Source organism: Phyllobates terribilis, unplaced genomic scaffold (assembly GCF_046119375.1).
Source record: "Phyllobates terribilis strain yellow unplaced genomic scaffold, ASM4611937v1 Scaffold_10__3_contigs__length_209671492, whole genome shotgun sequence".
NCBI lineage: Eukaryota > Metazoa > Chordata > Amphibia > Anura > Dendrobatidae > Phyllobates > Phyllobates terribilis.
In genome coordinates this window covers 160,410,076-160,481,528 of record NW_027362770.1, presented here as the reverse complement: position 1 = coordinate 160,481,528, position 71,453 = coordinate 160,410,076, and the positions used below count along the sequence as shown (strand labels likewise).

Below are 71,453 nucleotides of genomic sequence, written 5' to 3'. Positions count from 1 at the left end.
TAGTCTCTGATACTATCTTGGGCTCGCTGCTTACAGCCATAGAACCGCATTTTTATTTCTGCTGAGGTACGGGTATCAAAGGTACTCCGCAGCCGGGTCAGAATGTCCTTTACAGTCCTTTTCTCCTCATCTGACCATGATTTCACTTCCCGCTGGGCTACACCGGTTAGCTGCCCCGTCAGAATGCTCACTTTCTGTTCTTCTGTCAGGGGATAAACTTTAAATAAACTGTGCAGTCTTTCCTTAAAGTCAGTTAATGTATGGGATTCCCCTGAGTATTGCGGCAGCCAGGCTGCTCCAGGGATGTAGGGCATGGAGAACGGCATCACCGCTGCTGCAGCCACACTGGTGGTAGAAGGTCCCTCCGCGTCCGTCATCTTCCTCCCCCCTAGTTAATCTTGGCCTACCTTCCGTTGATCCTCTTCCGTAGGCCGCGGCTCCGCTGGTTCTGCTCCGGCCTAGGACCTTGCGTCGCGTCCTGGTGACGTCAGCGTCGCTCTCTCTCCTTCCAGGACCTTGCACAGCGTCGGTGCGTAGGGCGGGGGTTCAGGTCTCGCGCGGCTTGGACGTCCACGCCCCTCTTCTTCTCGCGCGGCGTCCCGAAGATGGCGCCCGTTGGCGGGAAAACGGCTGAAGATGGCGGGAAACGGCTCTGGATGGCGGGAAACTTCACTCAGGTAAGTACAAAGTCTTTTTCAGGCACGCAATACCCGTTTGTGGCGGGTTGGTCACAATCCTGCCGACTACGCCAAAGCTGACTCACCCCCTGGGCCGTGGGGCACCCGGAACCGGGCTTCAGTGTGATGATGGAGGTAGTAGTGGCAACCCGATCCCGTGGCTCAGGGTGGTCAGACCAAATGCTGTGGCAGTCTATTTGTAGAGTTATGAATGTCCGACTACGCCACCCGTGGATTGCGGTAAGGGATGACAGCCGCTGCTAGGTAGACCGCTGAGGCTGACGTTGGTGTGCAGCACAGAGGTAGGATAACTCCCTACGGGAAGAGTGTAGCCTCATGGCAGCGTATGTGAATGCTGGGGGTGATAGTGCAGGCCGCAGTAATAAGAGTTCAGAGTCCTCTTCAAACAGTCCAGAGTCTTTATTGTTGGTATTACTAATGACCCAACAGGAGTACCGGGCAGGAATGGGCCTGGGTGTCTGAGAGCATTCGAGTGAGCCCCACTGGTCAGGGTGAGTGTGAAGGCCTACCGTTCTCTCTGCCCTTGCTGACTATCCCCCTTTTTGTGGTGTAATAGCCCACGTCCCTGAGCTGGCCGTGTACTTCGCCTGTATGGCTTGCCACTCGGGCCTTAGGTACCTTTTGCTTTTCCGTGCTGTACTGGTCCCTCTGTGTGGCGGAGCCTCCAGGCTTCTTAGGCCAAGGGACCTGAAATCCCTTGCGGGTTGGTTATCTGCTGCAGGGCTTGCAACCCTGACAGCCTCGGACCCCAATGTCTGGTGGTGATTCTCTCAGCCAGGACCGGCTCTCGTCGCCTCTGTCCCTGGCTCGCAGCTTCTCCTCTGCCTCACGGACTCCTCGGCTACAGCTGAACTGTCCCTCCTTCTCTGGGACTAGTCTCAGTCCTGAGCTAGGTCGTCCAGTTCTCTCTAACCCTGCCCTCAGTTCCAGCTTTTATAGGGGCAGCCAGCTCCCCCTACTGGCCTGGGACAGGAGGTGCTGTATGCTAATTGTCCCTGACCAGGGAACCTCCCTCCTCGCGTGTAGTATGGACGGCTTTATCAAGGGAAGGTAAACTAGTGTGGCAAAAGGACCTTAAAATACCCAGGTGGGCGGTCACGTGGTGCACCACGTGACCAACGAACCACCAATGGCATCGGGTGTACGGCGCGTGCGCACTGAGCCGGACAGGTCCCGCAGCAGCTGCATGGCGGTCACTGCCGGGAGCGTGCAGCAAGAAGCTGCGCGGTCACAGAGGGGAAAACATCGGGAGCTGCAGCCAGGGACGTGGCCGTGCTCAAGATGCCAGGTAAAAAAATATACACAATCAATAGTGGCAACATTATGGGGCAAAAACGCATCTTGACATAATGAATACAAGATATGTATATATGCAGCACATGTCAGGCACAAAAATAAAATAACACAGTATATACATAAAACAAGTAGACTGTGAGGTATGATGAATATCTGCATATCTTTGAGACGAAAGGACGAATCTGGGAAAATATGGACTGTGAAGAAAAGAAACATAAGAACAAATATTAGTAATCACAGATGGCACCACTCAAATATTAAAAAAAGAGTAAAATAGCTGCTGGCACAACACCAAAAAGTCTCAAGCTGAGACGATGATACAGTTTAATTAGGAAAGAAAACGTAGGTGGCTAATCATAAAAATGAAGCAAAGCTAAGGGTCTCATTTAGTCCCTTTGGGGACAACGTGTCCAGTGTGTCTATCCACTTCGTTTCGCGCTGGGCCAAGATACGTTTAACATTACCGACCCTTGCCCCAAGGTGGACCACATCAATGCCCCGGATAGAAAGTGATGAAGGGTTACAGTCATGAAAGTAACGAAAATGCCGGGGAAGAGTTTTTAACATAGAGGGATCAGTCACTGACCTGGCTGCAGCAATGTCCCTAACGTGTTCCCTAGATGTGAGGCCAACATAGATAAGTGAACAATCACAAGTGGCATAATAAATGACATTAGTGGAACTGCAGGAGACACGGTGTTTAATCAAATACCGTTTATCTCCCGCCGCAGAGTTAAAAGTTTGGGTACGCAGAACATTGGTGCAAGCCAGGCAGTGACCACAGGGGAAACACCCCAACGTAGGTTGGAATGAGGAGAGGAAGGTCTTAAAGGTTTTTGGCTCTCCTAGACGTCATAGACGGGAAATCTCCAATGGATCCCCCAAGGCAGGGTTCTGTAAGGAGTATAGGCCAATGTCTCTTAAGGATGGTATGCATGTCATTCCACTTGGTATTATATGTGGTGATAAAGTGTGTCTGATTTTCAACTGATTTAATTTTCCTATGACCATACAACAGTTGGGAACGGGGTGTTGCCTTGGCTCTATTATATCCACTTTTGATCGAACGTTTACTGTAACCACGTTGGAGAAACCTTGACCTCAGAGACCTGGCCTGGTCCTCAAAGTCCTCAGGGGAGGAGCAGATCCGCCTAACCCTCAGGAACTGTCCAACCGGGACGGCCCTAATGGTTGCGGGATTATGTGCAGAGGAATCAATGAATTCACAGCTGTTGACTTCATGAATACGTCAGTCCTGATGGAGAAGTCTCGATCAACCTCCAGGCTGACGTCAAGGAAGTCAATCTTTGCCGTGTCCGCTTTATATGTCTAGCGGATATTAAGATTATTGTTATTAATCTCTCCCATGAACCTCCCGAGCTGCTGCGGTGTACCCCTCCATAGAAACAATATGTCGTCTATATAGCTATACCAGCACAGGACATGGGTGGCAGCCCACACGCCCTCATCGCCAAAAAGGGATCTCTCCCAGGCACCCAGGAAGAGATTGACGTACGAAGGCGCGCAGGCCACGCCCATGGCCGTGCCGCGTTGCTGGAGGTAGAATTGATCCTTAAAAATAAAGAAATTATGAGTCAAGATAAACCGCAGCAGCTCTATGATGAAACCGCAAAGGGGGCTGTCCAGGTTGGAGGCCCCAAGGAAAAGGCGGACCGCCTCCAACCCTTCAGAATGGCCTATGCACGTGTAAAGAGTCTCTACATCTGCTGTAACCAACAAAGTGTTAGAGTCCACAAAGACACTGTCAAAATGGGTAAGAACATGCCCCCTGGGCAGTGGGGTACTTGGCAGCTGGGCCTCTAGTTGCTTGGGGATATCACGGTAGCTGGCTCGGTCCGTGACCCAGGACGGTCAGTAAACGGGGGATAGTTTATAGGCGATTTGGGAAAATGTTCGTGACGCCACCTGTGGAATGCGGCTAGAGGGTGCCGCCGCTGCGGAGCAGTCCTCTGGAGCTTTTGTTACAGCAGCAGGGATGGTGTGGCTCTCCACAGGTAGAGCTAGCTTCAGGGCAGCGTGGGATGTAATGGATGGTGGTGCAGGAGAGAGACGGCAGGGCGATCCCGGAGGAACGACGGACACTCACATGGGGGTAAGCTTCAGTACCTTTACTGGTGATGTTGCAAGCACAGTCCAGGGTACTCCAGGCGAAGGGCACACTTTTGGACTCTCCCCAGTGAGCGGGTATAGAGCCTCCTGATCCGTTGCTTTATTCTCTAAGCTTCTGACCTGCCTGGAGCTAGGCCTAGCTTGGTTACTATCTCTCTTTGCACCTGCTGACCTGGTGGTAGGGCCTTCTCTTTGAAGATCACTCTCTCTGGATGCTGGGACCTCCGTGACTCCTAGCCCTGGTACTGTAGTCAGCGTTTGGTGAACCTGGGACCTGTAGTCCTCCAGGGGTTCCGGTGGTTCCTACTGGGTATGAAGGGTCCCTGTAGGCGCGGACCCGGTGTCCGGTAGATATATCTCGGGGTGAGCCTGGTATGCTCCTCTGCCCCCTCGCTACTTCTTCCTTCTCCCCTTTTTCTTTTCCACTTTGCCTTCGGCCCACTCAAGGCCCTCACTAGACCTTCACACGTGCTGTAGGCCTTGGCTCGCCTAAGCACAGCAGCCAGCTTGCTGCCTATTTGCTGCTCTCTGAGCGTCAGCATGCTCTCTGCTCAACTCTGAGCTCTCTCCCTCTCTGTCTCTAAGCAGGAACTAATCTGAGCTGCCTGGCTCCACCCTCCCTATATATATCCCTAACGGGCTCCCTCTGCTGGTCTGAGGTGGTAGGGTGGAGGTGTGTGAATGTGTAAGGGCCTCTTGTGGAGAAGTCCATCCATGCACCCTTCTGGGTTCTGTGGCACCAATGAGCAGCAGGGCGCCACAGCACTGTTTGCATCTTTGTTTCAGCCGTCAATGAAGGAGCAGTGGGTGCTGCGGTCACTGGGGTGGCCCCACCCTGGTAACGCTGGATAGCAGTCCCTGATGTTTCCAGGGGCTGTAGACCCTTAATAGCCATGTCCTTGAGGGTGTCAAAGGTGGCGTCTGGATGATCTAAAGCCCACCACCGTACCGTTCTGCTCTCCTCCTGGGACCTCAACCCCCGGATGAATTGTTCCGTCAGCATTTTATTCTCATCTTGTATGCTGGCTGGACTAACCTGTTTCAGGGCCCGCAGGGCTTCCTGTAAGCACCAGGCGTAGTCCCGGATACTGTCCACAGGTTTCTGGACACAGTGGTAGTACCTCATCCGGAGATCGGTCTCAGTGCGGTTTTCAAAGACAGTTTGCAGTCTCTTAAAGATAATGGATACTGATTCCTGGTCTGCGGCTGGCCAGGTTTCAACTTCCCTCTCTGCGGCACCAGTCAATTGTTCCAATTGTTTACCAGTTATTGAGTACATATTCAGTACATTGTATATCTTCCTTTTGAATCCAGACAGGGTGTCTGGTTTTCCATCACACTGGGGAAGCCATTTTTCTCCAGGGATATACGGCAGGGCCATGGGTATCAACGGAGTCACGACCCCTGCTGGTGGGGCGGCCGCTCCGGCCCGTGCAGCGCTGGGAGCAAGTTGAGCATTAGGAGCGGTAACCGGTGCTCCGGCGGCTTGCTGGTCGTCGGCCATGGTTGCGACCCTCTAGTGAACCGTAGCCTACCTCCTGCTTCTTTTAATTGGGTAGACCCGCAGCTCCGCAGATGATGGTCTCCTTCCAGGACCTTGCGTCTCCCTCGCGGCTGACATCAGATCGTGAGCTTGACAACGGTCTCCTTCTAGGACCTGACGCTTCATGGTTTGGCGTCAAGGCGCCTCTCCAATTCCCGCGGTTACGCCCCTCTTCTTCCCGCGCGGCAACAGGATAATGGCGGGAAACCTCGGGAATGGTGGGAAATCTTCATCACAGTAAGTGTTACAGTCTTTTAAGGCGCACAGTACCCAGTGGCAATGGGCACGAAATCCTGTTCGTTGCAACGGGCATGAAATCCTGTTTGTGACGCCAGAAGTTGACGCGCCCCCAGGGCAATGGGGTACTCGGCAGCCGGGCCTATGGATGCTGGTGGGGGATATCACGGTGGCTGGCCTGGTCCGTGGCCCAGGGCGGTCAACTAAAAAGGGGATTGTAGCTTGGATAGAGATAAAAAATAAAGTAAATAGTTTGTAACGCCACCTGTGGTACCTGGTAAGGATTACCAGCGCTGCTGCAGACCTCCGGGGGGTGATGGGATGGCAGCTGGGATGCTTCTGCTCCTAACAGGTGGAGTGGGCCCCCCGGGGCATTGTGGAGTGTGATGGTGGTGATGCTGGGATTTGTAGTGCAGGCGGATGGCGCAGCAGGAGTAACTGACAGAGACAGGGGATTCGCTTCAATACCTTTACTGATGTCAGGTACGGTGCAGGGTACTCAGTAGGATGGGTGCACTTCAGGATTTCTCCCCTGTGAGCGGGTATAAGGCCTCCTGGTCCATGTCTGCTTCTCTGTATGCTCCTGGCCAGCCTGCAACTGGGCCTAGCTTATGTGTCATGCTGTTCCTTCACCTGTCGCTTGGTAGTAGGACCTTCTCTTGGCAACCACTCTCCCTGGACGCTGGGGCCTTGTGGTCCTGGTCCTGTAATGGGTCTAGCTTCAGGTCAGCCAGGGACTTGTAGTACTCCTGGGATGCCGGTGATCCCTACTGGGTATAAAGGGACCCTGTAGGCGTGGACCCAGTGTCCGGATTGTATATCGAGGTGAGCCTATGATGCTCCTCTGCCCCCTTAACTCCTCTCTCCTTTCCCTCTTGCCGTCGGCCACACTCGGGGCCCTCAGAACTCAGCAGCAGACGAGCTGCGTCTTCGCTGCTCTCAGCGTCAGCACGCTTTCAGACTCTCTCTGTCTGACTACACTCTAAAACTGACTGACTGCCTGGCTCCACTCTCCATATATATATCCCTATCGGGCTCCCTCTGGTGGTATGAGGTGGAAGGGTGGAGGTGTTTGAATGTAATGAGGGCCTCTTGTGGAGAAGTTCGTCCATGCACCCTGGGTCCTGTGTTACCTGTGCACAGCAGGGTGCCACACTACTCCCTCTGAGCTGACTACGTGTCCCAGGTACTGAACCTTCTGCTTGAGCAAGTGGCATTTAGAAGGCTTTAGCTTCATCCCATACCATGACAATGCTTCAAATACCTCCGCCAGGTGCTTCAGATGGTCCTCATACGTCCTCGAGTACACGATAACGTCATCCAGGTACAGCAGCACTGTCTCGAAGTTCCGATGTCCCAAGCAACACTCCATCAGCCTCTGGAACGTTCCGGGTGCATTGCAGAGTCCAAACGGCATACTGTTGAACTCGCACAGTCCCATCGGGGTGGTGAAGGCCGTCTTCTCCCGGTCTTCCTCAGCAACACAGACTTGCCAGTACCCGCTAGTGAGATCCAGTGTAGAGAAGTAATTGGCAGATTTTAGTGCAGCCAGGGATTCCTCTATACGGGGCAAAGGGTATGCATCTTTATGTGTTATGTGATTAATCTGTCTATAATCTACACACATCCTCATGCTACCGTCCTTTTTCCTGACCAGGACCAGGGGAGCTGCCCAAGGGCTACAGCTATCACTTACTACCCCTGCCTTTTTCATGTCACGCAACATTTCCTTGGCTTGCTGATAATGTGCTGGTGGTATAGGTCGGTAACGCTCCTTAATGGGTGGATGGTTACCGGTGGGTATGTGGTGTTGTACCCCTTTAACCCTTCCAAAGTCAAGTGGGTGTTTACTAAACACTTGTTCATATTCCTGAACCACTCTGTAAACACCGTGTTTCTGATGGACAGGAGTGGCGTCAGTCCCAACATGGAACTGTTGACACCAATCCTCCAGCTGAGCTTCGGAGTCATTGTCCTCCTGTATCTGGTGGGGTCAAGGATTCCACTGTGTGTATGGCATCATTATTTACAGTATACAATCTGGCAACAGTGGCGTATCGTGGCAATTTAACTTCCTCCTCCCCACAATTTAGGAGACGTACAGGTACCCTCCCATTGCGTACATCAACTACCCCTCTAGCAGTTAAGAGTGTAGGTCTGTGCTCTGAGCTAAGGGGCTCCACTACCACCTGGTAGTTCTGTCCCTTGAGACCTATTGCTGTCCTACCCCAAATCAGCATTTCACAATGGGGGAATCACAATGGGCATCGCGTCTGTCACCCGTACATTACCAATCTCACCACCTGTTAGCTTTACCTGTTGCTGGTACAGGAGGGCTCGAATCTCTCTCTGGAGCACCTTCCTCTGCCCTGGTTTGGCAGTGTCAGCAATCTGTTGGAGTAAAAACAACACTTCTCCCAAACAGTTGCCAACAATATTCATACCAAGTATCATATACAAGTCTGTATCACCAGGGTTAGATTCTATGACAATTAGTCCTTGGTCCTTTAGTTCCACTCTCCCCACCTTCACTGTCACGTCCTTAACCCCTAATAGGCTAAGAGGAAGGCCGTTAGAGGCATACACAGAGAGGTTCGGGGCTGGCGGGTGGAGTTCATCTATGGACCAGTACCTTTTGTAAAGGACATCAGGTATGATGGTTACCTGTGAGCTGGTGTCCAGTAACGCAGGTGTTGCTATGCCGTCTAGCACGATGGACAGGAAAGGCCTTCCTCCTACGAACCGATGGTACCAGCTTGATGGGCCTGGTTGATTTCCTCCTAGGTGTCGGCCCTCGGCCCCAGGGTTTGCTCGTTTAAAGGACAGTTCCACGCTGTGTGGCCTGCCTTGTGGCAATGGTAGCCGATGAAGTCTCCTGGAGGGCGACGTTGGTCGTTGGTCCTCCCACAGGGTGGCATTGTCCTCCTCCGGGGTGGCGTCGTCCTCCTTCTTCTCCTCATCCAGGGGACATCCTCAGGACTGTCGGCGAGTAGGATCCTTCCTTCCGGCTCGGGCTCCGCCTGTAGCTGCAGGGTGCTCAGGACAGTGGCCAGGGTTTTACTTAGCTGGCGCACTTCAGAGCGCAGGTTGTCCATCTCGCTAGGGGGCACTGTTTGCATCTTTGTTAATGAAGGAGCAGTGGGTGCTGCGGGCACTGGGGCGGCCCCACCCTGGTAACGCTGGATAGCAGTCCCTGATGTTTCCAGGGACTGTAGACCCTTAATAGCCATGTCCTTCATGGTGTCAAAGGTGGAGTCTGGATGATCTAAAGCTCACCACCGTACAGTTCTGCTCTCCTCCTGGGACCTCAACCCCCGGATGAACTGTTCTGTCAGCATTTTATTCTCATCTTGTATGCTGGCTGGACTAACCTGTTTCAGGGCCCGCAGGGCTTCCTGTAAGCGCCAGGCATAGTCCCGGATACTGTCCTCAGGTTTCTGGGTACAGTGGTAGAACCTCATCCGGAGATCTGTCTCAGTGCAGCTTTCAAAGACAGTTTGCAGTCTCTTAAAGATAATGGATACTGATTCCTGGTCTGCGGCTGGCCAGGTTTCAACTTCCCGCTCTGCGGCACCAGTCAATTGTCCCAGCACAACAGCGGCTCTCTGCTTACCGGTCATAGAATACATGTGACTAGCCCAGGGGATGCCTTTGCCTGGCTTTTAGGGATGTCGCGGTGGTCGGCTCCCGGGCCCGTACCGTGGGGTCTCTCTTTAAAAGGGTTGATGGTTTGTTTATTTTATAAAAGTTCGTGACGCCACCTGTGGCTTCTGGTGACAATCACCAGCGCTGCGCAGTCCACTGAGGCCGATGATAAGGCAGCTTGATGGTATAGCTCCCCACAGGTGGAGCTAGGCCTCAGGGCAGTGTACAAAGGGGAATGCAGGACAGGCGAGACCCAGCCGGGTCAGAGCAAGAACAGGGACAGACACGATAGTCACTTCAGTACCTTTTACTGATGGAAATTCAGACACGTCCCGGAGTACTGTAGGGTGAAGGGTGCATGTCAGGATCCTCCCCAATGAGCGGGTTTAGGGCCTCTTGTTTCTTGCCTTCTGCGTAGTAAGTTTCTGACCTGCCTGGAGCTAGGCCTAACTTTGTCTCTGTCCTGCGCTGGCTGACCTTGTGGTAGGGCCTTTTCTTGGAGTACACGCTCCTCAGCTTACAGCACCTATGTCTCCCCGCTCTGTTACGTATCAGCACTTTAGCGATCCTGGGACTTGTAGTTCTTCAGGGATTCCGGTTATGTCTTACTGCGTCATAGAGATCCCGGTAAGCTTCGGACCCGGTGTCCGGTAAATTCTTCGGGGTGAGCTAGTTAAGCCCCTCTGCCCCCTATGTACTAACTCTCCACTCGCCTTCGGCCTACTCGGGCCATCACTAGGCTAATCACACTAACGGCAGCTTGCCGTGCTTCACCGATCTTATGGCGCCGGCACACCTAAAGCTCACTATTCTGAGCTACGACTCAACAGAACTCGACTCTGTATGAAGATGTCTACTAACCGACTTCTCCAGAAGAACTGCTGAATCACTGAGCTCCACTGCAGACTGACCTGTTTCTGTGTCTCGCTCTGCAGGAACTGAACTGCCTGGCTCCACCTTCCCTATTTATCTCCCTAACGGGCTCCCTCTGCTGATCTAAGGTGGAAGGTGAAGATGTGTGAATGGTTGTGGGGGCCTCTTGTGGAGGAATCCATCAATGCACTCTTCCTGGATTTGTGAAACCAAGCGCAGCTGGGCGTCACATTCCCCCCTAGTTAAGCTCAGCACACCCGGGCTGAAGTACATTTTTATAAACAATAACATGAACAATGCAAGAACAATCTTCCCTTCATGGGAGGCACTAATCTTAAACGTTACATAACATTAACAAATACAGAGTGTCCTCAGAATTCAAGTCTCCTATGGTGAGGTTCCCATACAGGATGTCCATCTCACAGGGTAGCGTACTTGGTGGTTTGAGGGACGTGTCCCAAACCCTCAACGTAGACCCTGGGGTGGCTGCAGGGCATGAAGATCCCGAGTTGGACCTCCAATAGATCCACTCCAGACAGGTTTTCCTTCTGAGGTCACCTAAAGGGGCACTCCAGGGAGTGCAATTATGTACAAAAGCAGTTTATGGGCTGCACACAGTCCTCAGCCACGCAGTTCTTAGATAATTTATAACGGAATTAGTAAGGTAAAGCACAAATTAATGAAGGCAGACATATGCATTGAAAATACACAATTATACAATACATTTCAATTTTAATACACAATACCCCAGGGGTAACTATCTACATTTTCAGCAATTTGACTACTTACTGAGTTTACCTCACAGGGGGTTTACCTCTCGTGCTACGTGTTGATCTGCGTAGTGCGGTGGTCTGTGGGGTATCAAAGTCTGCATTCTCAGTTACCCTACCAGCTCTACGTGTGACTAAGTTGTAAAACTGCCTTAACCTCTCTCTTGGGCTGGCAAGTTCACCATTGGCTGGGCCCTCTTGCTCTGCTCCTACCGGGGACCCTTCACCCGGGGATGCTTCTTGAGCTGGCTCTTCTGCAGTACTTACAGGTTCAACTTGCTGTGGAGGGTTTTCTGGCTGTTCGTAGAATTGGAGTACTGGTATGATTACTGCGCCTCCTATTTGGGGCCAATCTGCCGGGAAATCTCCTAGGCCAGTGTGTATCACTGCTTCTTCAGATTCTTCCGTGATAGTAAGAGGTGTTTCGTCTTGGGGTTTCAGTAGGTCTGGACACAACTTTAGGTGGTCCCTGGGCACTGTAGCAGACGTTCTTCCTCCATCTCGACTGATTATGCATGTCTTCTTGTTATCAAATCTTGACGGCAACACAGTGTAGGGTTCTTTTTCCCACTGGTCATCAAGTTTGTGGTTACGTCTTTTCCTTTTCAGTACTGTTTTGCCAGGTGTGAAGGGTTCTGCGGGTGCGTTTCTGTTATAGTGCGCCTCCTGCTTTTCTCTCACCCGAGAGACTGTCCTCGACACAGTCTTGTACTCTTCTGTACTGCTCTTGTCTGGTCGTGTCCCAGTCCTCAGTGGTCATATCAGCTTCAGGCTCAACAACACCAAGCTTCAGATCCATGGGCAGCTTTTCTGGCCTTGCCCACATGAGATATGACGGAGTGCAATTGGTGGAACTTACTGGTATATGATTATACAGATCCACTAGGTCAGGTAGTAGGTCTGGCCACTGATTCCTCTCCTCAAGTGGTATGGTCTTTAGCAGGTCGATGATGATGTTGTTCATCTTTTCGCAGAGACCATTTGTCTTTGGGTGGTACGGTGTAGTTCTTATCTTTTTACAACCGTACAAATGGCAGAACTCCTTGAACAACTCAGTCTCAAAGGCCGGGCCTTGGTCCGTCAGCACTTGCTCAGGATAACAATGGGGTATACAGAAATACGCTTGGAACGTCTTTGCTGCTGTCTCTGCCGTCAGGTCTTTGACAGGGATGACCACCAGGAAACGTGAGTAGTGATCCACCATGGTCAGGGCGTAGGAGTACCCTGACCTGCTGAGGGACAGCTTAACATGGTCCAGGGCCACGATCTCCAGGGGTCGAGTCGTCTTGATGGGTTGCAGGGGTGCCTTCTGGCTGCTGAAGTCTTTTCTTCTTAGGCCACAGGGTCCACAGTCCCGGCACCACCTCTCAATGGGGCTGTGCATTCCTACCCAGTAGAATCGACACTTCAGCAGGGTCTCTAGCTTTTTCCAGCCAAAGTGTCCTGCCTGATCGTGGTAAGCTTCTAATACCATTTGGATGTCTGTCTTCGGGACCACTATCTGCCATACCATCTCATAGGTTTTTGGATTGACGTATCTCCGGCACAGCTTCTCATGGTAGATAAACAGCCGGCTTCTCTCGTTCCACAGCTGCTTTGCTTGCAGAGACGCTTCCTTCTCCAGGGAGGCACCTTCTTGGGTTATCAGCTCCTTGATGCGGCTGACAACCGGGTCACTGTCCTGGGTCTCTTTCCAGCTGTGGTGAGGCAGTGGGTTTAACGTCTTTTCACGCTGCTTCCTGGAGGCTCGTTGCTCGTGGATCATCCCACTCAGGTGAAAGGCAGGTAGCTCTATCTCTTCCAAGTCATCCACTTCATCTTCTGTGTCTGACTGGTGAGGCATCCTAGACAGGGCATCGGCATTGGCGTTCTTGCGGCCCGCCCGGTATTTAATGGTAAATTGGTAATTTGACAGCCGAGCCATCCATCGTTGTTCCAGTGCCCCCAACTTAGCTGTTTCAAGATGAGTCAAGGGTTTGTTATCAGTGAAGGCAGTGAACTTGCTGGAGGCTAGATAGTGCTTGAACCTTTCAGTGATGGCCCAGACCAAGGCCAGGAACTGCAACTTAAAGCTGCTATAGTTCTCTGGGTTCCTCTCAGTCGGGCGGAGCTTCCTGCTTGTGTAGCACCCTGAGGATTCGGCTGCTACAGGAGTATTGCACCTCAACCCAGAGGTGTGATATTCCACTCCCGGGTAAGGAAGGAGTGTGGAACTGAGCTCAGATAGACTGCATGCACTACATACATCCCATTCCAGAGGAGCAGGCCGACGGCACTCCCACTTAGAAATGTGCAGGTGCGACCGAGCCTGTTCCTGGCTGGAGTGGGAGGGGGGAGGAACATCCCATGTAGTGTAGGGGCAGATAGGGGGAGCAGTCTGGGTAGTGGTAGGAGCTCATTGGGTGCTGGTCACCTGAGCTCACACATAGAGGGATATATAAGGAGGGCACCAACTAGAATCAGGGTCAGACGCAGAGAGTCAGTTAGCTGCAGAGGACAAGTCAGATGCAGAGAGCAGGAAACAGCAGCCCTGGAGAGAGAGTGGAGTGAAGAAAGACCCAGAGGGGGACAAAGAAGGGACCCAAGAACCCAAATAAGAACACCGGGTGAGGAGTCAGCAATAGGGTACCGGAACCCAAGCTGGTGGGGGCAAAGACATTCCCCAGCCAGAGACCGGAGACCGTGGGCAGTGTCTGTCACGGTCACCCACTACATTCACCCTGAAGGCACACCACAGGAAGGGTCAGGGAACCTTAGGCCAAAGGTTGCCCAACAGAAGGCCCGAGGGAGCTGGACTTAGGTGAATCACTGGTGGGGACGGCTGAAGAAAGGACAGAGGGAGAGCTCAGGGCCACGCTCCGGACTTGTTTGGGGGTTGGCCGGATCCAGGACCTGGTGGACGCAGCACGGCTCGGGAGGTCACTTGGAGCTAGAGTGACCAGGAACATCTGCAGTAAGTAAAGACCCTTAACTGCACTACCCGAGTCTGTCATCATTACCGGCTGCACCGCACCACCACAACCCCCATCCTCTGCGCCTGTCCCCTCTGAGGCTGTACCCCTCCCGTTGGGGGTTATCCCACCAAGCTGCGCATCCACCATCAGCCTCAGCGGACCCTGCTGCAGCGGCGGCCACAGTGACCGCATCACAACGGGTGGCGTAGTCGACACAACGAACTTTAATAACATCAGTAAAGACTGCCACATAACCCTGAGCTTGACGCCCTGGGCACGGGGCCGGGTCACAGCCGCTCGGAGACTACAACCCCCCATCTGATCCGGTGCCGGGTATTCCCCTCAGAAAGGAATATGTCCCAGGGGGCGCGTCAACTTTGGCGTAGTCGGCAGGATTACGTGCCCGCAACACCCGGGTACTGCGTGCCTGAAGAAAAGTGCAAGTTTACCTCAGAAAGAAGACTCCTGCCGGTTCCGGAGGGTCCACGCCATCGGACTCCATCACCAGTCGTTTCCCGCCGATTGTCCGCCATTTCCAGCTTGTTCCCGCCATCTGCAGAGTTTCCCGCCACTGGGCGACGCTTCCCGCCAAAACCGCAGATTTCCCGCCTTGGAAGAGCAGCGGACGCCATTATGGGCGTGCCAAAGGAGGGCAAGAGGCCACATCCCATCGTGGGCCGGGACAGAAAATGGCGCCAAAAGTGGAAACCGCCCCCACCAACGGAGACTGTGATGCTGGAGGTGTCTGTCAGCGTGAAAGAACTACCCCTGGAGCTGACAGTCACCGAGTGGCCCCGGGACCGCCCTCGGAGTGGGAGGAGACGAAAGAAAAGAGCAAAGATGGGTGTCGCTTGGAGCAGTCTAGAACGAGCGCACCCGGAGGCGAGGTGTCCAGAGCAAGAGCACCCGGAGTCGAGGAGAGAAAGAGTAGACCCGGGAATGGAGCGGCAGCAGTGCAGCACCGGCCCGCTGGCCAGGAGCCTGCAGAAGGAAGAAGGAGGAGAGCAGAGCAGCACCGGCCCGCTGGCCAGGAGCCTGCCGGAAGCAGAGCAGAGCAGCACCGACCCGATGGTCAGGAGCCTGCTGGAGTCAACAACCCCGCTAGGCTTAGCGGAGATCCTGGCGCAGCTTCCCCGAGATCGGGAGTGCGCGCGGAGTGCCCTGGAGGGCCTCGCGGGAAGGATGGCCCGAGTGCAGAGGGAGATCCTGGCGGAGTGGGGCCGGGAGATGGCCCAGCAAGCTGGAATCCGTCCACGGAACCCGCTCCCTTGGAAGAAGACACCGACTACCTCTGCGGATGACGCGGGAGGACCCAAGGCCGGAGACGGCGCAGAAGAGGGAGCGAGACGTATGGCAGCAGGTAAGGGGGACGCCTATACCCCATACCGGAAGACCACCCACCTGCCCCAGCTCCCCGTCGCAGAGCCCGAAAGTCCCCCTGCCGTACCCGAGACCGCCATGACACCGCCACCGACTAGGCCCCGACCGGAAGCCGCCGTCGCGACCCCAGTGACGTCACGCGTCGTGACCCGGAGCGTGGCGAAGGAAGGGAAGCCTCCGGCCTGGTCGCAAGGCCTAGCGTTTCCGGGCGCCGCATCCCCAGCAGAGCCATCTACCTCCGCGGAGCCTCCGGCCTGGTCGCAAGGCCAGGTGGCCCAGGGTGCCGCCGTGTTAACAGTTCCATTTACCTTCCAGATGCCCCAGGCCTGGCCGCAAGGCCTGGGCAACCTGGGCGCCCCCACCATCGCGCCCGCACCCGTAACATCAAGGGTGCCAAGTCTGGGAGAGGACCCCTTCAGCCAGCTAGCGTGGCCGGACGGGCGGCCCTTCATCTGGCCCAAAGAATTCTTGGAACTGGAGCGACAAAAGAAGTTAGGTCCCCTGTGTGAGCCCCTGATCCCGGCTCCAAAGCCCGTGACTCGGGTCTCGCCTCCACTCGAGGAAGCCCAGTTCGTGTGGGACCCCACGGGAGAAGATTTGATGGGGTTCACCGGAGAGACTCGGGCAGCTGCAGCAGAGCGTACCGAGTGTTGCCGTCAACAGCTGGCAGAGTTCAAGAGAGAGCGGGAGGAGAGGCGGGCCAGAGAGCAATGGGCCCGGACCCGCAGCGCGGAGCAAAAGAGTCGGACCAGAAGGGACCCCTATGCAGCAGATCGTCCCCGTACCATCGGGACGGTAATAAAGTTTAATGCGCAGCATGGGTGGGGCTTCATAAAGGACCGGAACACCATGGGTGACGTCTTCGTTACCCGACGGGATGTCGAGTCTCACCTGCCAGAGGGTCACAAAGGCCGTGACCTCTACGTCGGTGACGAGGTAACGTTCACCCGGCACAAGTGTGCCAAGGGACCTTACGCCCTCCACGTGCATCGCCTGACAGAGGAGGAGTTGCGGTGTAGGGAGGAGGAGCCAGAAGACCCGGACGGGTTCAAGGCTAGAAGGTACTATGACTGAAATAGTACAAAAGAAGATGTAAATAGTTACCCGTCGGGGTACACAAGTAACCGTGGCTGCTTTAAAGTTTAGTCCCCGTTGGGACCAGTGAACAGTTTAACCCGTGTGTCCCCTACCCAAACCAGGCTGAGGACTGTGAGCAGCCATCCCATTCCCTTTACTTGGCCGGGGACTGAGAACGGCCAAAACTTCCCTGTACATAGTTGCGCTTCCTAAGGCGCCCCCTACTGGTTTTATGAGAAACTGCTTATAAAAAGACTGTCGCACTTTACCTGGTCACGAGTTGCACGGTGACCAGAGGAGGAAGAAAGAAAGAGACGACGAGAATGTTATAATGATGTTTATATGAAAAAGTTATATATATATAATATTTTATATGTTTTATATGTTTATAAAAATTTGTATGTTTTGGTGTTTTTGTCTTTGCAGCCCGAGGACGTGCTGTGATTTACCAGGGGGGAATGTAGCACCCTGAGGATTCGGCTGCTACAGGAGTATTGCACCTCAACCCAGAGGTGTGATATTCCACTCCCGGGTAAGGAAGGAGTGTGGAACTGAGCTCAGATAGACTGCATGCACTACATACATCCCATTCCAGAGGAGCAGGCCGACGGCACTCCCACTTAGAAATGTGCAGGTGCGACCGAGCCTGTTCCTGGCTGGAGTGGGAGGGGGGAGGAACATCCCATGTAGTGTAGGGGCAGATAGGGGGAGCAGTCTGGGTAGTGGTAGGAGCTCATTGGGTGCTGGTCACCTGAGCTCACACATAGAGGGATATATAAGGAGGGCACCAACTAGAATCAGGGTCAGACGCAGAGAGTCAGTTAGCTGCAGAGGACAAGTCAGATGCAGAGAGCAGGAAACAGCAGCCCTGGAGAGAGAGTGGAGTGAAGAAAGACCCAGAGGGGGACAAAGAAGGGACCCAAGAACCCAAATAAGAACACCGGGTGAGGAGTCAGCAATAGGGTACCGGAACCCAAGCTGGTGGGGGCAAAGACATTCCCCAGCCAGAGACCGGAGACCGTGGGCAGTGTCTGTCACGGTCACCCACTACATTCACCCTGAAGGCACACCACAGGAAGGGTCAGGGAACCTTAGGCCAAAGGTTGCCCAACAGAAGGCCCGAGGGAGCTGGACTTAGGTGAATCACTGGTGGGGACGGCTGAAGAAAGGACAGAGGGAGAGCTCAGGGCCACGCTCCGGACTTGTTTGGGGGTTGGCCGGATCCAGGACCTGGTGGACGCAGCACGGCTCGGGAGGTCACTTGGAGCTAGAGTGACCAGGAACATCTGCAGTAAGTAAAGACCCTTAACTGCACTACCCGAGTCTGTCATCATTACCGGCTGCACCGCACCACCACAACCCCCATCCTCTGCGCCTGTCCCCTCTGAGGCTGTACCCCTCCCGTTGGGGGTTATCCCACCAAGCTGCGCATCCACCATCAGCCTCAGCGGACCCTGCTGCAGCGGCGGCCACAGTGACCGCATCACAACGGGTGGCGTAGTCGACACAACGAACTTTAATAACATCAGTAAAGACTGCCACATAACCCTGAGCTTGACGCCCTGGGCACGGGGCCGGGTCACAGCCGCTCGGAGACTACAACCCCCCATCTGATCCGGTGCCGGGTATTCCCCTCAGAAAGGAATATGTCCCAGGGGGCGCGTCACTTGCGTATGCGATCACTTTCTCTTGGCCATTCTGCTTCTGACTTAGAACAGCGCCCAGTCCTTCGTTGCTGGCATCAGTATACAGCAGGAACGGTTGGCTGTAGTCAGGGTAGGCTAGGATCTCATCGCCTGTCAGGATCTCCTTCATCTCCTGAAACGACTCGGCTTGCTCCTTACCCCAGTGGAATGGGGGATTTCTGATTTTGGGGGACTGCCCTACCAGGAGGTCTTGCAGAGGAGCTGCTTTCTTAGTATAGTCTTTTACCACCCTCCGGTAGTATCCTACTAGTCCCAGGAACTGACGCACCTCCTTGAGGTTCTTCGGCTCCGGCCACTTCTGGATGGCTGTGACTTTCTCCGGGTCTGGTGCTACCCCTTCCGGACTGACAATGTGCCCCAGGTACTGTACCTTTTTCTTGAGCAGGTGGCACTTTGAGGGCTTCAACTTCATCCCTTACCGGGACAGTGACTCTAATACCTCTGCCAGGTGGTTCAAGTGGTCCTCGTACGTTCTGGAGTACACTATTACATCGTCCAGGTAAAGTAACACAGTCTCGAAGTTGCGATGTCCCAGGCAGCACTCCATCAATCTCTGGAACGTTCCGGGGGCATTGCAGAGTCCAAACGGCATACTGTTGAACTCACAGAGTCCCATCGGGGTGGTGAAGGCCGTCTTCTCCCGATCCTCCTCAGCCACAGCTACTTGCCAGTACCCACTAGTGAGGTCAAGGGTGGAAAAGTAATTTGCAGACTTTAAGGCAGCTAGGGACTCCTCTATGCGTGGTAAAGGGTATGCATCTTTATGTGTAATGCGATTTACTTGACGGTAATCTACACACATTCTCATGCTCCCGTCCTTTTTCCTAACTAGCACTAGGGGAGCTGCCCAGGGACTACAACTATCCCTTATTACTCCCGCCTTCCTCATGTCATGTAGCATTTCCTTTGCCTTCTGGTAGTGAGCTGGTGGTATAGGCCTATAACGTTGTTTGATTGGGGGATGGTCACCTGTGGGGATATAGTGTTGAACCCCCTTAATCCTCCCAAAGTCAAGTGGATGTTTACTGAACACCTGCGAGTATTCTTGAACCACCCGGTGTACACCCTGTTTTTAATGGGCAGGAGTGGTATCTGTCCCAACATGGAGCTGTTGACACCAATCCTCCACCTGGGTTGCAGGGTCATTATCCTCCACTTCATCTGGTGAGGTTAAGGACTCCGCCTTGTGGATGCAGTTGTTATTGACAGCATGTAATTTGGCAACAGTGGCATAACGTGAGTGTCTGACCTCATCTTCCCCTAAGTTGAGAAGACGGACGGGCACCCTCCCATTACGTACATCTACCACTCCTCTGGCGGTTAAGAGCGTGGGGCTGTGCCCGGAGCAAAGAGGTTCTACTACCGCCTGATAACTCTGTCCTCTAAGACATATAGCAGCTCTACACCAGATGAGCATTTCACTCATTGGGGGGATGACAATGGGTATGGGGTCTGTTACCCGCACGTTACCGATTTCACCGTCTGTTAACCTTACTTGCTGTTGATACATCAGGACTCGGATCTCCCTCTGCAGTGCCCTCCTCTGTCTCGGCCTGGCAGTGTTGGCGATCTGTTGGAGCAAGAACACAACTTCTCCCAAACAGTTACCAACAATGTTAGTGCCTAGGACCATATACGGGTTGGTGTCATCATCGGGTTGAACCTCAGGGACGTTGACCGGCATGTCGGTGTTCTGCTGTTCGTCGGACATTCTGGCGCTCCCCTAGTTAACTGTGGCCTACCTTCTAGTTTTTCTTCCGGTAGGCCACAGCTCCGCAGGTGAAGGTCGTCTTCAGGACCTTGCGTCGCTTGCGTCCTACGTCAGAGCGTTCAGCGACGCTCCTTACAGGACCTGGCGCTTCCTGATTTGACGTCGAGGCGTAGGGCGTGTCCGGGGCTTCGCGCTCTTTTGCAGGTACGCCCCTAATTTTCCCGCGGTTACGCCCATCTTCTCGCTCGGCGCCCAACAATTGCGGCAATCTTCACCACAGTTAAAACACACAGTTTCTGATTAAAGGCGCACAGTACCCGGTGGCAACGGGCACAACACTGCGGCGTTGCAGCGGGCACGCAATCCTGTTCGTGACGCCAGTAAGAGATGACTAGCCCAGGGGATGGGGATGACTCGGTACCCGGGCCTTTGCCTGGCCTTTAGGGATGTCGCTGTGGTCGGCTCCCGGGCCCGTAACCTGGGGTCTCTCTTTAAAAGGGTTGATGGTTTGTTTATTCAATAAAAGTTCGTGACGCCACCTGTGGCTTCTGGTGACAATCACCAGCGCTGCACAGTCCACTGAGGCCGATGATAAGGCAGCTCGATGGTATAGCTCCCCACAGGTGGAGCTAGGCCTCAGGGCAGTGTACGAAGGGGAATGCAGGACAGGCGAGACCCAGCCGGGTCAGAGCAAGAACAGGGACAGACACGATAGTCACTTCACTACCTTTTACTGATGGAAATTCAGGCACGTCCCGGAGTACTGTAGGGTGAAGGGTGCATGTCAGGATCCTCCCCAATGAGCGGGTTTAGGGCCTCCTGTTTCTTGCCTTCTGCGCAGTAAGTTTCTGACCTGCCTGGAGCTAGGCCTAACTTTGTCTTTGTCCTGCGCTGGCTGACCTTGTGGTAGGGCCTTTTCATGGAGTACACGCTCCTCAGCTTGCGGCGCCTATGTGTCTCCCGGCTCTGTTACGTATCAGCACTTTAGCGATCCTGGGACTTGTAGTTCTCCAGGGATTCCGGTTATGTCTTACTGCGTCATAGAGATCCCGGTAAGCTTCGGACCCGGTGTCCGGTAAATTCTTCGGGGTGAGCTAGTTAAGCCCCTCTGCGCCCTATGTACTAACTCTCCACTCGCCTTCGGCCTACTCGGGCCCTCACTAGGCTACTCACACTAACGGCAGCTTGCCGCGCTTCACCGATCTTATGGCGCCGGCACACCTAAAGCTCACTATTCTGAGCTACGACTCAACAGAACTCGACTCTGTATTCAGATGTCTACTAACCGACTTCTCCAGAGGAACTGCTGAATCACTGAGCTCCACTGCAGACTGACCTGTTTCTGTGTCTCGCTCTGCAGGAACTGAACTGCCTGGCTCCACCTTCCCTATTTATCTCCCTAACAGGCTCCTTCTGCTGGTCTGAGGTGGAAGGTGGAGATGTGTGAATGGTTGTGGGGGCCTCTTGTGGAGGAATCCATCAATGCACTCTTCCAGGATCTGTGATACCAAGCGCAGCTGGGCATCACACATGTCCAGTACACCGCATATTTTTCTCTTGAACCCAGACAGGGTGTCTGGTTTGCCATCATACTGGGGAAGCCATTTTGCTCCAGGGATATTCGGCAGGGCCATGGGTATCAACGGAGTCACGACCACTGCTGGTGGGGCGGCCGCTCCGGCCTGTGCAGCGCCGGGAGCAAGTTGGGCATCAGGAGCGTTAACCGGTGCTCCGGCGGCTTGCTGGTCGTCGGCCATGGTTGCACCCCCCTAGTAAACCGTAGCCTACCTTCTTTACTTGGATCGGATAGGCCGTAGCTCCGCAGGCGACGGTCTCCTTCCAGGACCTTGCGTCTCCCTCGCGGCTGATGTCAGAGCGTGCGCTTGACAACGGTCTCCTTCTAGAACCTGATGCTTCCTGGTTCGGCGTCAAGGCGCGAGGCGGGTGCTGGGCTTTGCGCGCTTCCAGCGGTTACGCCTCTCCGATTCCCGTGGTTACGCCCCTCTTCTTCCCGCACGGCGACAGGAAAATGGCGGATTATGGTGGGAAACCTTGGGAATGGCGGGAAATCTTCACCACAGTAAGTGTTACAGTCTTTTAAGGCGCACAGTACTCGGTGGCAACGGGCACGGAATCCTGTTCGTGACGCCAGAGGTTGACGCGCCCCCGGGGCAATGGGGTACTCAGCAGCCGGGCCTATGGATGCTGGTGGGGGATATCACGGTGGCTGGCCCGGCCCGTGGCCCAGGGCGGTCAACCAAAAAGTGGGTTGTAACTTGGATAGGAAAAATAAAATAAATAGTTTGTGATGCCACCTGTGGTACCTGGTAAGGTTTACCAGCGCTGCTGCAGACCTCTGGGGGGTGATGGGATGGCAGCTGAGGTGTTTCTGCTCCCCACAGGTGGAGCGGGCCCCCGGGGCAGTGTGGAGTTTGATGGTGGTGATGCTGGGACTTGTAGTGCAGGCGGATGGCGCAGCAGGAGTAACTGACAAAGACAGGGGATTCGCTTCAATACCTTTACTGGTGCGGATGTCAGGTACGGTCCAGGGTACTTAGTAGGATGGGTGCACTTCAGGACTTCTCCCCAGTGAGCGGGTATAAGGCCTCCTGGTCCATATCTGCCTCTCTGTATGCTCCTGGCCAGCCTGTAACTGGGCCTAGCTTATGTGTCGTGCTGTTCCTTCACCTGTCGCTCGGTAGTAGGGCCTTCTGCTGGTAACCACTCTTCCTGGACGCTGGGGTCTTGTGGTTCCTGGTCCTGTAATGGCTCTAGCTTCAGGTCAGCCAGGGACTTGTAGTCCTCCTGGGATGCTGGTGATCCCTACTGGGTTTAAAGGGACACTGTAGGCGCGGACCTGGTGTCCGGTTCGTATATCGGGGTGAGCCTATGATGCTCGTCTGCCCCCTAAACTCCTCTCTCCTTTCTCCTCTTGCCTTCGGCCACACTCGGGGCCCTCAGAACTGAACTCGTGCTGTAGGCCTTGGCTCGCCTAAGCATAGCAGCCAGCGTGCTGCGTCTTCACTGGTCTCCGCGCCAGCACGCTCTCAGACCAAACACTAAACTGAGCTGCCTGGCTCCACCCTCCATATATATGACGATCCCCTTGGGCCGCGCGTGTGTGGGGATACCCGGAACCGGACCCGTTGTGGATGCTGGGGGTTGTAGTCCTCGTGTGGCGGGGACCCGGTCCCGTGGCTCAGGGTGGTCAACCCAAATGGCAGTCTATTTATAGGATTTTATGATATTAAATGTCCGACTACGCCACCCGTGGATTGTGGCCAGAGTGAACCGCCGCTGCAGGGCAGACCGCTGAGGCTGGTGTTGTGAGTGCAGCAAGAAATAATATAACTCCCCACGGGAGGAGTATAACCTCAGGGCAGCAAGTGGAGATGTTGGGGGTGATGATGCGCGGGAGCAGCAGTAATGACACAGAGTCCAGTAATGCAGTCCAGGGTATTTACTCATAGTTATTTATCCACGTTACTACAGCTGGTCATAACGTCCCTCGTCGCACTGTGTTCACCAGGTGAGGGGCTCGGCCTACTCCCAGATAACTTTGGAGCGTTTCACAGGACCCCCTTTATGTGTCCTTTCTCTGGCCTGTCATACCCCGCCAGTGACCTCGCTTCTGTCCGGCTGCCTCAGGCCTTCTCTGGTAAACTTTGGCGCCAGTTTCCCTGACCCTATATGGTGCCTTCCTAGCGGGTGTAGCGAGGGGCTGCACCACGTGAAATGTCACAGCCTCTGGTTTCTAGCTGAGGGTAGTTCCCCGCCTCCACTAGTTTCGGGGACCGGTCTCCCCCTTTGGCCTGACCCTTCTACGCAGGTAGATTCGGGCGTGCGGTGGCGACTCGCCGGTCCACACCCGTAGGGTCCCTTCGTTCCTTGTTCCTGGAGCCTCCTCCACTCCTCTTCCTTCCTTCTCCTTCCGTCTGCTTCCTCCGGGCTCCGGCCTCTCTCTTAGGCCTGCCTGCGGAGCAGAGCTCATGCAGAGCCTCTGCTCCCACCTCCTGCTCCCTCTTCTTCTCTGTCTGAACTCCCTCACTAAGACGGTGCCCACCTTTTATACCTCTAGGTGCACCCGGGAACTGCCCTCTCCCTCCTATGCACTACAGGGTTCCCCCTTCCTCGGTGTTCCCTCCCCCCACTCCAGCCAGGGACAGGGACTGTCGTGCTCTACTTGGAGCATATCGGTCGCCCTGCCCCCCAGAAATGTGGTGTAATGCATGCAGGTGTCGGGGTCCTGATCCACACTCCATCCTTACCTGAGAGTGAGATATCACACCTCTGGGTGAGGTGCAATATCTCTGTAGCAACCGAGCCCTCGGGGTGCTACATATATATCCCTAATGGGCTCCCTCTGGTGGTACGAGGTGGAAGGGTGGAGGTGTTTGTATGTAATGAGGGCCTCTTGTGGAGAAGTCCATCCATACACCCTGGGTCCTGTGGTACCTGTGCGCAGCAGGGTGCCACATGAACATAGCCCAAGGTGTGGAGGAGTATTTTTGTTTTTGGTTATTTATTTTACCTTATACATAAGTCTTTACCCTGGAAAGGATGTTCCTTAACATATTTCACAGGAAAGCAGTTTCAGTTTCGTTTTTGAACGTTTTATTGTGAGCCCGTAAAAGTGGCTTAATACCTCTGACCACGTTGTTGACAGCAGTGACCTGGGGGTCAGAAATGCTTCCTGGGGCGATGCCCATGCTGTTCCCATGTCTTTTGAGCACTGTCACTATCGTTTTGGGCACTTTTTAGGTTTTCTACAGACTGCCGGGGGTGCCGTCGCAAAAATGCTCGGGTCTTCCATAGACTAACATTGGGCTCGTTGCTCGGGTTGAGCACCCGAGTATCACGGCGAGCTCGGCCCGAGCTTCGAGCACCCGAGCATTTTAGTGCTCGCTCAACACTAATTATAATAATACATACAAAAAATACACGGGTCATTTACGCGCAATAGCAGATAAAGGGAGGAGATAACTTAAAGTCCAATTTGAATATATTTAAATTTCTGGGTAATAAAGTTGGACCATTTGGTAGTCCATTAGATTCATCCCGAGCAATAGGATTATCCCAGCAACGTGGAGAGAAGGGATACAACGAATGGTAGCATAATCATTTGGAAACTTGGTCCTAACAGAATACGGATATTTACTTCAATCACAATATGAAATTATCTTAGAGAGGTAGAAAAAAATAATTATCCAGAATGCAATAAAACCAATAGTTAAAAACAAATAAAAACGACACAAAGAAACTAACATATAAATTAAAAGATCCGTGGAGACGGAGGGAAGGGGGGAGGCAGAGACACAATGGTCACAAATATGAAGCAAAAGCCAAAGACTCGTTCAGGCCTTGCGGCACCATGGTTCCCAGAAGTATAATCCAACGGCATTCCTTTTGTGCCAAAAGGTGTTTTATATTGCCTCCTCTAATACCACACTGTATGACGCGCCCCCTGGGCCAGTGCTGTAGGGGATACCCGGAGCTGGATCTCGATGGGGGTAGTAGTCCTTGTGGCGGTGACCCGGTCCGTGCCCAGGGTGTCAAACTAAGTGGCAGTCTATGGCAGTAGATGTTAACTTGATTGTCGACTACGCCACCCGTTGAGTGCGGCTTTGAAGCCGCCGCTGCAGAGCAGTCCACTGAGGCCGGTGGTATATGTGCAGCAGTGATGGTATAACCCCCAACGGGAGGGGTATGGCCTCAGGGCAGCAGGTGTAGATGATGGGGGTTGTGCTGATGCAGAAAGAAGATTCAGAGTCAGGAGATGCAGTTCAGGGTTTTTACTTACTGGTGTTCTCTTGGTCACTCTGGCCTTGAGTGACCACCCGAGCCGTGCTGCGTCCACCAGGTCCTGGACTCGGCCAACCCCCAGGCAATTCCGGAGCGTGGTCCTGAGCTCCTTTCTGACTCTCCCTTCCTCTGGCCGTTCCCACCAGGGATCCACTTTTGGCCGGCTCCCTCGGGTCTCTTGGTGGTCAAGCCTCCTTTGGGCTCCCTGACCCTATACTCGGTGTGCCTTTCTAGTGGTTTTGGTGAGGGTCGTGGCAGATCCTGACCACGACCTCCGGTTCCTGGCTAAGGTTGGTTTTGGCCTCTGCCAGCTTGGGATCCGGTACCCTTGTCCGCCAACCCTTCACCCTTTTGTCTTTATTCTGGGATCTTGGGGTTCCCTTCTTGTCTCCTCTCTGGGTCCTTCTTTTCTCTTCTCTCCCTCTGCAGGCTTGGCTCTGGAGCTGGGCCCAGCCGGAGCCACAGCTCCCTGTCAGCCCTCCTGGCTGAGCTCCTCTGCTCTGCTCCTCAGCCTAAACTCTCACCCTGTTCTAAGATGGTGCCCACCTTATATACTCCCTCTATGTGTGAGCCCAGGTGACCAGCACCCAATGAGCTCCTATCTTTACCCAGACTACTCCCCCTATCTGCCCCTACACTACTGGGATGTTCCACCCCCCTCCCACTCCAGCCAGGGACAGACGCTGTCGTACCTGCACATAAACTTGGTGGGAGTACCGTAGTTCTGTCCCCCGGAAATGGGATGTATGTAGTGCATGCAGCCTACTAAGCTCAGTTCCACACTCCATCCTTACCCGGGAGTGGAATACCACACCTCTGGCTTGAGGTGTAATACCCCTGTAGCAGCCGAATCCTCAGGGTGCTACATTCCCCCCTGGTAAATCACAGCACGTCCTCGGGCTGTAAAAGAATAAACATCCAAAAACATACAATTTTTTTTCAAAACATCATAAACATATAAAACATTATAAACATTATCCTTCAATCATCCCTTTATGGGAGGTACTTCTTACTTATAATGTTACCAGCATCAAATGTTACGGACACATCATATAATAATATTAACTCTTTCAGCATAATAAAACTTTTCCTATAAAACATTTTTGACCTCTGACCACTTGTGCAAATTGTGACCAGGGAAGTGCCACAGTCTCTTCAAGAAAAACACAGCTTTCCTATAAAACCGGTAGGGGGCACTTTAAGAAGCGCAACTATATACAAGGGGAGGTATGGCCGCTCTCAGTCCTCGGCCAGTGGGGAAAAGGGATGGCTGCTCACAGTCCTCAGCCTGTGGGGAGAAGGGACACACTGGAACAGTTCACACTTGTCCCAACGGGGAACATATTTAAATTAGCAGCATGGTAGATACCCTTACGGGTAACTATTTTACAGTTTCAGTTCACCTCTTAATGGTGACGATGCCCTCCTGCTCCTTCCTGAGGGTAGGCTTCAGACCCGTCCGGGTCCTCTTGACCTTCCTCACACCGCAACTCCTCTTCCGTCAGGCGATGTACATGAAGTGCATAGGGTCCTTTGGCACACTGGTGCCGGGTAAAGGTGACCTCATCACCCAGGTAAAGGTCACGACCTCTGTGTCCCTCCGGTAGGTGGGACTCGACATCTCTTCTGGTCACAAAGACGTCGCCGGGGGTGTGATGATCTCGAATGAAGCCCCAACCGTGCTGCAACTGGAATTTAATTACAGTCCCGGTGGCACGGGGACCGTGGGCTGCACGGGGGTTCCTCCTGGTCCGGCTCTTCTGTTCTGCACTTTTTATTTGCAGCCGCTGCTCGCGGACCCGCCTCTCACTTCTTTCTCGGTCAAAGGCTTCCAACTGCTGGCGGCAGCACTCTGCACGCTCCGCTGCAGCCGCCCGGGTTTCTTGAGTGAACCCGATGAGGTCTCCTCCTGCGGGGTCCCACTCAAACTGCGCCTCCTCTAACGAGAGCGGGGTCATCTTGACGGGCGCCGGAGCCGGGATCAGGGGCTCATCCAGAGGTCTTTCTTTCCGGAGTCGGTGATGGTGGAACTCCGGTGGCCACACAAAGGGCTGCCCATCCGGGCATGTGTGCTGGGCACATAGGTCTTCACCCAGGTGTGGCGCTGTGGACGTTGAGGGCGCTGTTGTGGTGGCGGCGCCCGGGTTCACCAGGCCTTGCGACCAGGCTTGGGGCACCCTGAATGTAAAGGGCACCGTGAAGACGGCGGCGCCCGGGGTTACTTGGCCCAGCGACCAGGCCGGTGGCGTCTCCTGCTTGGCCGCGCTCAGGGTTGAGGCGCGTGACGTCACAGGGGGCGTGGTCGCGGCTCCTGCCGCTTGAGGCCTAGCTTGGAGCGGTGACGATGCAGCAACGTGAGTGGTGAGTGGGGTCTCGGGCTCTGCGACGGGGAGTTGGGGCAGGCTTGCGACCATCGGGCACGGGATGTTGTCGTCCCCATTACCTGCTCCCTTTTCTTCAACTCCCTCCGCGGCGTCGTCTCCGGCCGTCGTTCCTCCTGCACCGTCCTCAGAGGCGGACATGCTCCTTGTTGTGGGTGGCGTGCTTCGCTGGCGGGTTCCAGCCTGCTGGGCCATCTCTCTGCTCCATGCGGCCAGTACGTCCCGCTGCACTCGGGCCATCCTCTGAGCCAAGCCCTCCAGTGCGGTCCGTGCATGCTCCCGATCTCTGGGGAGCTGCGCCAGGATCTCCACCAGGCCTTCTGGGGTTGTCGCTTGCAACAGGCTCCTGACCACTGGGTCGGTGCTGCCTGCCTCTCCCTCCATCTCCGGGTACGGCTCCTCCAGACTCCTCTCCAGACTGCACCCATCTTCTCTGTTTTGTTCTGTCTACGCCCATACTGAGGGCGGTCCTGGGGCAACTTGGTGATTGTCAGTTCCAGGGGCAGACCCCCCACGCTGATGGACATCTCAATCATTGCAGTCTCTGCTGGTGGGGGCGGTCTTCGTTTTTGGCGCCACTCTTGGTCCTGGCCCACGATGGGAGGTCGTCTCTTACCACCCTCTGGCACGCCCATAATGGCGTCCGCTCTGCCAGGGCGGGAAACTGTCCAAGATGGCGGGAATCGCCTCCCAGTGGCGGGAAACTCTGTGGATGGCGGGAAAAAGCTGCAGATGGCGGGCAACCGGCGGGAACCGATCCGAGATGGCGTCCGATGGCGGGGACCCTCCGGAACCGGCGGGAGACTTCTTTTTGAGGTAAATGTGAACTTTTCTTCAGGCACGCAGTACCCGGTGGTTGCGGGCACGTTATCCTGCCGACTACGCCAAAAGTTGACGCGCCCCCTGGGCCAGTGCTGTAGGGGATACCCGGAGCCGGATCTCGATGGGGGTAGTAGTCCTTGTGGCGGTGACCCGGTCCGTGCCCAGGGTGTCAAACTAAGTGGCAGTCTATGGCAGTAGATGTTAACTTGATTGTCGACTACGCCACCCGTTGAGTGCGGCTTTGAAGCCGCCGCTGCAGAGCAGTCCACTGAGGCCGGTGGTATATGTGCAGCAGTGATGGTATAACCCCCAACGGGAGGGGTATGGCCTCAGGGCAGCAGGTGTAGATGATGGGGGTTGTGCTGATGCAGAAAGAAGATTCAGAGTCAGGAGATGCAGTTCAGGGTTTTTACTTACTGGTGTTCTCTTGGTCACTCTGGCCTTGAGTGACCACCCGAGCCGTGCTGCGTCCACCAGGTCCTGGACTCGGCCAACCCCCAGGCAATTCCGGAGCGTGGTCCTGAGCTCCTTTCTGACTCTCCCTTCCTCTGGCCGTTCCCACCAGGGATCCACTTTTGGCCGGCTCCCTCGGGTCTCTTGGTGGTCAAGCCTCCTTTGGGCTCCCTGACCCTATACTCGGTGTGCCTTTCTAGTGGATTTGGTGAGGGTCGTGGCAGATCCTGACCACGACCTCCGGTTCCTGGCTAAGGTTGGTTTTGGCCTCTGCCAGCTTGGGATCCGGTACCCTTGTCCGCCAACCCTTCACCCTTTTGTCTTTATTCTGGGATCTTGGGGTTCCCTTCTTGTCTCCTCTCTGGGTCCTTCTTTTCTCTTCTCTCCCTCAGCCCTCCTGGCTGAGCTCCTCTGCTCTGCTCCTCAGGCTAAACTCTCACCCTGTTCTAAGATGGTGCCCACCTTATATACTCCCTCTATGTGTGAGCCCAGGTGACCAGCACCCAATGAGCTCCTATCTTTACCCAGACTACTCCCCCTATCTGCCCCTACACTACTGGGATGTTCCACCCCCCTCCCACTCCAGCCAGGGACAGACGCTGTCGTACCTGCACATAAACTTGGTGGGAGTACCGTAGTTCTGTCTCCCGGAAATGGGATGTATGTAGTGCATGCAGCCTACTAAGCTCAGTTCCACACTCCATCCTTACCCGGGAGTGGAATACCACACCTCTGGCTTGAGGTGTAATACCCCTGTAGCAGCCGAATCCTCAGGGTGCTACATACCACACTGTATATGTTCTATACCACGAACCATAAAACATTTGGGGTTGCACTGATGGAATTTTTTATAGTGACGTGGTTATCATGTTAAATGTATCTCCAATATTGTATTCCCATATTGCCATCTTTTTGCACTTCGGCACTTTATGTCTATGCTTCTGATTTTGGTTCTCTCAATATAGCCTTTTGGCTCCATGGGAGCACCCTATATTCTATAAGGGGCACTGACAGCTGAATTTTGACATACTTTGTTGGTGGCATACATGCTTTTTGGGCTGACTGCGCACATTATCACTTTACTGCACGGTTGCACTTTCTATGGGGACAATTATGACCTCCTTTTCTATGTGATATGTTTTTGGTAGAATTATTAGTAAGCGATTCATACCTCCATCTGAGCCTGATGTTTACTCTGGTTAGTGCGCATGCGCCCTCCCGGACGCGATTTGCGGCATCCCACTCCCTGTCTGCCTCTTACCCTCGCACTCTGTGGTCCTGGCCTGGCGCCGGCCGGACCACATGATGGCTTTGGTGAGTGACGGGTGGTGGGACAGCCGCACTCCCGGGTGACGCGGGCGCATGCGCCATATGCTTTGCTACTATTGGAGCAATCTGATCATGTGGTCGGAAGGTCCTTGCAGATAAAACACGGCACAGGATGCTTGGCTAACCACCCCCCCTGAGGAAGTTCTACGGCGAAAGCGCGCGTTTGGGGTTCGGGCTGGAGACTTGCCACAGCACTACATCATGGGTATGATTTGCTTCTTTATTTCATTTGATTTGTATTATTAATGGAGCGATCTTCCTTTACTATGTGTGCTCCTCTGACACCCACGGATTTGTGTGGATGTCCTATAGCTATATCTATGGTGATTTGATTTTTAGGGGACTATAGGATCTGTGATGGACATAAATTTCATGTTTGACACTGTGCAATAATTATGGTACAACCATGCCACCACTTGTTCCTTAACTAACTATCCTTGGTCCATCTCATATTGGGCAGTCTATGCACTTCTGTGCACACCCTGCCCCCCTTTCATTGTTCCCCCATGATCAAGCTGACTTCAGCTATACTTTTGTGTCTAGTGGGTGGGTGCTCCAGCCTTACACTGGGTTTCTCTACGACTTCACCTCATGATTTGTGCTAATATCATGTATGCAATATTTTATTAATTGATTCAATAAAAATAGTTTTTTTATATCAGCTTTAACTCAGCGTTCTCCTCTGTTCTGAAGATTATCTAATCAGTGTGAATTAATATAGAGATGACGGAATAATCTATGTGTATGTATGTGACGCGCCCCCTGGGCCATGTTTGGGGAATACCCGGAGCCGGATCTGTTGGGGGTGGTAGTCCTCGTGGCGGTGACCCGGTCCGTGCCCAGGGTGTCAAACCAAGTGGCGATGTTTTTAGTGGCAGATGTGATATTGTTCGACTACGCCACCCGTTGAATGCGGTTACGAAACCGCCGCTGCAGGGCAGACCACTGAGGCCGGTGGTACAGTTGTGCAGCGTGGGTAGTATAACCCCCAACGGGAGGGGTATGGCCTCAGGACAGCGGACGTGGATGATGGGGATGGTAGAATTGCACGCAGGCACCAGGAACCACTCAGAGACGGTGCGGTGTAGTTCAGGGTCTTTACTGGTGACAAAGATAGACCCTCCCGGGAGTACTGGCTAGCGGTCGGGGTCTGGTCAGTCCGTGAGCAGACAGGATCTCCCCTGGCCAGGCGGAGTTGTAGGCCTCCCCAACTAACTGTACTCTTCTTGGCTACCTTGCTAGAAGCGGGTAAAAGTAGCCCACGTCCCTGAGTGTACCGTGTGGTGCTCACCCGTATGGCCGGTGACTCGGGGCCTTCTGGTAGCCTCCGCTCCACGACGGCGGTGCTGGTCCCTTGCGTGTGACCGTGCCTTCGGGTTTCTTGGCCAGAGGACCTGAAATCCCCTGCCGGTCGGTTTCTGCTGCTGGGTATGGAACAGTCCCCACAGCCTCGGACTCCGTGTCCGGTGAGATCTCTTCAGTCCAGACGAGCTCTACAGCTTCCAGTCCCGGACTCCTTTTATCACTGCTCCCACAGAGCTCCTGATCTTACTTTCCCTGCAACTGCTCCACTCCAGACCAGACTGTGTCTCTGTCTGGGACTCCTCTTCTTCTCTTTTTCTCCTCTAACCCTACCTCAGCCCCAGTTTATATAGGGGAAGTTCTTCCCCTCCCAGGACTGGGCAGGAGGTGTGGCATGCTTAGGATTCCTGACCAGGAGACCTCCCACCTGCTCACAGACGTAATATTGCTATTACTGTGGTAACCAGAACCCTGGGGTGCCACATATGTATGCAAATGTGTATATGCACATGGATTATGTTAATAGTTAATGAATATATAACTAACAGTTTCTGTTCTTATTGTAGACATGAACAACTAAATGATTTCCTGGGAATGACGCATGCATGTGCATGGCTGATAACATAGAGATTCATGTTGACTTGGCAAAGATGGCGCTGAGAGACGACTTCACCCCTCCCATCAGAATTCCTAAGGCATTACTGAGGCCAAGAGATACATGGATGAGCAAATTGCAGTGTGCCAAGCTATCAGAAAGAGCAATGAATTTTACTAATCCCACCTAGAAGTAGAATATTATATAACCCCATGTCTACGTAATAAAGTATGCCATTGTGCGTGGTTCAGTCTCTGAGTGAAGTTTTTCAACCAGATAAGCAAATTTGGTTGATTAGCTTCTTTGCATGCACTTGGACATCTTTAATTTGGAGGAGAGCAGTTACCTAGTGTATCTTAAATTGGTGAAACCACCACAATGACATTGACTGGACCTCACGGTCCAGAGACCTGATGCCAATTAAGAACATCTGGATGTTCTTCAGCCCTGTGCCAGGATCTTTTGGATTTAAGGGAGTTTGCATGAATGATGTTCATGCAAGGTAGCCTTAACAGTGAATTATGATTTTTTTTTAGATTTCATTTTCTGCTCTTGGGCAACTTTCTATAAATTCCAGCCCACCCCTCAGATGATAGTGGAACCATTGATCCGAGAAGGCCTGCCCTCATTTTGGAAAACTAACAAAGGATCCTGTTGTGTGGCGCCCTGCTACACACAGGTGCCACAGAACCCAGTAGGGTGCATGGATGGACTTCTCCACAAGAGGCCCTCATTACATTCACACACCTCCACCCTACCACCTCAGGCCAGCAGAGGGAGCCTGTTAGGGATATATAAATGGGGGGTGGAGCCAGGCAGTTGAGTTAGCAGTTAGTTGTTGGAGAGCGTGCTGACGCTGAGAGCAGCGAAGACGCAGCTCGTCTGCTGCTGCCGTAGTGAGGGCCCTGAGTGTGGCCGACGGCAAGCAGGAAAGGAGAGAGGAGTTGAGGGGGCAGAGAAGCGTACCAGGCTCACCCCAAAGTATACACCGGACACCGGGTCTACGCCTACAGGGATCTTCACACCTAGTAGGGACCACCGGACACCTGGAGGACTACAAGTCCCAGGTCAACCAACGCTGACTACAGTAACAGGGCTAGGAGTCACGGAGGCCCCATCGTCCAGGTAGAGTGATCTCCAGGAGAAAGTCCTACCACCAGGTCAGCAGGTGCAAAAGAGAAAGAGAGACAGTGATAAAGCCAGGCCTAGCTCCAGGCAGGTCAGAAGCTTAGCAAGTGGAAGCAACGGATCAGGAGGCCCTATACCCGCTCACTGGGGAGAGTCCAGAAGTGCACTCTGCGTACCGAGTACCCTGGACCATACCTGCATCAAGACCAGTAAAGGTACCGAAGTGAACCCCCGTGTGAGTGTCCGTCATTTCTTCCTGAACCGTCCTGGCCATTTCTCCCCTGAACCACCATCCATATCCCCACGCTGCCCTGAGGCCCGCTCCACCTGTGGGGAGCCATTCCATCATAAGCTGCCCTAACATCTGCCTCAGAGGACCGCTCCGCAGCGGCGGCTTCCTCTGGCCACATTCCACAGGTGGCGTCAAGGACACTTCACAAATCCCCTATAAATAATCCCCCTTTTTATTGACCACCCGGGGTCACGGACCGGGCCAACCACCGTGATATCCTCCATACCGGCATCCATAGGCCCGGCTGCCGAGTACCCCACGGCCCTGGGGGCGCGTCAAACTTGGCATCACGAACAGGATTCCGTGCCCGTTGCCACTGGGAACTGTGCGCCTTAAAAGACTAACACTTACTGTGGTGAAGATTTCCCGCCATTCCCGTGGTTTCCCGCCATTATCCGCCATTTTCCTATCGCCGCGCGGGAAGAAGAGGGGCGTAACCGTGGGAATCGGAGAGGCGTAACCGCTGGAAACGCGTGAAGCCCAGGCCCCGCCTCTCGCCTTGACGCCGAACCAGGAAGCGTCAGGTCCTAGAAGGAGACCGTTGTCATGCGCACGCTCTGACGTCAGCCGCGAGGGAGACGCAAGGTCCTGGAAGAAGACCGTCACCTGCGGAGCTGCGGCCTACCTGATCTAAGTAAAGAAGGTAGGCTACGGTTTACTAGGGGGGTGCAACCATGGCCGACGACCAGCAAGCCGCCGGAGCATCGGTTAACGCTCCCGATGCCCAACTTGCACCCGGCGCTGCACAGGCCAGAGCAGCCGCTCCACCAGCAGGGGTTGTGACCCCGTTGATACCCATGGCCCTGCCGTATATCCCTGGAGCGAAATGGCTTCTCCAGTATAATGGCAAACCAAACACCCTGTCTGGATTCAAGAGAAAGATATGCGGTGTACTGGACATATATTCTATGACTGGTAAGCAGAGAGCCGCTGTTGTGCTGGGACAATCGACTGGTGCCGCAGAGACTGCAAACTGTCTTTGAAAACTGCACTGAAACGGATCTCCGGATGAGGTTCTACCACTGTGTCCAGAAACCTGAGGACAGTATCCGGGACTACGCCTGGCGCTTACAGGAAGCCCTGCGGGCCCTGAAACAGGTTAGTCCAGCCAGCATACAAGATGAAAATAAAATGCTGATGGAACAGTTCATCCGGGGGTTGAAGTCGCACGAGGAGATCAGAACTGTATGGTGGTGGGCCTTAGATCAGATGCCACCTTTGACACCCTTAAGGACATGGCTATAAAGGGTCTGCAGCCCCTGGAAACATCAGATACTGCTATCCAAGTTACTAGGGTGGGGCCACCCCAGTGCCCGCAGCGCCCACTGCTCCTTCATTAACGGTTGAAACCAAGATGCAAACAGTGCCCCCTAGCGAGCTGGACAGCCTGCACTCCGAAGTGCGTCAGCTAAGTAAAACCCTGGCCACTGTCCTGAGCACCCTGCAGCTACAGACGGAGCCCGAGCCGGAAGGAAGGATCTTACTCGCCGAGAGTCCTGAGGATATCCCCTGGATGAGGAGAAGAAGGAGGGCAACGCCGCCCCATAGGAGGACAACGCCACCCCGGAGGAGGACAACGCCACCCAGTGGGAGGACCAACGACCAACGTCGCCCTCCAGGAGACTTCATCTGCTACCGCTGCCACGGAACTGTCCTTTAAACGAGCAAACCCTGGGGCCGAGGGTCGACACCCAGGAGTAAATCAACCAGGCCCATCAAGCTGGTACCATCGGTTCATAGGAGGAAGGCCTTTCCTGTCCATTGTGCTGGACGGCATAGCAACACCTGCGTTACTGAACACCGGCTCGCAGGTAACAATCATACCTGATGTCCTCTACAAAAGGTACTGGTCCGTAGATGAACTCCAGCCGCCAGCCCCGAACCTCTCTGTGTATGCCTCTAATGGCCTTCCTCTTAACCTAGTAGGGGTTAAGGACGTGACAGTGAAGGTGGGGAGAGGGGAACTAAAGGACCAAGGACTGATTGTAGTGGAATCTAACCCTGGTGATACAGACTTGTATATGATACTTGGTACAAATATTGTTGGTACCTGTTTGGGAGAAGTGTTGTTTTTGCTCCAACAGATTGCTGACACTGCCAAACCAGGGCAGAGGAAAGTGCTCCAGAGAGAGATTCGAGCCCTCCTGTACCAGCAACAGGTAAAGCTAACAGGTGATGAGATTGGTAATGTACGGGTGACAGACCTGATACCCATTGTGATTCCCCCAATGAGTGAAATGCTGATTTGGTGTAGAGCAGCAATAGGTCTAAGAGGACAGAACTACCAGGCGGTAGTGGAGCCCATTAACTCAGAGCACAGACCTACACTCCTAACAATCAGGGGGTGGTTGATGTATGCAATGGGAGGGTACCCGTACGTCTCCTAAATTGTGGGGAGGATGAAGTTAAATTACCAAGATACGCCACTGTTGCCAGGTTGTATACTGTGAATGATGATGCCATACACACAGTGGAATCCTTGACCCCACCAGATACAGTGGAGGACAATGACTCCCAAACTCAGCTGGAGGATTGGTGTCAACAGCTCTATGTTAGGACTGTCACCACTCCTGTCCATCAAAAACAAGGTGTATACAGGGTGGTCCAGGAATACGAACAGGTATTCAGCAAAAACCCACTTGCTTTTGGGAGGATTAAAGGGGTATATCACCATATACCCACAGGTGACCATCCACCCATCAAAGAATGTTACAAGCCCATACCACCAGCACACCACCAGAAAGCGAAGGAAATGTTGCATGACATGAAGAAAGCAGGGGTAATAAGAGATAGCTGTAGCCCCTGGGCAGCTCCCCTGGTCCTGGTCAGGAAAAAGGATGGAAGCATGAGAATGTGTGTAGATTACAGACAGGTAAACCGCATAACACATAAAGGTGCATACCCTTTGCCCCATATAGAGGAATCCCTGGCTGCATTAAAGTCTGCAAATTACTTCTCTACCCTTGACCTCACTAGTGAGTACTGGCAAGTAGCAGTTGCTGAGGAGGACCGGGAGAAGACGGCCTTCACTACCCCGATGGTACTCTGCGAGTTCAACAGTATGCCGTTTGGGCTCTGCAACGCCCCTGGTACGTTCCAGAGATTGATGGAGTGCTGTTTGGGACACCGTAACTTCGAGACCATGCTGCTATACCTGGATAACGTGATAGTGTACTCCAAGATGTATGAGGACCATTTGAAGCACCTGACGGAGTTATTTGAGTCGTTGTCCCGGTATGGGATGAAATTGAAGCCTTCCAAGTTTCACCTGCACAAACAGATGGTTCAGTAACTGGGGCACATCGTCAGTCCAGAAGGAGTAGCACCAGACCGGGAGAAGGTCACTGCCATCCAGAAATGGCCGGAACTGAAGAATCTCAAGGAGGTCCGTCAGTTCCTAGGACTGGTCAGGTATTACCGGAGATTTGTAAAGGACTACACCAAGAAGGCAGCGCCTTTGCAAGATCTCCTGGTAGGACAGTCCAACAGAGGCAAGAACCCCCCCTTCCAGTGGGGTAAAGAGCAGGCTGAGTCCTTTGCAGTGATGAAAGAGATCCTGACTGGCGAAGAGATTCTGGCCTACCCTGACTACAGCCAACCTGTCCTGCTGTACACTGATGCCAGCAACGAGGGACTAGGAGCTGTGTTAAGCCAGAAGCAGTATGGCAAAGAGAAGTTGATCGCCTATGCCAGCAGGAAGCTTTGTACTACCGAGAGGAATTCAGAAAACTATAGCTCCTTCAAATTGGAGCTCCTGGCCTCGGTCTGGGCCATCACTGAACGATTCAAGCACTACCTGGCCTCCACTAAGTTCACGGCCTATACTGACAACAACCCCTTGACACATCTAAAGACAGCCGAGTTGGGAGCCATGGAACAGCGTTGGATGGCCCGACTGTCAAACTATCAGTTCACCATCAAGTACCGGGCAGGCCACAAGAACGCTAATGCCGATACCCTATCCAGAATGCCGCACCAGTCGGACACTGAAGAAGAAGCGGATGACCTGGAGGAGATTGAGTTACCTGCCTTCCACAGGATGGTCCACGAGCAGCGCACCTCCAGGAGGTATCGTGGTAAGACACTAAACCCTTTACCTCATCACAGTTGGAAGGACACCCAGGACAGCGACCTGGTTGTCAGCCGTATCAAAGAACTGATAACCCAGGAAGGTTTCTCCCTGGAGAAGGACGCTTCTCCACAAGCCAAGCAACTGTGGAATGAGAGAAGCTGGCTGTTCATCTATAGAGAGAAGCTGTGCCGAAGGTATGTCAACCCTAGGACCCATGAGATGGTATGGCAGATCGTAGTGCCCAGGACAGACATCCAGATGGTGTTGGAGGCCTACCATGACCAAGCAGCGCACTTTGGCTGGAAGAAGCTGGAAACCCTCCTGAAGAGTCGGTTTTATTGGGTTGGAATGCGGAACTCCATAGAGAGGTGGTGCCGGGATTGTGGACCCTGTAGCCTCAGAAGAAAAGACTATTGCAGCCAGAAAGCACCCTTGCAGTCCATCAAGACAACCCAGCCCCTGGAGATCGTCGCTCTGAATCACGTCAAGCTGTCACCCAGCAGGTCAGGCTACTCCTATGCCCTGACCATGGTGGATCACTACTCCCGGTTCCTGGTGGTAGCCCCCGTCAAGGATTTGACGGCAGAAACTGCAGCAAGGACGTTTCAAGCATACTTCTGCAGGCCCCATGGATACCCGGAGAAGGTGCTGACGGATCAAGGCCCTGCCTTTGAAGCCGAGCTGTTCAAAGAGTTTTGCCATCTGTACGGGTGTAAGAAGATTCGGACTACGCCGTACCACCCTCAAACCAATGGTCTATGTGAAAAGATGAACAATGTCGTCATAGACCTGCTGAAGACCTTACCTCTAGAAGAAAGGAATTAGTGGCCAGACAAACTACCTGACCTGGTAGATCTGTACAATCACATACCTGTGAGTTTCACCAATTGTACTCCAGCGTACCTCATGAGAGCAAGACCCGGAAAGTGGCCCATGGACCTGGAGCTTGGAGTGGTAGAGCTGGAAGCAGATATGTCCACTGAAGACTGGGCTATGACTCGACAGGAGCAGTACAAAAGAGTACAGGCCTGTGACAAAGACAGTCTAAATAGGATAAGAGATAAGCAAGAAGCACAGTACAACAAGAGTGCACCAGCAGAACCCTTAGCACCTGATGAAGTTGTGCTGAAGCAAAAGAGAAGAAGTCACAAGCTCGATGACCAGTGGGAAAGAGAGCCTTACACTGTGTTGGATTCCAGGTTCGATAATAGAAAGACCTGTCTAATCAGTAAAGATGGAGGTAAGACAGTTGCAGCAGTCTCAAGAGACAATTTGAAGTTGTGCCCAGGTCTATTGAAGCCACAGGAAGAAGTACCTCCTATCGCGACTGAAGAACCCAAAGAAGATGTACTCCATACTGTCTTAGGAGATTTCCCGGCAGATTGGCCTCAACTGGACGGAGCTGTAATAACACCTGTGATGCACTTCTACCAACAGCCATAAGACCCTCCACTACAAGTAAGACCTGTAAGTTCCCCAGAAGAGCCTGCTCAGGAAGAATCCCCGGAAGAAGGATCCCCGGAAGAAGGATCACCATTAGAAGCAGAGCCAGCAGGCCCAGTAAACAATGTACTTGCAATGCCCATCGAGAGGTTAAGACAGTTCTACAATTTGCCCACACGTAGATCTGATAGGGTAGCAGAGAGTACAAACACAAACATCAACAACACCCCAGTACTACGTAGGTCAACACGCAGTACAAAAGGCCAGGTCCCTGTCAGGTATAAGGAGTAAGATAAAAATACCTGCAGTGTAAATAGTTACCCGGTAGGGTATTGCATAATGTTTATTGTATAAACTGAAATTAAATATATGAGCATTTAGTTACCCGCAAGGGTAAAAAAAAAGACTTGTAGGCTGAGAACTGTGAGCAGCCCAAAAACTGTCCTGTACATAGTTGCACTCCCTGGAGTGCCCCTTTAGTGACCACAGAACAAAAACCCGTTTGGCGTGGCCGAAGACGTGGTCTAGCACCTGGATCACCTATGCCCTGTAGCCACGCCCAGGGCCTACGTTGAGGGTTTTCAGGCGGGTCCCTCATGTTCTTTCATCGGTGAAATGGACACCAGGTTACGGGACCTACTGTAACTTTATTGTTATTATTATACTTGTTATTGTTATTGTTGTTACCTGTTTTGAAAAAAATGCTTCAGTTCAGGAGTACTGAATTGTACTAGGGGGGAATGTGGCGCCCTGCTACACACAGGTGCCACAGAACCCAGTAGGGTGCATGGATGGACTTCTCCACAAGAGGCCCTCATTACATTCACACACCTCCACCCTACCACCTCAGACCAGCAGAGGGAGCCCGTTATATATAAATGGGGGGTGGAGCCAGGCAGTTGAGTTAGCAGTTAGTTGTTGGAGAGCGTGCTGACGCTGAGAGCAGCGAAGACGCAGCTCGTCTGCTGCTGCCGCAGTGAGGGCCCTGAGTGTGGCCGACAGCAATGAGGAAAGGAGAGAGGAGTTGAGGGGGCAGAGGAGCGTACCAGGCTCACCCCGAAGTATACACCGGACACCGGGTCTGCGCCTACAGGGACCTTCACACCCAGTAGGGACCACCGGACACCTGGAGGACTACAAGTCCCAGGTCAACCAACGCTGACTACAGTAACAGGGCTAGGAGTCACGGAGGCCCCAGCGTCCAGGGAGAGTGATCTCCAGGAGAAAGCCCTACCATCAGGTCAGCAGGTGCAAAAGAGAAAGAGAGACAGTGATAAAGCCAGGCCTAGCTCCAGGCAGGTCAGAAGCTTAGCAAGTGGAAGCAACGGATCAGGAGGCCCTATACCCGCTCACTGGGGAGACTCCAGAAGTGCACACTGCGTACCGAGTACTCGGGACCATACCTGCATCAAGACCAGTAAAGGTACCGAAGCGCACCCCCGTGTGAGTGTCCGTCATTTCTTCCTGAACCATCCTGGCCGTCTCTCCCCTGCACCACCATCCATTACCTCACGCTGCCCTGAGGCCCGCTCCAGCTGTGGGGAGCCGTTCCATCATAAGCTGCCCTAACATCCGCCTCAGAGGACTGCTCCGCAGCGGCGGCTCCCTTTGGCCGCATTCCACAGGTGGCGTCACGAGCACTTCACAAATCCCCTATAAATAATCCCCCTTTTTATTGACCGCACGGGGTCACGGACCGGGCCAGCCACCGTGATATCCTCCATACCGGCATCCATAGGTCCGGCTACCGAGTACCCCACGGCCCTGGGGGCGCGTCAGTTGGACCAGGACTTTTTTAAGTAAATTAAACTTATTTGTTAATAAGGGAAACAAAAAAAAAATGTTAAAATCCTTTAATATCCATTCTATAATAAGGGTTGGAGATGCCAGTAAGGTAGATGAGGAACCTGTTATGGATTTTTCCTTGAGTTGAAGAGCTTCAAGTTACTATAATGTCTTTTGGGAAGCCATTCTGTATGCACTAAGTCTCACCTTTACCATACACCAGTGGTCTGCCACTGATGCCTCTCCAGTCTCTTCACCTCTAGTATGCCACGAGAGCCGGTGACTATCCGGACGTGCTGGGAACCAGTTGAAAACTACTAGTATAAACTGGTGTAATAATAAAAATTTTATAAGAAGATTATATTTTGGTTCCTATCGTCTTCATGCTCCCAAATCATCTCCTCCCCTACTAAATAAATCACACAGAAGAATTTATCACATATCTTTTATTACATGGTAGAATTTCAGTTTTCCATGTCTTGCGTTAATTCTCTTAATTTCATTTCCTAGATGGAAGGAGATACATTACAAGATTATTTATATGGACTTTTTTAAAAAAAACAAAAAACTAAGAACAAGTATAAAAACAGGTCACAATTGACTATATACAGTTTTAGGGAATTGAAATTTATATGATTTACTAATAAACTAAAGTGCTTTAAATTCCTGCTCAGTTCAGGAGGCGGAGTCACTCAGTCATGTGCTCATATATAGGACCTCCCACTGGACTCATAAGTCCACAACGAGCAGAGACTTAAATCTGTACAACTTCTACTAAATCTTTCCCCATAAAACTATACATCAATCTTCTCAGCTCCTCCTGATCTGTAACATGGTGCATGAAGATAGGACTCTAAATCTTATGGAATGAATGTGATACCTGGTTTGTAATTCATTTACTGTGGAAGATTCTTCCTGGTCGGGGTCTTAGTCTTCGTCATCAGGGCATTCTTCAACTGGAAGAGCATACAAAATAATGACATTAAAATGCAAAATGTACCCATTACATATAGGGGAAGCAGAAGTCAGAGATCTTCCCAATGGAGTTTACTAGTACTTAACCCCTTCACGACTTTTGGTGTACATTTACTGTATGTCAAAATTCGGGACCCTGCCTCGGTGTGCGAGCCCGCATCTTTCCCTAGCACATGATGGCTGATTTAATCAGCCATCATGTGCCTCTTACAGCTCCACCTGCGGCTGTTAACTTATTAAATCCCAGTGTCAATCTCTGACAGAGGCATTTCACATGCACTGGCATGACGTGATCACGGGGCACCGACGGGTTTCTGTGGCAGTCGGGGGTCTACTGATAACCCCTGTGCCTGTGCCTATCACAATCCTCCTGTGAAAACCAGTCCATTGCTGACTTTCATAGATTGTGATTTTCACTATACATAGCAGTGCCAATAGCACAAGCGATCAGACGATCGCAGCTTCAAGTCCCCTAAGGGGACTATTAAATACGGTAAAAAGTGAAAAAAAAATGTTTTAAAAATATAAAAGAAATAAAAAAACACAAAAGTTCAAATCATCCCCCTTTAGCCGTATTAAAAATAAAACAATTAATTTTTTAAAAAAAATACATATATTTGGTATTGATGCATTCGTAAAAGTCTGATCTATGAAAATATATAATAAATTAATCAGATCAGTAAACAGGTTAATGTGAAAAAAGCGTAAATACGCCAGAATTACGTTTTTCAATTGCAATTTTCAATTGCAATAAAATGTTATAAGAGGGGATCAAAATATGGTATCTACTCCAAAATGGTAAAAATGGCAGCTCAGGGTGCAAAAAATTAGCCCTCACCCCGCCCTAGAACACAAAAGAAATGATAACGCTACTGGTCTTGGAAAATGGCGACACAAGCAAATTTTCTTTTTGTTACAAATTTCCTAATATTTTTTCACCACTTAAATAAAAAAATAATCTATGCATATTTGGTATCTGCGTACTCGTACAGACCTGGGGAATCATTTTACTAGATTAGTTTTACCATATAGTGAATATGGTAAAAAAAACAAAAAAAAAAACAATTGTGGAATTGCACTTTTTTCGCAATTTCAAAGCACTTGGAATTTTTTTCCCACCTTTCAATGCATCACATGATAAAATAAATAATTGAATTCAAAAGTACAACTCATCCTGCAAAAAGCAAGCCATCATACGGCTATATTGATGGAAAATTCAGAAAGTTATGGCTCTGGGAAGAAGGGGAGGAAAAAAATGAAAACTAAAAAAAACGGTAAATCTTCTGGGTGTGAAGGGGTTAAAGGACTCCAGACAAAGCTGACAACTCAGACCTATGCCTAGATCAGGGCTGGAGAGGATGAAGAAGGACATAGAGAGTCTCAGAATACCAATGATGATAAATGACTTACGCATGCTTAAGATGTCCTCCTCTGTCGTCACGGGATGATGATGTGTAGTTGCAGTAGTTACTGAATGAGGTCCGCTGCTATCTAAGAAAACCTAAGTATTATAAATGGCACAAATATATCTCTAGACTCTAAAATATTATTAATAGCAATATCAACCAGCACTCAGTAGATATACGATAATGCTTCATTACTTTTGCAGCAATCTATAGAGAGTGCACAAGTGACGTTTCGCAGACCTTCTTCAGGAGTGAACCATGAATGGGGCAAAACTATGATTATTCTTGTGTTAGTGCTTTGTTACGTGTACATATTTCTTAAAGGGGTTGACCAGGATTTCACATTATTGCCAAGATATCATTTTTATTGCTGATGTAACCAATAAATTATTACTTTTTGCCTCCCCTCCTGCTGCCCATAATACTTCTCTCTTTGTTTGAAGTGGTAGCTTGTGTAAAATAAGCGAAATACCCCATAGATGTCATGTAACTAATGACGTGGCGCAGTGCAATTGTAGTGGAAAAATCATGTGACTTATTGTCGTGATGTCACAGTCACAAAGAAGAGGAAGTGGTCGCAGCATCATGTAACTTGGTGTGGGATAAACAAATATGATACATTTTTACATAGGAGCACATTGAAAATAATAAAAAATAAATCTCGGAGTATACCTTTAAAAATGATGTTTTTGGACAGTCCTACAGTTCATTCTTTATTTTTGCTATCAATGAGGTTATTAATGGTTGTCTGAGGAACTTTCTGAATGCATGGAAATCATCAAGATCCTCTGCTGTCAGCTCCTGTGTAATGACCGACCAATGATGTCCCCCGATGTGCTCGATGGGAGACAAGTCCGAAGACGCTGCAGGCCATGGTTGCACGTTTAGACCATGCCGGCCGGTCACCGTAGCACGATCAACATGCAGCCCGGTGTTGTCTTGTTGAAAAATGGCTCCTAAGACACTTTGGAGAAATGGGTGTATCCCTGGTCCCACGACTAAATGATGTTCCCTCGTGAAGTCCTCTTCATAGCATCGCCCACCATGGTCTACAGACCAGTCTCTAGCTATCTTTGCATTCAAGACAAACAGACTCATCGCTGAAGAGGATATAACTCCATTGCAGCCTGGATTGCCATCTTGCTCTACACCATGGTGGGCTTTGAGAGCGGTGGATGAGGTCACTGGAACACCTGTAGCCTGTAGACGTCTAGCTCGTAGTTCAATGTCTTGTAGATGCCTTCTGATGGTTTGTATAGACCACGGATGACAAACTCAAACACACAGAGGGCCAAAATGAAAAACTTGGACAATGTCGCGGGCCAACCGGAATACAGTATAATGGGCCCCACATAGTCCTCCATACAGTATTATGGGCACCACATAATTCTCCATACAGAATAATGGCCTCACATAGTCCTCCATGCAGAATAATGGACCCCTCATAGTCCTCTATACCATATTATGGGCACCACATAATTCTCCATACAGAATAATGGCTTCACATAGTCCTCCATACAGAATAATGGACCCCTCATAGTCCTCCATACAGTATTATGGGCACCACGTAATTCTCCATACAGAATAATGGCCTCACATAGTCCTCCATACAGAATAATGAGCACCACATAGTCCTCCATACAGAATAATGGTTCCCACATAGTCCACAATTCAGAATAATGGCCCCACATAGGGGTGGTGGTTCAGGTGTCTCAGGCCAAATAAAACCACCCTGCGGGCCAGATTTGGCCCATGGGCCAGAGTTTGACATGTGTGGTGTAGACATTGCATGATGGCTGGGGCTTGATATGAGACATCAAAATTAATTTGTAGTACAGAATGAATCACTATGCGCCATTCTTTCTAATCTGACAAGACAACGTGTGCAACTCTATAAAGAGGGAATGTCGCATTGGTCTTAACTACAGGATTATGGTCGGGTGGCATAATATACTGTAGCTGGACCCCTCTAGTCTTCGTTCCAGGTACAATAACAGCTTGACGTTATACTGATTTGGTTTCCAACCAGTGGGACAGCCATTTCTCCAAAGTTTCCTAGTGTAATGCCCCAAAGTTGGGGATTACATTAATGTTTTTATTATGTTAGTCGTACTTGAAATGTGCTTGTAAATACTTGAATTGATGCACTGTTTTATTGTTTAATACTTGGCAAACAGTAAAGGGTTAATCTCAACACTGATCTGGCCGGTAGGAAATAGTTAAGTGGGTGCAGTCTAGTTTATAAAAATGCTGCAACTCTAGTTACCAGATTAGTAGAGTAGCAACTAGTGAGGCAACCACTGCAAGGATGTAGGAGAGCAGCTCTCTCACCTGGTCCAGTAAGCCGACACAGCAGGACTATCTGACAAATTGGAGCTCAGCAAAGAGAACAGCTCTAAGGAATGGGAGGATTTATGACCAAATTCCCTGCTGCATGTAGCTGTTGTGGATGTCTGCCCCTGAAAGAGAATTGCCCTGGTCCCCCAGTGCACATAGTTTGCCATGGATATAGGAGGAATCTCAGAAGTAAGTCACAATAGTAAAGTAGGAACCATGTCATACTATATGTAGTGATGAATAGAAGGTACTGGAATATAGAGGCCTACTGGGGTATCACAGCCCTGTAGATCCAGCGTGTCAGTATAGGACTCCAGTGTGTTATGGGGCCTTCTGCCAGCCCTGGAAAGACATACTGCATAGCACTCTACATTTATTCCCAGGTACTGGCCACAGCCACCACCGATGACAACAGGTATCCGACAGATGCCCGATCTACTGGTTTCCCTGCACACTGCACTAGTAGTCATTTTCCACATGATAATCCCAGGCCTTATGTTGCTCTTGCTACTGTGAGCAGCCTAAATGTGCTACTATGGCTTGCAGCATCTCCAGACTTGTCCCTCATTGAACACATCTGGGACGTCATTGGTCGGCAATTGCACAGGGAGCTGCGAACTGTGGATCCCAATGATTATTGTGCACAAGTGGCATTCATCGCAGCAGAACATACCTCAGATGACCATTGATAACCTCATTAGTAGCAGCCGAGGCTGTAAGTGTAAGGTTTTATGCACGTGGCACTCATACTCTATACTGAATATATTGAGATGTTTTGAAAATCTTGTTTCGGTGATGCTGTGTCACTTCTCACGGCTAAGCCCTTAAACGGGATAGTCAAGGAGTCTGAGGTCAAAAGCCAGGAGGGTACGTCATAAACAGAGGGAAGAGACAAAGGCGTAGTCAGGTAACGTTCTGAGGTCAGATTACCAGGAGGATAGTGGATCAGAGCAGAAGGGGTTAATCATATGGATGGTCAGAACGAGGTCCAAGGTCAGGCAATGAAAGATCTACAAACAGAACGCAAGGCATAGAGAGGCAAACCACACAAAAGTGGAAAGGACGTCAGGAAGAGTTCTGGGACTAACAGCCCAGTTAAGTAGCCTGGCAATCACCTGGGATAATGAACACCTAGAGATATCCAGTGCTTCTCAGTTTCAGATTGGACAGCCGATCTATCAATCAACACACCGACAGCTCAGCACGCTCCTGCACCAGTTTGGACGATGTAGCTGTCAATCAAAGTACTGACAGCTTCAGCACACCCCTGTACCAGAATGGATGACTGAGCTGTCAGTAACTGCATCCCAGACATACTGAAGGGTGGAACCGTGACAGTTTCCATTTTCTATCTATCCTGAGATTTCCATCATTCTATGACTTTTCTTTTTTGGTGTTACAATTGTAATGTTCAGGAATGTAGTTGTTCTAAATGATTAAAAGTGAGGAATGGAAAAGCCAATTGATTAATGACCCAAACTTGTTCCATGACAAGTGGATTTGGTGGCTGTAGAGGATGACATTACGACATTTCATCTTCGGCGACTACAAATGTTATATTTCTAACTTGAAGAGTCTTGTATGTTGTAGGTGCCCTAATTCCATGGACCTTTTTCTTCTCTTAGTAGACCTCCCCCTGACATCCTAATGTTGTCCTCATCTAAATATTCACCCAGGTTCATAGGTGCAGATGTGAAATAGCTTACCTTCTTGTATCTTCACTTCTACCTCTGTCTTCTGATCATTGAGTAGTCCAGAAATCTCCACGCGGCAGCAGTACGTTCCTTCATCTTCTTTAGCGACCCTGGTGATGGTCAAGGACACGTTCCCCTGACTAATTTTCCCCAGCAACTGATATTTGTCAGATTTCCTCGAGATCACACTCCAGCCATCAGTCTCGATAATCTGATCATTACACCTAGAAGTTGGACATCTGCCTCGTCCCCAGCACATTGTGGTTGTCTTGCCGGTATATGAGCAGGGTAATACAGCAGTGCCATTCAATGATACAGTCACCTCCAGTGCCGCTGGAGCCACCAGACCTGCAAATCGAGAAAACAAAATAAAAATGTATACATGAAATGGAGGACAAATTAGGAACAATTTATCATGATATTAATCTCTGAAAAATCCAGGAATCTCCACACGGCAGCAATACGATCCTTCATTTTCTATAGTGACCCCAATAATGGTCAAGGACATATCTCTCTGCTTATTTATGATGACCAATATAAATGGTATAAAAAATGGCATGATTGCTTTTTTTTTCTTCATAAAACTTTAAAACAAATGTAGCTGTAACTTATGTACATGTAACCCCTGCAGGGGGGATATTGTGTATAGAGGCTGCTGGAACAAGGAGATATTTACAGCAGTAAATATTAATGCTATGTTTGCTGCACTGCCCTGGACTTAAACTCCCAGCAGCCTTTGCTCTTGACTCGCCCCCTGGGCCGTGGGGCACTCGGATCCGGGCAATAGGGGAACGATGGGAGTAGTAGTGGCAACCCGGTTCCGTGGCTCAGGGTGGTCAGGCCAATGGTAGTCTTCTATGCACTCTTGATAATGTCCGACTACGCCACCCGTGGATTTGCGGTCATTAGGAACCACCGCTGCAAGGCAGACCGCTGGGGCTGATGGAAGTGTGCAGCAGTGAATGGCTTGACTCCCCACGGGAGGAGTATAACCCCAGGGCAGTGCAGGGATGTTGGGAGTAGTGAAGGTAGTGAGAGTCCCAGTATCATTAGTGCTGGAGGAGCGAAAGAGCACACAGACAACGTACTGCAGTCCAACGTCTTTTACTCACAGTTCAGGTACTCCAGGTCACTTCTGTACAGGTAGTGACCGCCCGAGCTGTACTGCGTCCACCAGGTGAGGGGCTCGGTCAACTCCCAGGCAGCTCAGTAATGTGGCAAAGGACCCCCTTCTTTCCTTTCTCTGGCCTTCCTCACCAGTAACCCACTTTTGTCCAGCAGCCGCGGACTTGTGCGGGTAAACGTGGGCCCCGTTCTCCGCTGTCCTATATGGTGCCTTCCTAGCAGGTTTGATGAGGTGTCGCACCAATAAATGATCACGACGACCGGTCTTTGGCTGAGGGTTGTTTCTCCTCCGCCAACTTGGGATCCGGTACCCTTAATCTGCCTGACCCTTCACCCTGTATTCTCGTGGGTTCTTAGGGTCCCTTCCACCTTCTTGTTCCTGAGCCCTTCTGTTTCTCTCTCCCTTCTCCTTCTTTCCTGTTCTGTCTTCTCCTCCTTCCCTTGGCCTCTTCTCCAGGCCCACTTCTCCTTCTCCTCTCAGGCTCCGGCCTTTTCTCTAGGCCTGCCTCTGAGCAGAGCTCTTACAGAGCCTCTGCTCCCTGTCTTCTTCTCTCTGGACAGACTGAACTCGCTAGAACTAAGATGGTGCCCACCTTTTATACCTCCCTCTGACCATGAGCCCAGGTGACCAGCAACCAATGAGCTCCTTCCTACGCTCAGGAACCAACCCCTATCTGCCCCTACAGCACTGGGTGTTCCACCCCCCCTCCCCACTCCAGCCAGGGACATAGTCGGTCGTGCCTGCACTTCTGTCTAGTGGGAGCACCGTTGAGCTGTCCCTCGGAAATGGGGTGTGTGTGCTGTATGCAGCTAACTGAGCCCTCGTCCACATTCCATCCTTACCTGGGAGTGGAATATCACATCTCTGGTTTGAGGTGCAATACCCCTGTAGCGGCCGAACCCTCGGGGCACTACATTCCCCCCTGGTAAAGCACAGCACGTCCTCGGGCTGGAATAGAGCAAAACAGTTGATTACAGGACATGCAAAACTTTTTCAAAACTTTTCACATTTGGGAAAACGGACGACACAATTCAATTCCCTTTATGGGACATACTTTTTCTTCACTAGGCATTATAAAACATTTTTAACACTACTGGAACTCTTTTGTCACGTGTCATATAAAATGGTTTCAAGATTATGTAAAACATTTTCTATCAGCATATTAAACTCTTCACATAAAACATCTTTAGGCAAAACACATTCTCGTATTCTTGGATCATGGCCGCGGTGCAACTTGCGACCAGGTGTTCATTCTTCTTTTAAGTGCAAACCTTCAGTAAACTTTTAAACATGAGGGACTCTCTGTCCTGAGGTAGACGTGGTAGTCCCTTTATAAAACCAGTAGGGGGCGCTTTAGGAAGCGCAACTATATACAAGGATGGCCGCTCTCAGGCCTCGGCCAGTTTTGGGAAGGGGAGTGGCTGCTCACAGCCCTCAGCCTGGGTAGGGATGGAGGGTGTTAACTTGCACACAGGAAACAGTTCTATAGCAGTTCTTTTTGTACCCCGACGGGTAACTATGTACACAGGTACGTGGCTACTTACTAGTAGCTGTGTCCTTCATATGCTTCTTCCTCCTCTTGGTGGTCTTCAGACCCGTCCGGGTCCTCTTGGCTCTCCTCATAGCTGTGGTGTTGTAGTTCCTCCTCAGTGAGCCGGTGAACATGTAGGGCGTACGGTCCCTTTGCACCTACGTGGCGGGTGAAGGTGACCACATCACCAGGGTACAAGTCACGGCCACGGTGTCCCACAGGTAGATGACTCTCAACGTCCCTGCGGGTCACATAGACGTCTCCAGCAGTTTCTGGACCCCTGATAAAGCCCCAGCCATTTTCCATGTGAAACTTGATTATGGTCTCGGTGATACGGGGACCGCGGGCAGCTCTGGGGTCTTGGCGGGCCTTGCGTTTTTGCTCGGCACTCTGGGCCTGGAGCCGTTCCTCTCTGACGCGCCGCTCTCGTCGCTCCCTCTCAAAGGTCACCAGTTGTTGTTGGCAAACCTCGAAACGGCGGATCGCGTCTGCCCGAGTCTCTTGAGCGAACCCCACTAAGCTCTCATCGGCGGGGTCCCACTCAAATTGGGCTTTTTCTTGCAGTGGCGGGGTGACCTTCACAGGCTCCGGAGCTGGTACTGGGGGCTTGCGCAGGGGCTGGGTCTTCCATGGCTGACCTCCGATCAGTTTGGCCGGCCACTCCAGCGGCAGTCCATCCGGACCGGTGTGATGTGCAATCAGGTCCACACCTAGCTGTGGTATAATGGAGGGACCTGGTTTGGGAGCCGCGCCCGGGGGCACTCAGCCTTGCGACCAGGCCGGGGGTCTCTTGGTTGCGCCCGATGGCAGTCCCGTCCGGGACAGGGGCGCAGGTTTAGCAACGGCGCCCGGGTCATCCAGGCCCTGCGGCCGGGCCGTTGACGTTTCTCGCTTTGCAGCGCCCGGGGTCAAGGGGCATGGCGCCGGGCGGGGCGTGGCCGCGGAGCTCGCCGCTTGAGGCCTAGCTGGGAGCAGTGGCGGCACGACAACCGGCGTGGTAAGTGGGGCCACGGGTTCTGCTACGGGAGGCTGGGGCAGGCTTGCAGCTGCTGGGCCTGGGGTGGTGACGTCCCCTGTACTCGCCTTGGTCCTCACAGCTTCCTCCGCGATGCCGCCTCCGGCCTTCACTTCTCCTGCTCTGTCCTCAGAGGCAGGCGGACTCCGGGGTGCGGGTGGTACCTGCCGCTGGCGAGTTTCAGCCTGCCGGGCCAGTTCCTCCCTCCACTCGACGAGCGCACCCCGCTGCGCTCGGACCATCCTCCGCTCCAGGTCCTCCAGTGCAGCTTGCGCACGCTCCGGGTCTCGGGGGAGCTGTGCTAGGACTTCTGCTAGGCTGCAGGACAGTTCAGCCTGCAGCAGGCTTCGGGCCAGGAGGCTCGTGCTGCTGAGGGCGTCCATTCCCGGGTGCGGTCTGTCTGGACTGATCCAGACCGCGCCCTGCCCCACAGTTTTCTTCCTTTCCCACCCCCATTGGGGGTGGTCCCGGGGCAACTTGGTGACAATCACTTTCAGGGGCAGCCCCCCCATCTTGATGGACATCTCCACAGCCGTGCTCATGGCTGTTGGGGGCGGGCTCCTTCTTTGGCGCCATTCTGGGACCTGGCCCACGATGGGAGGCGGCCTCCTGTGGTCTTTTGGCGCGCACATTATGGCGCTCGTTCTTCTAGGGCGGGTGCCATTTTCCAACACAGTCAATCTCAATAAAACAGTCTCTTTCTCTTCAGGCGCGCAGTACCCGTTGTTGGCGGGCACGTAATCCTGCCGACTACGCCAAAGCTGACTCGCCCCCTGGGCCGTGGGGCACTCGGATCCGGGCAATAGGGGAATGATGGGAGTAGTAGATGCAACCCGGTTCCGTGGCTCAGGGTGGTCAGGCCAATGGTAGTCTTCTATGCACTCTTGATAATGTCCGACTACGCCACCCGTGGATTTGCGGTCATTAGGAACCGCCGCTGCAAGGCAGACCGCTGGGGCTGATGGAAGTGTGCAGCAGTGAATGGCTTGACTTCCCACGGGAGGAGTATAACCCCAGGGCAGTGCAGGGATGTTGGGAGTAGTGAAGGTAGTGAGAGTCCCAGTATCATTAGTGCTGGAGGAGCGAAAGAGCACACAGACAACGTACTGCAGTCCAACGTCTTTTACTCACAGTTCAGGTACTCTAGGTCACTTCTGTACAGGTAGTGACCGCCCGAGCCGTACTGCGTCCACCAGGTGAGGGGCTCGGTCAACTCCCAGGCAGCTCAGGAATGTGGCACAGGACCCCCTTCTTTCCTTTCTCTGGCCTTCCTCACCAGTGACCCACTTTTGTCCAGCTGCCGCGGACTTGTGCGGGTAAACGTGGGCCCCGCTCTCCGCTGTCCTATATGGTGCCTTCCAAGCAGGTTTGATGAGGTGTCGCAACAATAAATGATCACGATGACCGGTCTTTGGCTGAGGGTTGTTTCTCCTCCACCAACTTGGGATCCGGTACCCTTAATCTGCCTGACCCTTCACCCTGTATTCTCGCGGGTTCTTAGGGTCCCTTCCACCTTCTTGTTCCTGAGCCCTTCTGTTTCTCTCTCCCTTCTCCTTCTTTCCTGTTCTGTCTTCTCCTCCTTCCCTTGGCCTCTTCTCCAGGCCCACTTCTCCTTCTCCTCTCAGGCTCCGGCCTTTTCTCTAGGCCTGCCTCTGAGCAGAGCTCCTACAGAGCCTCTGCTCCCTGTCTTCTTCTCTCTGGACAGACTGAACTCGCTAGAACTAAGATGGTGCCCACCTTTTATACCTCCCTCTGACCATGAGCCCAGGTGACCAGCAACCAATGAGCTCCTTCCTACGCTCAGGAACCAAACCCTATCTGCCCCTACAGCACTGGATGTTCCACCCCCCCTCCCCACTCCAGCCAGGGACATAGTCGGTCGTGCCTGCACTTCTGTCTAGTGGGAGCACCGTTGAGCTGTCCCTCGGAAATGGAGTGTGTGTGCTGTATGCAGCTAACTGAGCCCTGGTCCACATTCCATCCTTACCTGGGAGTGGAATATCACACCTCTGGTTTGAGGTGCAATACCCCTGTAGCGGCCGAACCCTCGGGGCGCTACACTCTTCTTTAAACTCCCAGCAGCCTTTGCTCTTCTTTACATCCTGGAAGAGGAGGAGCAACAGAGGAAGAGACTGATCAAGCTGGAGAAGAAGGAGCTGGCTGGACACAGGCACATGTGGGTTCTCCTACATTACAGACTGCAGAGAGGCTGACATTGGCAAGAACAGAGTGAGTGCTGACAGCCCCGCAGCTCAGTGTGTGAGGAGAGGAGCCAGTCCTGGAACTCTACAGGCCAGACAACCAGAAAATGTCCACAAACACCTGGTCTATACTAGAGGAGGTTCCTGCCATCCATTACTTGTGTTCTCAGGTATCTGAACGCTGCAGTCACAAGCTGTATACCAGTGTGACCAGATAGTTGTTGCAATAAGGAGTGAGTACATCCTGCTGGGACTTACAGTTCCACTACTAAGGAACCTATTAGAGAACTGATACTGAGGGGATATTACTGAGACTTCTAGTTCAACTGCTAAGAAGTGGATGAGAGGGATTTTCCTGAGATTGTGATATTAGAGTGCACCAACAGTTGCTATAAGCACCAACAGCAACTGGGCCCCATAATTGGACTGTGTTGATGACAATTCTGCAGTCATCTCAGATTATCTGTTACCTGCTGTTAGTTAGAGGTGTGTGCTTGCTGGCACTTGTAGTGTGAGCGTCATCATCATCAACTGTGGGCCAGAAGTATAAGAGACTGGGAAAAAGTCCTGTGTAATCATCTATTGTCTGTACACTCAAATTGTATATCACCCCAGAGATTATTCCATGCTGTTCCCGGCCAGGCCTGGTGTAATGCCAATCCCAAGGGGGAGAGCCTGAGCCAATGGCCCTTGTGTTGTACTACATGTTAATTTCCCTGCATTTTACACCATTTAACACCTGTTCAACAAACCTGTAAAGTTTTTTTGACCTCTTGTGAGCGTGCATGGAGGGTGGACAGGGATTTCCCAAGTGCACTCCCTGGCTGGAGAGAAAGACTCTCCTGCCAATGAACAAAATAAATCGTCTGGTTGTCTGAACCAGTGCATCGCAAAAATGTCATTGAGTATATGCCTGTACAGGTGCTTCTCACAAAATTAGAATATCATCAAAAAGTTAATTTATTTCAGTTCTTCAATACAAAAAGTGAAAACCATATATTATATAGAGTCATTACACACTCTATAGTCATTATGCGGCACCCCAGGGGTCTGGTTGCCGCAGTAATAGAGATATTATGTCTGAGAGCAAGTGGGAGGTTTCTCTGGTCAGGATCCCTAAACATGCAACACGGTCCGCCCAGACCTGGGAAGGGAGGAATCTGCCCTTTTAAACTGGGTCTGGGGCGGGATTAGAGCAGACAGAGCCTGCAGAACAAGCAGAGCAGACAGAGCCTAGAGTGAAGTTCCAGTCACAGGGAAAGGAAGAACTAGGAGCTCTGTAGGAGCAGTAGCAGAAGTCCAGGGGCTGGAGCTGAGCAGAGCTCGCCCTGGACAAGGACACTAAAACCGGACACAGGAGTCCGAGGCTGTGGGGACTGATCTACACCCAGCAGCAGAAACCAGCCGGCAGGGGATTCCAGGTCCTCTGGCCATAGAAGCCCGGAGGCTCAGTCACAGAGAAGGGACCAGCGCCGCCATCCAGGAGCGGAGGCTAACAGAAGGCCCCAAGTCACCAGCCATACGGGTGAGCACGACACGGTATACTCAGGGACGTGGGCTACTTGTAACCGCTGACAGCAAGGTAGCCAGGAAGAGTGCAGATTAACGGGGAGGCCTACAACTCCACCTGGCCAGGGGAACTCCTGCTTGCTCGCAGACTGACCAGGCCCCTTATACTAGCCAGTACTCCCGGGAGGGTCTGCCTTGTACCATCAGTAAAGACCCTGAACTGCACCACACGTCTCTGTGATTCCTTGTCGCACCAGCACCATTAGCACTGGGACCCTCACACCATCACTCCCATCATCTTCCACATTAGCTGCCCTGAGGCAATACTTCTCCCGTGGGGAGTCATCCCATACTCAGCTGCGCAAACAACATCAGCCTCAGCGGTCTGCAGCGCAGCGGCGGTCCCCACTGACCGCAATCCACGGGTGGCGTAGTCGGACCAATAACTTAAAACCCTATAAAGACTGCCACTGGTTTGACCGCCCTGGGCACGGACCGGGTCACCGCCACGGAGGACTACAACCACCAGCGATCCGGCTCCGGGTATTCCCCCTGCACAGCAGCAGCGCACAGACCCAGGGGGCGCGTCAATTACACACAGAGTGATCTATTATATAGAGTCATTACACACAGAGGGATCTACTATATAGAGTCATTACACACAGAGTGATCTATTATATAGAGTCATTACACACAGAGGGATCTATTATATAGAGTCATTACACACAGAGGGATCTATTTCATGTGTTTATGACGCGCCCCCTGGGCCAGTGCTGTAGTGCGGCGCGCGTGCGCGCGGGGGATACCCGGAGCCGGATCCGATGGGGGTAGTAGTCTTCGTGTGGCGGTGACCCGGTCCGCGCCCAGGGTGGTCAAACTTAGTGGCGGTTATTGGTATGATGGTATTGGTGTCCGACTACGCCACCCGTTGAATGCGGCTATGAAGCCGCCGCTGCAGGGCAGTCCGCTGAGGCCGGTGGTACGGATGTGCAGCGTGGATGGTATAACCCCCAACGGGAGGGGTATGGCCTCAGGGCAGAGGATGAGGTTGATGTTGGGAGTGATGGTGTGGATGTCCCAGCACTAATGGTGCGACAAGGAAGCACGGAGACGCGAGGGTACAGTTCAGGGTCTTTACTGATGGTACAAGGCAAATTCCCCCGGGAGTACTGACTAGTAGTTGGGGCCTGGTTAGTCTGCGAGTAAGCCGGAGTTCCCCTGGCCAGGTGGAGTTGTAGGCCTTCCCGTTAGTCTGTACCCTTCCTGGCTACCCTGCTTTCGGCGGTTACAAGTAGCCCACGTCCCTGGGTATACCGTGTGGTGCTCACCCGTATGGCTGGTGACCTGGGGCCTCCTGTTAGCCTCCGCTCCGGGATGGCGGTGCTGGTCCCTTCGTTGTGACTGAGCTTCCGGGCTTTTATGGCCAGAGGACCTGGAATCCCCTGCCGGATGGATTCTGCTGCTGGGTATATCTTAGTCCCCACAGCCTCGGACTCCTGTGTCCGGTTTTAGTACCTTCTCCCAGGGCGAGCTCTGCACAGCTCCAGCCCCTGGCGCTTCTCCTTGGCTCCTACAGAGCTCCTGATGTCTCTCTGTCCCTGTTTCTGCGTGTCCAGACCAGACTCCGTCTCTGTCTGGAACTCCTCTCTCTTAACCCTGCCTCAGCCCCAGTTTATGTAGGGGAAGTTCTTCCCCTCCCAGGACTGGGCAGGAGGTGTGGCATGCTTAGGATTCCTGCCCAGGAGACCTCCCACCTGCTCACAGACGTAATATTGCTATTACTGTGGAAACCAGACCCCTGGGGTGCCACATTCCCCCCTAGTGAAATTTAGTACTCCCGGACTAAACATATTTTTGAAAACATAACAGGGTATAAACAATAACAATTAAATACATGAGATGGTCACGGCGTGTCCGTAACCGGGAAGCAATAAGGGTGTCCATTTCACCAAAGAACAGGGAGCCGTAACCAGGTAGGGGTCTGTCCTGCCCCGAGTCTTTAACAGTCTTTAGTCCATTCCTGGGTTACGCTCCAAACATATTTACAACAGAGTTCCGGTTACTCACTGTCCATAACCTGTCAGTCCATATAAAGAAATCTGTAACTGAAAAACATAATTAGCAACGGCTACAACAAAACAGGTAAACATAAAATAGTTAAAGCAATTAGCCAACTTAGATTCTCCAACGTACGGGCATCTGGCCTCTGGTAACCCTAGTGGACCTACGGAGCTCACTAACTGGTCCTGCACTACAGGGTGTAGGAGATGTTATGGGCAGGCTGGGCAGCTTTCTGCGCACTCTTTGGCTCACTAGGAGCACGGCAGGCTCACTACTAGCAGAGGGTTGATCCTCCTGTGCTGCTGGTGTGGACTCTTCTGCCTCTTGGGCCGGCTGCTCTTCCAGCTCTACTGGTTCTTCTGTAGGCACTTGCGGGGCTGGCTGGAGAAAGGTGAGGACGGGTACCACGACAGCACCGTTTACTTGTGTCCAAGACCGGGGGAAGTCTCCGAGTACAGTCCTGATCATTTCTTCCCTTTCCTCTGCGGGTCGAGGGTTTTCTTGATCTTCTTCTTCAGGGCTTTGCAGCTGCTCGGGACACTTCTTCAGGTGGTCTCTGGAGACAACGGCTGTGGTTTCTCCTCCATCCTTACTGATCACGCAAATCTTTGGGCTCTCATGGCTTGATGGCAGTACGGTGTACGGGTCCTTCTCCCACTGGTCGTCCAACTTGTGGAGCCGTCTTTTCCTCTTCAAGACCTGCTCTCCAGGTACCAGGGGAACAGCGGGAGCATACTGATTATAAGCCCTCTCTTGCCTTTCTCTAGCTTGAGACAGACTTCGCTCGACGCTCTCCTGTACTTTCCGATACTGCTGCTGCCGTTCTGTATCCCAGTCTGCCTCTGGCGAGGTGTCCTCGGGCGTCAGGACTCCCATATCCAGGTCGATAGGCAGCTTACCTGGTCTCGCTCTCATTAGGTAAGCCGGGGTACAGTTGGTAGAACCTACAGGGATGTGGTTGTATAGGTCCACCAGATCAGGCAGCTTCTCAGGCCACATACTGCGTTCTTCCAGGGGCAATGTTTTCAGGAGGTCTATCACCACCTGGTTCATCTACTCGCAGAGTCCATTGGTTTGAGGGTGATAGGGCGTTGTTCTTATCTTCGTGCAGCCATACAGGTTGCAGAACTCCTGGAAGACTTCCGCTTTGAAGGCTGGCCCTTGGTCTGTCAGCACTTGGTCCGGGTACCCGTGTGGACGGCAGAAGTGCTGCTGGAAGGCTCTAGCTGCTGTTTGAGCCGTTAAGTCCTTGACCGGGACCACCACCAGGAACCGGGAGTAATGATCTACGATTGTGAGGGCGTAGACATACCCAGATCTGCTTGGAGCCAGTTTCACATGGTCCAGGGCTACCAGTTCCAGTGGCTGTCGGGTGATGATGGGCTGCAAGGGAGTCTTCTGGCTGGCACGGTTCTTCCTTCTTAGGTGGCACGGTCCACAGTCTCTGCACCACCTCTCGATGGCTCCTCTCATGCCTACACAGTAGAACCGTTCACGCAATAAGAACTCCAGCTTCTTCCACCCGAAATGTCCTGCTCCGTTGTGGTACGCCTCCAGAATCATAGCCGCGTCTCGTCTGGGGACCACTACCTGCCAGGTCAACTCATGCGTTCGAGAGTTAACCATTCTCCGGCACAACTTCTCCCTGTAGAGGAACAGCCTACTTTTCTCCTTCCACAGTTGCTTAGTCTCCTCTGGGGCGTCTGGGTCCAGACTGGCATCGGCTTGGGTCAGCATTTCCTTCACCAGACGGACTGCGGGATCACTGTCTTGCGTCTCCGCCCAGTTGTAGTGGGGCAAGGGATTGAACGTCGCGGAGCGCCTGTCCTTCACACGGTGGGAATACAGGGTAATCCCATGACGGTGGAACGCAGGGAGCTCAACTTCTTCCAGATCTTCTGGATCTTCCCCTACGTCCGGTAAGTTCGGCATTCTAGACAGGGCATCCGCGTTGGCATTGGAGCGTCCTGCCCGGTATTTGATGGTGAATTCAAAGTTGGACAGGCGAGCCATCCATCTCTGTTCCAGAGCACCGAGCCTTGCAGTGTCCAGGTGTGTCAACGGGTTGTTATCCGTGTACACGATGAATTTGGAGGAGGCAAGGTAATGCTTGAAACGTTCGGTCACTGCCCACACTACTGCCAGGAACTCCAGCTTGAATGAGCTATAATTCTCAGGGTTCCTCTCGGTGGGTCGTAGCTTTCGGCTGGCGTAAGCGATTACCCGTTCTTTTCCTTGCTGGATCTGGGACAGCACGGCTCCTAGCCCGATGTTGCTTGCGTCCGTGTGGAGGATAAAGGGCTGGCTGTAGTCTGGATATGCCAGGATTTCATCCCCCGTGAGGGCCATCTTCAGCTGGCAAAAGGACTCCTCTTCCAGCTTTTCCCACCTGAAGGGCGGCTTCTGGTTTTTGGCTTTTCGAGATTGACCTATCAGGAGGTCCTGCATAGGGGCTGCCATTTTGGTGAAACTGGGAATGAATCTTCGGTAGTAGCCTACCAACCCGAGGAACTGCCGCACTTCCTTTATGCTGGAGGGTCTTGGCCAGTCCTTAATCACGGTGATCTTATCAGGGTCAGGAGCCACTCCGTCAGCACTCACCACGTGTCCCAGGTATTGCACCTTTGGTTTCAGGAGGTGACACTTGGAGGGTTTCACCTTTAGGCCGTAGTTTGCCAGAGCTTCGAACACTTCTGCCAGGTGTTTCAGGTGGTCCTCGTAGGTCTTGGAATAGACGATGACATCGTCCAGGTATAACAGGACCGTCTCGAAGTTCCGGTGTCCCAGACAGCATTCCATCAACCGTTGGAAGGTTCCTGGTGCGTTGCAGAGCCCGAACGGCATACAGTTAAATTCGCTGAGACCCATCGGGGTGGTGAATGCGGTCTTCTCCCGGTCTGCCTCTGCTACAGGAACCTGCCAGTACCCGCTAGTGAGATCCAAAGTAGAGAAGAAGTTAGCAGATTTTAATGCAGCTAAGGACTCTTCTATCCTTGGTAACGGGTACGCATCTTTGTGTGTGATACGGTTGACCTTCCTGTAGTCTACACACATTCTCATAGTGTTGTCCTTCTTTTTCACTAAGACTAGTGGAGCTGCCCAGGGGCTACAGCTGTCCCTGATTACCCCAGCCTCCTTCATGTCTCTAAGCATCCCCTTGGCGTGTTGGTAGTGTGCAGGGGGTACGGGTCGGTATCTCTCCTTTATGGGAGGATGGTCTCCCATGGGGATGTGGTGTTCTACCCCCTTTACTCGCCCGAAGTCTAACGGGTGTTTACTAAACACTCTCTCGTACTCTTGAACCACCCGATAGACTCCTTGTTTCTGGTGTGAGGGAGTGGAGTCAGTACCCAGATGTAGTTGCTGACACCAGTCCTCCATTGGTTTCTTAGAGCCGTTACCTTCCTCTGATTGAGATGGAGGCAAGGGTTCCACGGCCTGTACAGAATTCTGGTTTATGGTGAACAATTTAGCTAGCGTGGCATACCGGGGCAGGTGTATTTCTCTCTCACTGATATTTATGATGCGAACAGGCACCCTCCCATGGCGTACATCGACCACCCCCCGTGCTGTCAAAATGGTGGGCCTACTGTCTGAGTAGACGGGTTCTACCATTGCTTGGTAGTCTCTACCTCTTAGACCAATAGCTGCCCGGCACCAAATCATCATCTCACTTTTTGGGGGCATGGCAATAGGGAACGGGTCACACATTCTCACGCTACCTATCTCACCACCAGATAGTTCCACCTGTTGCCGCTTCATCAGTGCCCGGATCTCTTTTTGGAGCACACGCTGCTGGCCAGAACTGGCGTTCTTGGCAACCTGCTGTAAAATGAGAATCACCTCTGCAAGACAATTTTCAATTACATTGGTTCCCAGGGTGATTCTAGGGTGACTCTCATGACGGTCGATGTCCGCTATAATCAGTCCTTGTGCCGCTAATTCGACTTTACCGATTTTAATGGTCACCTCCTTGAATCCCACCTGCGGCACGGGCTGACCATTGCTGGCGATGATACTCAGGTCGTCGTCTGGGTAGCGGGTTATGTCCGAATCATTCCAGTACTGCTTGAAGAGCACGTACGGGATGGTGGTGACCTGTGACCCAGTGTCTAGTAGGGCACTCATAGGAATGCCATCCAGTACCACAGGCAAGATTGGACGTCCCCCTACGTATTTATCACGCCAGTTTGATGGGCCTGATGGTCTTATGCCTGGGGGTTGGCCCTCTACCCCAGGTTGTGCCCGTTTAAATGACAGTACCTTGCCACATGTCCGGGTTGATTGCAGCGACGGCAAATAGGTCGTCCGTCCTCGTTGTATCGATCGCTGGGTCTTCCTCTGGCCGGTGGGGTCTTCCTTGGTCGGCGCCACGGGATGTCCTCCGGTCCGGATGCCAGCTCGATCTTCCCTGCAGTAGAAACCTGTAAAGACTGCACAGTTCGGGTTAGCGCGGCAACGCTTTTAGTTAGCTCTTGGACCTGATGGTGCAGGTCTGTAGCTGGGTCATTGTTTAAAGCCTGCGCATCAGCTCCCACAGGCCCTGCAGACAAGGGCGCTGTCTCCTGGTGATAAGTGATAGCAGGGCGCCTGTGGGTCACAGCGCCACCTGGTGCCGGTTCTTGGAGCACCCGGATGGCTCTGTCCTTGAACTGTGCAAAGTCCAGGTCAGGGTCCTGTAAGGCCATTGCCCGCAACTGGGTTCGGTGGGCATTGCACAGTAGACCCTCAATGAATTGTTCAGTTAACAGCTTATCTTCATTTCCCACGCTGTCAGGGTCTGCCTGCTTAATGGCTCTCAGGGCCTCTTGTAGGTTTAGAGCATAGTCTCTTATACTCTCATGTGCCCGTTGTTTGCACCCATAAAATCTTAGTTTTATTTCGGCTGAGGTGCGGGTGTCAAATGTGTCTCTGACAGTCCTCTTCCTCCCAGGTGGCCAGGACTTTACCTCCCTTTGGGCTGCCCCGATTAATTGGGCCACCAGGATGCTCACTTTTTGCGCCTCCGTGAGGGGATACACCTGGAAGAGGCTATCCAGCCTTTCTCTGAAGTCATTTAGGGTATGTGACTCCCCTGAGTACTGGGGTAGCCAGGCTGCCCCCGGGATATAGGGCATGGTGAAAGGCATGACCGCAGCAGCGGTGGCGCTGGCGGCGGCTGTGGCGGTGAAGCTCTCCTCCGTATCTGACATCCTCCTCCCCCCTAGTGGACCGTGGCCTACCTTGCGATGATCCTCTTCCGTAGGCCGCGGCTCCGCAGTGGATCGTCAGGGTTGAGGACCTTCCGTCGCGCTCCTGTGACGTCGGCGTCTGCTGGGCTCCTTCCAGGACCTTACGCAACGTCCGGACGTGAGGCGGGGCTTCAGTTCTTGCGGGCTTTCGGAGTCCACGCCCCTCTTCTTCCCGCGCGGCGCCCTCAAGATGGCGTCCAATGGCGGGAAAACTCCACGGATGGCGGGAGGAAGGCAGAAGATGGCGTCGAATGGCGGGAATCGGCTCCAGATGGCGGGAAACGACTCCGGACGGCGGGAAACTTCACCACAGGTAAGTATAAAAGTCTCTTTTTTCAGGCACGCAGTACCCGGTGGTTGCGGGCACGTAATCCTGCCGACTACGCCAAAGTTGACGCGCCCCCTGGGCCAGTGCTGTAGTGCGGCGCGCGTGCGCGCGGGGGATACCCGGAGCCGGATCCGATGGGGGTAGTAGTCTTCGTGTGGCGGTGACCCGGTCCGCGCCCAGGGTGGTCAAACTTAGTGGCGGTTATTGGTATGATGGTATTAGTGTCCGACTACGCCACCCGTTGAATGCGGCTATGAAGCCGCCGCTGCAGGGCAGTCCGCTGAGGCCGGTGGTACGGATGTGCAGCGTGGATGGTATAACCCCCAACGGGAGGGGTATGGCCTCAGGGCAGAGGATGAGGTTGATGTTGGGAGTGATGGTGTGGATGTCCCAGCACTAATGGTGCGACAAGGAAGCACGGAGACGCGAGGGTACAGTTCAGGGTCTTTACTGATGGTACAAGGCAAATTCCCCCGGGAGTACTGGCTAGTAGTTGGGGCCTGGTTAGTCTGCGAGTAAGCCGGAGTTCCCCTGGCCAGGTGGAGTTGTAGGCCTTCCCGTTAGTCTGTACCCTTCCTGGCTACCCTGCTTTCGGCGGTTACAAGTAGCCCACGTCCCTGGGTATACCGTGTGGTGCTCACCCGTATGGCTGGTGACCTGGGGCCTCCTGTTAGCCTCCGCTCCGGGATGGCGGTGCTGGTCCCTTCGTTGTGACTGAGCCTCCGGGCTTTTATGGCCAGAGGACCTGGAATCCCCTGCCGGATGGATTCTGCTGCTGGGTATATCTTAGTCCCCACAGCCTCGGACTCCTGTGTCCGGTTTTAGTACCTTCTCCCAGGGCGAGCTCTGCACAGCTCCAGCCCCTGGCGCTTCTCCTTGGCTCCTACAGAGCTCCTGATGTCTCTCTGTCCCTGTTTCTGCGTGTCCAGACCAGACTCCGTCTCTGTCTGGAACTCCTCTCTCTTAACCCTGCCTCAGCCCCAGTTTATGTAGGGGAAGTTCTTCCCCTCCCAGGACTGGGCAGGAGGTGTGGCATGCTTAGAATTCCTGCCCAGGAGACCTCCCACCTGCTCACAGACGTAATATTGCTATTACTGTGGAAACCAGACCCCTGGGGTGCCACATTTATTTCTGTTAATGTTGATGATTATGGCTTACAGCCAATGAAAGCACAAATGTCATTATCTCAGTAAATTAGAATACTTTATAACAACAGCTGGAAAAATGGTTTTAAAATCCAAAATGTCCTACTGAAATGTATGTTCAGTAAATGCCCTCAATACTTGGTTCGGGCTCCTTTTGCATCAATTACTGCATCAATGCGGCAATGTGGCATGGAGGCGATCAGCCTGTGGCTGCTGAGGGGTTATGGAAGCCCAGGTGGCTTTGATAGCAGCCTTCAGCTCGTCTGCATTGTTGGGTCTGGGGTCTCTCATCTTCCTCTTGACAATACCCCATAGATTCTCTATAATAGATTCTCTATAGGGTTAAGGTCAGGCGAGTTTGCTGCCAATCAAGTACAGTGATACTGTTGTGTAAACCAGGTATTGGTACTTTTGGCAGTGTGGACAGGGGCCAAGTCCTGCTGGAGAATGACATTTCCATCTCCAAAAAGCTTGTCGGCAGAGGGAAGCATGAAGTGCTGTAAAATGTCCTGGTAGACGGCTGCGCTGACTTTGGTCTTGATAAAACACAGTGGACCTACACCAGCAGATGACATGGCCCCCCAAACCATCACTGATTGTGGAAACTTCACACTAGACCTCCAGCAGCTTGGATTGTGGCCTCTCCACTCTTCCTCCAGACTCTGGGTCCTTGATTTCCAAATGAAAATAAACACTTGAAATAGATCACTCTGTGTGTAATGACTCTATATAATATATGATTTTCACTTTTTGTATTGAAGAACTGAAATAAATTAACTTTTTGATGATATTCTAATTTAGTTAGATACACTTGTATATGTGTATGTGCGTATTTTATGTATGTGTGCCTAATGTAAATGTGCGTGTATATGCAGGTGGAGACCAGACACAAGCCATACACAAGGGGCCTTCACTGTCAGTTTCTGGCCATAGTCCTGACCTAGATATATGCATTGCAAATGGGACCCCCTCTCCCACAGCTGAACCGGATGCACAGGCGTTACGTCCACCCCTGGTATGGACCTTGCCCATTTTTATCTAGTCAGACTCTAGGGCTTATTGGTATGTGTATGCATGTGTGGTGAATATGACGCGCCCCCTGGGCCGTGGGGTACCCGGTGCCGGGCCGGTAGATGCTGGGGGTTGTAGTCACTGTGGCGGTGACCCGGTCCGTGACCCAGAGTGGTCAATCCAAGGGGAATTTATATGTATAGGTGTTAATGTCCGACTACGCCACCTGTGGAATGCGGCTAATGGGGGCCGCTGCTGCGGAACAGTCCTCTGAAGCTGGTGGTCGTGGCAGCTAGGGTGGTATAACTCCCCACAGGAAGAGTTAGCTTCAGGGCAGTGTAAGTGGATGATGGTGGTTGTGCAGGGTGTCAGTAATAACCACAGAGTCAATATAGTGCAGTCCCAGGATCTTTACTCACAGTTGTTGCTTTCCAAGTTATAACTGCAGATCATAACTTCCCACGTCGTTCTGCGCTTACTCAGAGTGGGGTTCAGTCCACCCTCAGGTATTTCCAGAGCACTTCACAGGACCCCTCTCTGTATACCTTCCTCAGTTGGCTTCCTGCGCTGGCTCTCTTCCTCCTACCCTGCGCCTCACAGTCAGTGTCCCAATCCGGTGGCCTCGGGTCTTGGCAGGCGACCTGCAGTCCCCTGGGCCCTCTGTGGCCACCTTTTCGGCGAGTATTAACTGTGGTGATGGGTGTCTGCACCCTGAAAGTGCAGCCATCTCCAGTTGCTAGATGGACTTGAAGTATCCATGCTAGTTAAGGGGCCGGTCCCCTCTGTGGCTTGATCCTTCCACTGTCTTGTAGATCGGGTGTATGGGTGGCCTCCAGCACTGCCCGTACCCCTAGGATCCCTTCTCTTCTACTCCTGGAGCCTTTCTCTCTCAGTCCTGGGCCTTAGTGGCTAGGCCGCCTCCGGAGCAGAGCTCTTGCAGAGCCTCTGCTCCTGTCACTTCTCCTCCTCTGACTAGTCTGAACTTCTAAGATGGTTCTTTCCTTTTATACCTCCTTTTACAAGTGCTCCCAGGACCTACATCCTCCACCCACACCCACTACATGGTTCCCCCTTACTGTGGTTCCCCCCCACTCCAGCCAGGGACCAGGGACTGTGCTCTCCCGTAGGAGCAATCTCGCCCTGCCCTCTGAAATGTGGTGTAGTGAATGCAGGTGTTAGGGTCCTGAGCTGTACTCCTTCCTTACCTGAGGGTGAGATACCACACCTCTGGGTGAGATGCAGTACCTCTGTGGCGACCGAACCCTCAGGGGCGCCACAAATACACTCTTAATAGATGTCAATACTGCCCTTATTATAAAGTCAATAAATAATGATACCTCACAGTGTCCATAGATTATACTGCCAAACTGTGCACATAGGTAATGCTGTCACACAGTACACATAAATAATTATACCATACAGTGTACATAGGTTATACTGCCAAACTATGCACATACATAATGCTGCCATACCATACACATAAATAATGATACCATACGATACAAATACAAAAAGCATCAATGAAAATTACATCAGAATATCTCTATTAATAGTGCCATCATATCCAACAAAATGCCCCTGATGGCACCAACACGTGCCTGGTTATAAGTAACCCTCGATGCAGAATGGTAACACTAATGATCACAAGCCACCAAAAGGTTTAATAAGTAGCATGTGAAATAAAAGGAACAGAAAAAAGGGAACCCAAAACTGACAATTTGCGGCAGGTACTCACCTGTAATGGACAGGACAAGGCCAATGATCCAACCTGAGTACACGTCCATTCTGTGCGGTCAATGGAAAGATGCAGATCAGAAGAAGTAAAGGGGAAAAATATAGGTATGTACTTAGAGAAGCGGAAGTAACAGACGGAGACTGTGAAATGCGACGGTATCTTTGTGGCGATATTGCTGCAACATTTCTTTAGAACAGAGGAAATAACACACAGTGCTGAGAAAATGAAGGAAACACTTGAGAATCGCAGTATAAGTATCAAGTCATCGGAACTTCAGGCATGATCAATCTGTCCATAAGCAATTGTGAATAGTGTTGAGCGAGCATGCTCGACAAGCTACTCGGGATGTTCGGCGAGCACCGAGCATTTCCGGGTTACTCGGGCGGGAGCTCGGGTCTCCGCCCTGCATGTTTGGCGCTCTTTACAGAGCCAATGAACATGCAGGGATTGCCAGCCAGTCACTGTAATGCTGCAGCCATGTTGTTTTTGGGCATTACAGTGATTGGTTGGCCACACAGCGTCACCTCGAGTATTTAAAACCGGGCGCCGCCATCTTGGACACAGACGGCTGGGATCAGACAGTGTAGGGACAGCGCTGCTGAGCTAGGGAGAGATTTATACTGCGAAATAGTTAGTGTAGGGTCTGTAAAGGCTGCCAGATCAAACAGACAGTCCTTCTCAGGACTAATATCCATCCCAGATATCAGGCAGGCAGACAGGCTGTATAGGAGATGCAGTGGTTATACCAGCAAACGCTGCATTACAGTCCTGTGTGCTCCGGTTGCTGAAATTGCTGGACTTAGCTCCAGGTGTCGGGGGCCAGGAAAAATCCTTTTTTTTAATCTAAATCCTCTTTTTTTTCTCCTCCTTCACACTGTACAAATACCCGTCTTATTAACCTTTTGGTGCCCCCCCCCAAAAAAAGTGTGTCTCTGATTATTCCGACACAAATATATCTGTTGAAAATAGTCTGGTGTAGGCCACAGAAACAGAAGTGTGGTTTTGCAGTTCCACGGTTCAAACCTCTGTTTTATCCACTTTTGGGCCGTTTGTATCTAAAAAAAACAGTTTGAGTGTGTCGCTCACTGTTCAGCCGCAAATATATATATTTAAAAAAGTCTGGTATACACCAGTAAATTATAACTGTGGTTTTGCTGTTCCACGGTAAAAAATCTCTATTATCCTGCTTTTGGCATTTTTTGCCATAAAAAAAAAATTAATAGTGTCTCCCTGATTTTTCAGACACAAATATATCTGTTGAAAATAGTCTTGGGTAGACCAGAGAAACAGAAGTGTGGTTTTGCAGTTCCACGGTTCAAACCTCTGTATTATCCACTTTTGGGCCGTTTGTATCTAAAAAAAAACTGTTTGTGTGTGTCGCTCACTGTTCAGCCGCAAATATATATATTTAAAAAACTCTGGTATACACCAGTAAATTATAACTTTGGTTTTGCTGTTCCACGGTAAAAAATCTCTATTATCCTGCTTTTGGCATATTTTGCCGTAAAGAAAAACAGTAGTGTCTCCTGATTTTTCTGACACAAATATATCTTTTGAAAATAGTCTGGTGTAGGCCCGAGAAATACAAGTGTGGTTTTGCAGTTCCACGGGTCAAATCTCTGTATTATCCTGTTTTTTTGCATTTTTTGCTGTAAAGAAAAACAGTAGTGTCTCCTGATTGTTCAGACACAAATATATCTGTTGAAAATAGTCTGGTGTAGGCCTGAGAAGCACAAGTGTGGTTTTGCAGTTCCACGGGTCAAATCTCTGTATTATCTTGCTTTTTTGCATTTTTTGCCGTAAAGAAAACCAGTAGTGTCTCCTGATTTTCAGACACAAATATATCTTTTGAAAATAGTCTGGTGTAGGCCCGAGAAATACAAGTGTGGTTTTGCAGTTCCACGGGTCAAATCTCTGTATTATCGTGCTTTTTTGCATTTTTTGCTGTAAAGAAAAACAGTAGTGTCTCCTGATTGTTCCGACACAAATATATCTGTTGAAAATAGTCTGGTGTAGGCACGAGAAATACAAGTGTGGTTTTGCAGTTCCACAGGTCAAATCTCTGTATTATCCTGCTTTTTTGCATTTTTTGCTGTAAAGAAAAACAGTAGTGTCTCCTGATTGTTCCGACACAAATATATCTGTTGAAAATAGTCTGGTGTAGGCCCGAGAAATACAAGTGTGGTTTTGCAGTTCCACGGGTCAAATCTCTGTATTATCCTGCTTTTTTGCATTTTTTGCTGTAAAGAAAAACAGTAGTGTCTCCTGATTGTTCCGACACAAATATATCTGTTGAAAATAGTCTGGTGTAGGCCCGAGAAACACAAGTGTGGTTTTGCAGTTCCACGGGTCAAATCTCTGTATTATCCTGCTTTTTTGCATTTTTTGCCGTAAAGAAAACCAGTAGTGTCTCCTGATTGTTCAGACACAAATATATCTGTTGAAATTAGTCTGGTGTAGGCCCGAGAAATATAAGTGTGGTTTTGCAGTTCCACGGGTCAAATCTCTGTATTATCCTGCTTTTTTGCATTTTTTGCCGTAAAGAAAAACAATAGTGTCTCCTGATTGATTAGACATGAATATATCTGTTGAAAATAGTCTGGTGTAGGCCCGAGAAATACAAGTGTGGTTTTGCAGTTCCACGGGTCAAATCTCTGTATTATCCTGCTTTTTTGCCTTAAAGAAAACCAGTAGTGTCTCCTGATTGTTCAGACACAAATATATCTGTTGAAAATAGTCTGGTGTAGGCCCGAGAAACACAAGTGTGGTTTTGCAGTTCCACGGTTCAAATCTCAGTATTATCCTGCTTTTTTTTTGCATTTTTTGCCGTAAAGAAAACCAGTAGTGTCTTCTGATTGTTCAGACACAAATATATCTGTTGAAAATAGTCTGATGTAGGCCCGAGAAATACAAGTGTGGTTTTGCAGATCCACGGGTCAAATCTCTGTATTATCCTGCTTTTTTGCATTTTTTGCTGTAAAGAAAAACAGTAGTGTCTCCTGATTGTTCCGACACAAATATATCTGTTGAAAATAGTTTGGTGTAGGCCCGAGAAATACAAGTGTGGTTTTGCACTTCCACGGGTCAAATCTCTGTATTATCCTGCTTTTTTTGCAATTTTTGCTATAAAGAAAAGCAGTAGTGTCTCTTGATTATTCCGACACAAACATATCTGTTGAAAATAGTCTGGTGTAGGCCCGAGAAATACAAGTGTGGTTTTGCAGTTCCACGGGTCAAATCTCTGTATTATCCTGCTTTTTTGCATTTTTTGCCGTAAAGAAAACCAGTAGTGTCTCCTGATTGTTCAGACACAAATATATCTGTTGAAAATAGTCTGCTGTAGGCCCAAGAAATACAAGTGTGGTTTTGCAGTTCCACGGGTCAAATCTCTGTATTATCCTGCTTTTTTTGCATTTTTTGCTGTAAAGAAAAACAGTAGTGTCTCCTGATTGATCAGACACAAATATATCTGTTGAAAATAGTCTGGTGTAGCCCGAGAAATACAAGTGTGGTTTTGCAGTTCAACGGGTCAAATCTCTGTATTATCCTGCTTTTTTGCATTTTTTGCCGTAAAGAAAACCAGTAGTGTCTCCTGATTGTTCAGACACAAATATATCTTTTGAAAATAGCTTGGTGTAGGCCCGAGAAATACAAGTGTGGTTTTGCAGTTCCACGGGTCAAATCTCTGTATTATCCTGCTTTTTTGCATTTTTTTCTGTAAAGAAAAACAGTAGTGTCTCCTGAATGTTCCGACACAAATATATCTGTTGAAAATAGTCTGGTGTAGGCCCGAGAAATACAAGTGTGGTTTTGCAGTTCCACGGGTCAAATCTCTGTATTATCCTGCTTTTTTGCCATAAAGAAAACCAGTAGTGTCTCCTTAATGTTCAGACACAAATATATCTGTTGAAAATAGTCTGGTGTAGGCCCGAGAAATACAAGTGTGGTTTTGCAGTTCCACGGGTCAAATCTCTGTATTATCCTGCTTTTTTTGCATTTTTTGCCGTAAAGAAAAGCAGTAGCGTCTCTTCATTATTCCGACACAAATATATCTGTTGAAAATATTCTGGTGTAGGCTCGAGAAATACAAGTGTGGTTTTGCAGTTCCACGGGTCAAATCTCTGTATTATCCTGCTTTTTTGCATTTTTTGCTGTAAAGAAAAACAGTAGTGTCTCCTGATTGTTCCGACACAAATAAATCTGTTGAAAATAGTCTGGTGTAGGCCCGAGAAATACAAGTGTGGTTTTGCAGTTCCACGGGTCAAATCTCTGTATTATCCTGCTTTTTTGCATTTTTTGCCGTAAAGAAAAGCAGTAGTGTCTCCTGATTGTTCAGACACAAATATATCTGTTGAAAATAGTCTGGTGTAGGCCCAAGAAATACAAGTGTGGTTTTGCAGTTCCATGGGTCAAATCTCTGTATTATCCTGATTTTTTGCATTTTTTGCCGTAAAGAAAAACAATACTGTCTCCTGATTGATTAGACACAAATATATCTGTTGAAAATAGTCTGGTGTAGGCCCGAGAAATACAAGTGTGGTTTTGCAGTTCCACGGGTCAAATCTCTGTATTATCCTGCTTTTTTGCATTTTTTGCCGTAAAGAAAACCAGTAGTGTCTCCTGATTGTTCAGACACAAATATATCTGTTGAAATTAGTCTGGTGTAGGCCCGAGAAATATAAGTGTGGTTTTGCAGTTCCACGGGTCAAATCTCTGTATTATCC

The 71,453-nt window shown here is 51.5% G+C and overlaps 1 protein-coding gene across 1 annotated transcript; it reads right to left on the bottom strand.

Annotated features, from left to right (window-relative positions):
* Positions 1-41,853: 41,853 nt before the first annotated feature.
* LOC141164191 (hepatitis A virus cellular receptor 2 homolog) lies at positions 41,854-66,879 on the bottom strand. The gene is made up of 5 exons (XM_073649328.1): positions 66,730-66,879; positions 47,849-48,184; positions 43,810-43,890; positions 42,305-42,380; positions 41,854-41,930 (listed from the first exon to the last, which is right to left on the bottom strand). The coding sequence occupies exons 1-4, from the start codon at positions 66,776-66,778 to the stop codon at positions 42,352-42,354; spliced, it is 495 nt and encodes a 164-aa protein (XP_073505429.1). The 5' UTR covers positions 66,779-66,879; the 3' UTR covers positions 41,854-41,930; positions 42,305-42,351.
* Between the last annotated feature and the right edge of the window lie 4,574 nt (positions 66,880-71,453).

Bases quoted from the DNA above. Each gene is read 5' to 3' on its own strand.
- LOC141164191 (XM_073649328.1), bottom strand. From the start codon at position 66,778: ATGGACGTGTACTCAGGTTGGATCATTGGCCTTGTCCTGTCCATTACA. The intron at 48,185-66,729 runs GTGAGTACCTGC...CTCGATTTGCAG, and splicing joins CCTTGTCCTGTCCATTACAG to GTCTGGTGGCTCCAGCGGCA. The intron at 42,381-43,809 runs GTAAGTCATTTA...ATGCTCTTCCAG, and splicing joins GGAGGACATCTTAAGCATGC to TTGAAGAATGCCCTGATGAC.